The sequence below is a fragment of the Phalangium opilio genome, unplaced genomic scaffold (genome assembly GCF_054372755.1).
Source record: "Phalangium opilio isolate 3A_F unplaced genomic scaffold, DU_Popi_V2 ptg000009l_1, whole genome shotgun sequence".
Classification (NCBI taxonomy): Eukaryota; Metazoa; Arthropoda; class Arachnida; order Opiliones; family Phalangiidae; genus Phalangium; species Phalangium opilio.
Genome location: NW_028324146.1, coordinates 15,156,532 through 15,228,620, shown reverse-complemented (window position 1 = coordinate 15,228,620; position 72,089 = coordinate 15,156,532). Strand labels below are relative to the sequence as shown.

At 40.2% G+C, this 72,089-nt stretch overlaps 2 protein-coding genes across 2 annotated transcripts; both read left to right on the top strand.

Annotated features, from left to right (window-relative positions):
- Positions 1-18,953: 18,953 nt before the first annotated feature.
- Positions 18,954-22,924, top strand: LOC149716484 (uncharacterized). The gene is made up of 6 exons (XM_089844867.1): positions 18,954-18,975; positions 19,035-19,265; positions 19,338-19,741; positions 19,785-20,967; positions 21,022-21,155; positions 22,862-22,924. The coding sequence occupies exons 1-6, from the start codon at positions 18,954-18,956 to the stop codon at positions 22,922-22,924; spliced, it is 2,037 nt and encodes a 678-aa protein (XP_089700993.1).
- A 10,780-nt stretch (positions 22,925-33,704) lies between these two features.
- LOC149716483 (uncharacterized) lies at positions 33,705-37,804 on the top strand. Its single transcript, XM_089844866.1, has 6 exons — positions 33,705-33,726; positions 33,786-34,016; positions 34,089-34,492; positions 34,536-35,718; positions 35,773-35,906; positions 37,613-37,804. The coding sequence occupies exons 1-6, from the start codon at positions 33,705-33,707 to the stop codon at positions 37,802-37,804; spliced, it is 2,166 nt and encodes a 721-aa protein (XP_089700992.1).
- Positions 37,805-72,089: the final 34,285 nt, after the last annotated feature.

Here is a 72,089-nt window from a genome sequence, read left to right as displayed (position 1 = left end):
CCGTGGGAGTTACGCCACACTGCCAAAAAGGTTCCTAATAAAATGTATCCACTTGACATTGACTATGCAACTTCAGAAAAACTGGTTGTAGGATCTGGATCTAAACTTCCCAACGCCATCCAAGAACTAATTCGCCTTATCTTTGACGTGGAGAAAATGAACAAGGCCGTGTGGGAGTTAGAAATTGATCTGAAGAAAATGCCACTAGGAAAACTTTCGAAGAACCAAATTGAAGAGGCGTATTCCGTTTTGACGGAACTCCTGGCTTTACTCGACGATGAACCCAACGAAAACAAGAAAGCCCAGCTAATAGCTTGCACCAATACATTCTTCACGCTAATACCTCATGATTTTGGAACCAAAAGGGTCCCTCTTTTGGATAATGTTGAGATAATAAAATCCAAGGTAGAAATGCCAAATTTCCTTCTTGAAGTGGAGATCGGTTACAAGTTAGTTGAAGAGGAAGGTGGAACGACCAAAGATCCAATAGATCAACATTATGAACAATTGAAAACTGAAATTGAAGTATTAGATAGAGATTCTGAAGAATTCGAGACATTATTAACATACGTAAACAACAGGGGCGCTGATTTTCACAGTGATTGTGAACTTGAAGTCGATCAAATATTTAAAATTACTCGTCAGGGAGAACGCGAACGCTACCGAGAATTCCAAAAATTCCCTAATAGAAAGCTACTATGGCATGGTTCCAGAACCCCAAACTTAATGGGCATTTTGTCTCAAGGCCTTCGTATTGCTCCACCAGAAGCTCCTTCTAATGGTTACAACTTTGGAAAAGGAGTGTACTTTGCAGATACGGTACTACACATAGCCTTTTAATAAAGAGTTAAATTATAGGTTGCTAACTTCAAATATTTGATTCTTTTAGGTCTCTGAAAGTGCCAAATACTGTCACGCCAGTCGAGAGAACAACACCGGGTTGTTGCTCCTCTGCGAAGTAGCTTTAGGAAATATGCTTGAGCTACCTCATGTATGGGTAGGAAATTTTTTGAAACTCGACCAATTTTTTCCCTCTAGTGATGGAAGCGACATGAAATCCTCAAATTTGTTCACTAGTGCCAGGATCTACTACCAATGCTTGAGCTCTTCACTTCCAGTCTCATCTTACTTCTGCTGCAACTAAGACCCGTACATAACGTTTTGGTTTTTAAATACATCATTAACCAGAAAAGTAAACCAAATAGTCAAGCTGTGCTAACTTATTCAAACCTCTTTGTATGATTTAGAGATGGATCGAGGTCTACCGTGGCGTACCGAATATGCCAAAAGTGGCTGGTCATCATGCAAAAGCTGTAAAAGGCGCATAGATAAGGATGAGCTAAGAATGGCGGCAATTATTCAGGCGTCAAGTTTTGATAGATAGGTAAAATATTAAAATTGAGCATCTGATGACGCGAGTAACATTAATTTCTTATTGTGGAAACAAGATTCCAAAGTGGTACCATTTTCGGTGCTTTTTCTCAAAAGTTTAAAGTGTCAACTGAGGCTGACATCTCACACTTTGAGGATTTACGTTGGAGAGATCAAGAGAAAATAAGGAGTGAAATTCCGAGTGGGTCTCAAGCAGCACCTGCTGCTTCAAGCAATACCCCATCTAAAGGAACGAAGAGAAAAAGCTCCTCCATTGAAATTCAAGACTTCTCAACTGAATATGCCAAAAGTAATCGGTCATCTTGTAAAGGTTGTGGAGAAACAATCGTAAAAGATCAAGCTCGCATTTCAAAACTTGACAGACAGAGTGCAAAAGCTAGACGATTTGGTCCACTACCAGCGTGGTATCACGTTGATTGGTTTGTACAAGCGAGAGAAACTCTGAAGTTTTTTGAAGATGGATCTAAAATACGAGGATTTAAGACACTCTGTGTTGAAGATCAAAAGGCCATCAAAGAAAAGATAAAGAAAATTGAAGTGACTCCACCAAATAAGATAAAGAAAGAGGAATTACTTGATCGGGGCGAGAAGAAAATTCTTGAGGAACAGTCTCAGTTAATTTATGAACATCGTGACGAGCTTGAAAAAAATATTAAAAAAAAAGAAATGGTGGAACTATTAAAATATAACGACCAAAAAATTCCTTCAGGAAACAGCGAAATTCTAGATAGACTTTCCGATATCATGACGTTTGGATCTCTTGAACCTTGCACAGATAGTGACGGTGGACAATTGGTTTTCTCAAATGATGGTTATCACTGTACTGGAAATGCAAGCGAATGGAGCAAATGTACAAATGTAATAAAACTACCAAGAAGAAAGCCTTTCCAGATTCCAGATCACCTAAAAGAGGAATATGCATTCTTAAACAGCTACGAATACATAGAGCAAGACCGTTACATTCCTACAAACGCACCTACTCCAAGTACACCAGAAAATTTGCCATCAACCTCGGGTGTCAAGAGAAAGCCACAACCATTGGACGATACTAAAATAGTGTTGATTGGTAATCTCCATAGTTCCAAAGATTCTCTAAAGAAAAGCATAGCGAGATTAGGAGGCAATGTTGTCTCTCAAATTGACAAAACTACAGCTTGCGTTATAAGTACCAAGGAAGATGTTGAGAAAAATATCAAGGAAATTCGTGAAGCTAAGGAACACGATGTTCACGTTGTATCTGAGGACTTTTTAAGTGCTGTGGAATATGGAGGTTTAGTTTCTACGATCCAACAATACCGCATAGCCAGTTGGGGTGGAAATCCTCAAGACAGAATTAATTCTTACGCTGCTGAAAAAAGACTCAAAAGTGCGGCTGTAGGAAATAGTGACTCAACATTCTCATCTGGAAAGAGCACGAAAGTTAAACTGACAGTGAAAGGCAGCGTAGCTGTTGACCCAGATTCAAATCTTGAAGCCAGCACACACGTGTTTCAAAACGAAGAAGGAGCTTTCAACGCTGTTCTCGGAAACGTCGTCGTTACTCAAGGATCTAATTCGTTTTACAAGCTTCAACTTCTAAAGTCAGACGAAGGAAAGGATTACTATGTGTTTCGGAGCTGGGGACGTGTTGGAACTACTATTGGTGATAACAAGACGGAACACTTTGTTACTAAGTATGAAGCTGTTGCCGAATTCAAAAGGCTTTTCGAAGAAAAAACAGGAACTCCGTGGGAGTTACGCCACACTGCCAAAAAGGTTCCTAATAAAATGTATCCACTTGACATTGACTATGCAACTTCAGAAAAACTGGTTGTAGGATCTGGATCTAAACTTCCCAACGCCCGCCATCCAAGAACTAATTCGCCTTATCTTTGACGTGGAGAAAATGAACAAGGCCGTGTGGGAGTTAGAAATTGATCTGAAGAAAATGCCACTAGGAAAACTTTCGAAGAACCAAATTGAAGAGGCGTATTCCGTTTTGACGGAACTCCTGGCTTTACTCGACGATGAACCCAACGAAAACAAGAAAGCCCAGCTAATAGCTTGCACCAATACATTCTTCACGCTAATACCTCATGATTTTGGAACCAAAAGGGTCCCTCTTTTGGATAATGTTGAGATAATAAAATCCAAGGTAGAAATGCCAAATTTCCTTCTTGAAGTGGAGATCGGTTACAAGTTAGTTGAAGAGGAAGGTGGAACGACCAAAGATCCAATAGATCAACATTATGAACAATTGAAAACTGAAATTGAAGTATTAGATAGAGATTCTGAAGAATTCGAGACATTATTAACATACGTAAACAACACGGGCGCTGATTTTCACAGTGATTGTGAACTTGAAGTCGATCAAATATTTAAAATTACTCGTCAGGGAGAACGCGAACGCTACCGAGAATTCCAAAAATTCCCTAATAGAAAGCTACTATGGCATGGTTCCAGAACCCCAAACTTAATGGGCATTTTGTCTCAAGGCCTTCGTATTGCTCCACCAGAAGCTCCTTCTAATGGTTACAACTTTGGAAAAGGAGTGTACTTTGCAGATACGGTACTACACATAGCCTTTTAATAAAGAGTTAAATTATAGGTTGCTAACTTCAAATATTTGATTCTTTTAGGTCTCTGAAAGTGCCAAATACTGTCACGCCAGTCGAGAGAACAACACCGGGTTGTTGCTCCTCTGCGAAGTGGCTTTAGGAAATATGCTTGAGCTACCTCATGTATGGGTAGGAAATTTTTTGAAACTCGACCAATTTTTTCCCTCTAGTGATGGAAGCGACATGAAATCCTCAAATTTGTTCACTAGTGCCAGGATCTACTACCAATGCTTGAGCTCTTCACTTCCAGTCTAATCTTACTTCTGCTGCAACTAAGACCGTACATAACGTTTTGGTTTTTAAATACATCATTAACCAGAAAAGTAAACCAAATAGTCAAGCTGTGCTAACTTATTCAAACCTCTTTCTATGATTTAGAGATGGATCGAGGTCTACCGTGGCGTACCGAATATGCCAAAAGTGGCTGGTCATCATGCAAAAGCTGTAAAAGGCGCATAGATAAGGATGAGCTAAGAATGGCGGCAATTATTCAGGCGTCAAGTTTTGATAGAAAGGTAAAATATCAAAATTGAGCATCTGATGACGCGAGTAACATTAATTTCTTATTGTGGAAACAAGATTCCAAAGTGGTACCATTTTCGGTGCTTTTTCTCAAAAGTTTAAAGTGTCAACTGAGGCTGACATCTCACACTTTGAGGATTTACGTTGGAGAGATCAAGAGAAAATAAGGAGTGAAATTCCGAGTGGGTCTCAAGCAGCACCTGCTGCTTCAAGCAATACCCCATCTAAAGGAACGAAGTAGGGCTGTGCGAATAGTGGTTTTTCAAACCGAATCGAATACGAATCGAATAGTAAATCTCCTATTCGAAATCCGAATCGAGTACTCGTTCAAACGAATATTACTCGTTTATCAAAAATGCTGGTTCGAGTACTCGTTTTTTTTCGATTAATCGGTTTTACCTGACGAATATTCGTTTCAAAGCGATTAATCGTTTTCTAAATACACCTAGCAGTACTAGTTTTTTAAAAGAATACTCGAAAATATGAATACTCGGTTTTATCAGACGGATGTTCTTTTCAAAACAATTAATCGTTTCCTAAATACACGTAAAAATATTGTAGTTCCACATAGAATGGAACTTTTCCTAAGACTGAGTAATTGGTGAGAGAAAAACAAAACATCGCGAATTGCGCATTGGCAATGAAATTCCATAAACGAAACAGCTTCATATATGTCATGTGACCACAGTCCCTCCCATTTCCAATCGAATACTCGTTTTCTATTCGAATTTAGCCCCTTGGAAGCGATTATTCGGTTAAGGGAACTGTATTCGTATGTAAATCGGTTATTCGAATTTCTTTTCGAATAATCGTTTCTTAATTCGAATACTCGTTTTTCTCCAAATGGCAAATTCGATTCGTCAAATCGAATAATCGATTCGAATTAAACGAATACTATTCGAAAATTCGAGTATTCGCACAGCCCTAGAACGAAGAGAAAAACTCCTCCATTGAAATTCAAGACTTCTCAACTGAATATGCCAAAAGTAATCGGTCATCTTGTAAAGGTTGTGGAGAAACAATCGTAAAAGATCAAGCTCGCATTTCAAAACTTGACAGACAGAGTGCAAAAGCTAGACGATTTGGTCCACTACCAGCGTGGTATCACGTTGATTGGTTTGTACAAGCGAGAGAAACTCTGAAGTTTTTTGAAGATGGATCTAAAATACGAGGATTTAAGACACTCTGCGTTGAAGATCAAAAGGCCATCAAAGAAAAGATAAAGAAAATTGAAGTGACTCCACCAAATAAGATAAAGAAAGAGGAATTACTTGATCGGGGCGAGAAAAAAATTCTTGAGGAACAGTCTCAGTTAATTTATGAACATCGTGACGAGCTTGAAAAAAATATTAAAAAAAAGAAATGGTGGAACTATTAAAATATAACGACCAAAAAATTCCTTCAGGAAACAGCGAAAATCTAGATAGACTTTCCGATATCATGACGTTTGGATCTCTTGAACCTTGCACAGATAGTGACGGTGGACAATTGGTTTTCTCAAATGATGGTTATCACTGTACTGGAAATGCAAGCGAATGGAGCAAATGTACAAATGTAATAAAACTACCAAGAAGAAAGCCTTTCCAGATTCCAGATCACCTAAAAGAGGAATATGCATTCTTAAACAGCTACGAATACATAGAGCAAGACCGTTACATTCCTACAAACGCACCTACTCCAAGTACACCAGAAAATTTGCCATCAACCTCGGGTGTCAAGAGAAAGCCACAACCATTGGACGATACTAAAATAGTGTTGATTGGTAATCTCCATAGTTCCAAAGATTCTCTAAAGAAAAGCATAGCGAGATTAGGAGGCAATGTTGTCTCTCAAATTGACAAAACTACAGCTTGCGTTATAAGTACCAAGGAAGATGTTGAGAAAAATATCAAGGAAATTCGTGAAGCTAAGGAACACGATGTTCACGTTGTATCTGAGGACTTTTTAAGTGCTGTGGAATATGGAGGTTTAGTTTCTACGATCCAACAATACCGCATAGCCAGTTGGGGTGGAAATCCTCAAGACAGAATTAATTCTTACGCTGCTGAAAAAAGACTCAAAAGTGCGGCTGTAGGAAATAGTGACTCAACATTCTCATCTGGAAAGAGCACGAAAGTTAAACTGACAGTGAAAGGCAGCGTAGCTGTTGACCCAGATTCAAATCTTGAAGCCAGCACACACGTGTTTCAAAACGAAGAAGGAGCTTTCAACGCTGTTCTCGGAAACGTCGTCGTTACTCAAGGATCTAATTCGTTTTACAAGCTTCAACTTCTAAAGTCAGACGAAGGAAAGGATTACTATGTGTTTCGGAGCTGGGGACGTGTTGGAACTACTATTGGTGATAACAAGACGGAACACTTTGTTACTAAGTATGAAGCTGTTGCCGAATTCAAAAGGCTTTTCGAAGAAAAAACAGGAACTCCGTGGGAGTTACGCCACACTGCCAAAAAGGTTCCTAATAAAATGTATCCACTTGACATTGACTATGGAACTTCAGAAAAACTGGTTGTAGGATCTGGATCTAAACTTCCCAACGCCATCCAAGAACTAATTCGCCTTATCTTTGACGTGGAGAAAATGAACAAGGCCGTGTGGGAGTTAGAAATTGATCTGAAGAAAATGCCACTATGAAAACTTTCGAAGAACCAAATTGAAGAGGCGTATTCCGTTTTGACGGAACTCCTGGCTTTACTCGACGATGAACCCAACGAAAACAAGAAAGCCCAGCTAATAGCTTGCACCAATACATTCTTCACGCTAATACCTCATGATTTTGGAACCAAAAGGGTCCCTCTTTTGGATAATGTTGAGATAATAAAATCCAAGGTAGAAATGCCAAATTTCCTTCTTGAAGTGGAGATCGGTTACAAGTTAGTTGAAGAGGAAGGTGGAACGACCAAAGATCCAATAGATCAACATTATGAACAATTGAAAACTGAAATTGAAGTATTAGATAGAGATTCTGAAGAATTCGAGACATTATTAACATACGTAAACAACACGGGCGCTGATTTTCACAGTGATTGTGAACTTGAAGTCGATCAAATATTTAAAATTACTCGTCAGGGAGAACGCGAACGCTACCGAGAATTCCAAAAATTCCCTAATAGAAAGCTACTATGGCATGGTTCCAGAACCCCAAACTTAATGGGCATTTTGTCTCAAGGCCTTCGTATTGCTCCACCAGAAGCTCCTTCTAATGGTTACAACTTTGGAAAAGGAGTGTACTTTGCAGATACGGTACTACACATAGCCTTTTAATAAAGAGTTAAATTATAGGTTGCTAACTTCAAATATTTGATTCTTTTAGGTCTCTGAAAGTGCCAAATACTGTCACGCCAGTCGAGAGAACAACACCGGGTTGTTGCTCCTCTGCGAAGTGGCTTTAGGAAATATGCTTGAGCTACCTCATGTATGGGTAGGAAATTTTTTGAAACTCGACCAATTTTTTCCCTCTAGTGATGGAAGCGACATGAAATCCTCAAATTTGTTCACTAGTGCCAGGATCTACTACCAATGCTTGAGCTCTTCACTTCCAGTCTAATCTTACTTCTGCTGCAACTAAGACCCGTACATAACGTTTTGGTTTTTAAATACATCATTAACCAGAAAAGTAAACCAAATAGTCAAGCTGTGCTAACTTATTCAAACCTCTTTGTATGATTTAGAGATGGATCGAGGTCTACCGTGGCGTACCGAATATGCCAAAAGTGGCTGGTCATCATGCAAAAGCTGTAAAAGGCGCATAGATAAGGATGAGCTAAGAATGGCGGCAATTATTCAGGCGTCAAGTTTTGATAGAAAGGTAAAATATCAAAATTGAGCATCTGATGACGCGAGTAACATTAATTTCTTATTGTGGAAACAAGATTCCAAAGTGGTACCATTTTCGGTGCTTTTTCTCAAAAGTTTAAAGTGTCAACTGAGGCTGACATCTCACACTTTGAGGATTTACGTTGGAGAGATCAAGAGAACATAAGGAGTGAAATTCCGAGTGGGTCTCAAGCAGCACCTGCTGCTTCAAGCAATACCCCATCTAAAGGAACGAAGAGAAAAAGCTCCTCCATTGAAATTCAAGACTTCTCAACTGAATATGCCAAAAGTAATCGGTCATCTTGTAAAGGTTGTGGAGAAACAATCGTAAAAGATCAAGCTCGCATTTCAAAACTTGACAGACAGAGTGCAAAAGCTAGACGATTTGGTCCACTACCAGCGTGGTATCACGTTGATTGGTTTGTACAAGCGAGAGAAACTCTGAAGTTTTTTGAAGATGGATCTAAAATACGAGGATTTAAGACACTCTGCGTTGAAGATCAAAAGGCCATCAAAGAAAAGATAAAGAAAATTGAAGTGACTCCACCAAATAAGATAAAGAAAGAGGAATTACTTGATCGGGGCGAGAAAAAAATTCTTGAGGAACAGTCTCAGTTAATTTATGAACATCGTGACGAGCTTGAAAAAAATATTAAAAAAAAGAAATGGTGGAACTATTAAAATATAACGACCAAAAAATTCCTTCAGGAAACAGCGAAATTCTAGATAGACTTTCCGATATCATGACGTTTGGATCTCTTGAACCTTGCACAGATAGTGACGGTGGACAATTGGTTTTCTCAAATGATGGTTATCACTGTACTGGAAATGCAAGCGAATGGAGCAAATGTACAAATGTAATAAAACTACCAAGAAGAAAGCCTTTCCAGATTCCAGATCACCTAAAAGAGGAATATGCATTCTTAAACAGCTACGAATACATAGAGCAAGACCGTTACATTCCTACAAACGCACCTACTCCAAGTACACCAGAAAATTTGCCATCAACCTCGGGTGTCAAGAGAAAGCCACAACCATTGGACGATACTAAAATAGTGTTGATTGGTAATCTCCATAGTTCCAAAGATTCTCTAAAGAAAAGCATAGCGAGATTAGGAGGCAATGTTGTCTCTCAAATTGACAAAACTACAGCTTGCGTTATAAGTACCAAGGAAGATGTTGAGAAAAATATCAAGGAAATTCGTGAAGCTAAGGAACACGATGTTCACGTTGTATCTGAGGACTTTTTAAGTGCTGTGGAATATGGAGGTTTAGTTTCTACGATCCAACAATACCGCATAGCCAGTTGGGGTGGAAATCCTCAAGACAGAATTAATTCTTACGCTGCTGAAAAAAGACTCAAAAGTGCGGCTGTAGGAAATAGTGACTCAACATTCTCATCTGGAAAGAGCACGAAAGTTAAACTGACAGTGAAAGGCAGCGTAGCTGTTGACCCAGATTCAAATCTTGAAGCCAGCACACACGTGTTTCAAAACGAAGAAGGAGCTTTCAACGCTGTTCTCGGAAACGTCGTCGTTACTCAAGGATCTAATTCGTTTTACAAGCTTCAACTTCTAAAGTCAGACGAAGGAAAGGATTACTATGTGTTTCGGAGCTGGGGACGTGTTGGAACTACTATTGGTGATAACAAGACGGAACACTTTGTTACTAAGTATGAAGCTGTTGCCGAATTCAAAAGGCTTTTCGAAGAAAAAACAGGAACTCCGTGGGAGTTACGCCACACTGCCTCAAAGGTTCCTAATAAAATGTATCCACTTGACATTGACTATGGAACTTCAGAAAAACTGGTTGTAGGATCTGGATCTAAACTTCCCAACGCCATCCAAGAACTAATTCGCCTTATCTTTGACGTGGAGAAAATGAACAAGGCCGTGTGGGAGTTAGAAATTGATCTGAAGAAAATGCCACTAGGAAAACTTTCGAAGAACCAAATTGAAGAGGCGTATTCCGTTTTGACGGAACTCCTGGCTTTACTCGACGATGAACCCAACGAAAACAAGAAAGCCCAGCTAATAGCTTGCACCAATACATTCTTCACGCTAATACCTCATGATTTTGGAACCAAAAGGGTCCCTCTTTTGGATAATGTTGAGATAATAAAATCCAAGGTAGAAATGCCAAATTTCCTTCTTGAAGTGGAGATCGGTTACAAGTTAGTTGAAGAGGAAGGTGGAACGACCAAAGATCCAATAGATCAACATTATGAACAATTGAAAACTGAAATTGAAGTATTAGATAGAGATTCTGAAGAATTCGAGACATTATTAACATACGTAAACAACACGGGCGCTGATTTTCACAGTGATTGTGAACTTGAAGTCGATCAAATATTTAAAATTACTCGTCAGGGAGAACGCGAACGCTACCGAGAATTCCAAAAATTCCCTAATAGAAAGCTACTATGGCATGGTTCCAGAACCCCAAACTTAATGGGCATTTTGTCTCAAGGCCTTCGTATTGCTCCACCAGAAGCTCCTTCTAATGGTTACAACTTTGGAAAAGGAGTGTACTTTGCAGATACGGTACTACACATAGCCTTTTAATAAAGAGTTAAATTATAGGTTGCTAACTTCAAATATTTGATTCTTTTAGGTCTCTGAAAGTGCCAAATACTGTCACGCCAGTCGAGAGAACAACACCGGGTTGTTGCTCCTCTGCGAAGTAGCTTTAGGAAATATGCTTGAGCTACCTCATGTATGGGTAGGAAATTTTTTGAAACTCGACCAATTTTTTCCCTCTAGTGATGGAAGCGACATGAAATCCTCAAATTTGTTCACTAGTGCCAGGATCTACTACCCATGCTTGAGCTCTTCACTTCCAGTCTCATCTTACTTCTGCTGCAACTAAGACCCGTACATAACGTTTTGGTTTTTAAATACATCATTAACCAGAAAAGTAAACCAAATAGTCAAGCTGTGCTAACTTATTCAAACCTCTTTGTATGATTTAGAGATGGATCTAGGTCTACCGTGGCGTACCGAATATGCCAAAAGTGGCTGGTCATCATGCAAAAGCTGTAAAAGGCGCATAGATAAGGATGAGCTAAGAATGGCGGCAATTATTCAGGCGTCAAGTTTTGATAGAAAGGTAAAATATCAAAATTGAGCATCTGATGACGCGAGTAACATTAATTTCTTATTGTGGAAACAAGATTCCAAAGTGGTACCATTTTCGGTGCTTTTTCTCAAAAGTTTAAAGTGTCAACTGAGGCTGACATCTCACACTTTGAGGATTTACGTTGGAGAGATCAAGAGAAAATAAGGAGTGAAATTCCGAGTGGGTCTCAAGCAGCACCTGCTGCTTCAAGCAATACCCCATCTAAAGGAACGAAGAGAAAAAGCTCCTCCATTGAAATTCAAGACTTCTCAACTGAATATGCCAAAAGTAATCGGTCATCTTGTAAAGGTTGTGGAGAAACAATCGTAAAAGATCAAGCTCGCATTTCAAAACTTGACAGACAGAGTGCAAAAGCTAGACGATTTGGTCCACTACCAGCGTGGTATCACGTTGATTGGTTTGTACAAGCGAGAGAAACTCTGAAGTTTTTTGAAGATGGATCTAAAATACGAGGATTTAAGACACTCTGTGTTGAAGATCAAAAGGCCATCAAAGAAAAGATAAAGAAAATTGAAGTGACTCCACCAAATAAGATAAAGAAAGAGGAATTACTTGATCGGGGCGAGAAGAAAATTCTTGAGGAACAGTCTCAGTTAATTTATGAACATCGTGACGAGCTTGAAAAAAATATTAAAAAAAAGAAATGGTGGAACTATTAAAATATAACGACCAAAAAATTCCTTCAGGAAACAGCGAAATTCTAGATAGACTTTCCGAAATCATGACGTTTGGATCTCTTGAACCTTGCACAGATAGTGACGGTGGACAATTGGTTTTCTCAAATGATGGTTATCACTGTACTGGAAATGCAAGCGAATGGAGCAAATGTACAAATGTAATAAAACTACCAAGAAGAAAGCCTTTCCAGATTCCAGATCACCTAAAAGAGGAATATGCATTCTTAAACAGCTACGAATACATAGAGCAAGACCGTTACATTCCTACAAACGCACCTACTCCAAGTACACCAGAAAATTTGCCATCAACCTCGGGTGTCAAGAGAAAGCCACAACCATTGGACGATACTAAAATAGTGTTGATTGGTAATCTCCATAGTTCCAAAGATTCTCTAAAGAAAAGCATAGCGAGATTAGGAGGCAATGTTGTCTCTCAAATTGACAAAACTACAGCTTGCGTTATAAGTACCAAGGAAGATGTTGAGAAAAATATCAAGGAAATTCGTGAAGCTAAGGAACACGATGTTCACGTTGTATCTGAGGACTTTTTAAGTGCTGTGGAACATGGAGGTTTAGTTTCTACGATCCAACAATACCGCATAGCCAGTTGGGGTGGAAATCCTCAAGACAGAATTAATTCTTACGCTGCTGAAAAAAGACTCAAAAGTGCGGCTGTAGGAAATAGTGACTCAACATTCTCATCTGGAAAGAGCACGAAAGTTAAACTGACAGTGAAAGGCAGCGTAGCTGTTGACCCAGATTCAAATCTTGAAGCCAGCACACACGTGTTTCAAAACGAAGAAGGAGCTTTCAACGCTGTTCTCGGAAACGTCGTCGTTACTCAAGGATCTAATTCGTTTTACAAGCTTCAACTTCTAAAGTCAGACGAAGGAAAGGATTACTATGTGTTTCGGAGCTGGGGACGTGTTGGAACTACTATTGGTGATAACAAGACGGAACACTTTGTTACTAAGTATGAAGCTGTTGCCGAATTCAAAAGGCTTTTCGAAGAAAAAACAGGAACTCCGTGGGAGTTACGCCACACTGCCTCAAAGGTTCCTAATAAAATGTATCCACTTGACATTGACTATGGAACTTCCGAAAAACTGGTTGTAGGATCTGGATCTAAACTTCCCAACGCCATCCAAGAACTAATTCGCCTTATCTTTGACGTGGAGAAAATGAACAAGGCCGTGTGGGAGTTAGAAATTGATCTGAAGAAAATGCCACTAGGAAAACTTTCGAAGAACCAAATTGAAGAGGCGTATTCCGTTTTGACGGAACTCCTGGCTTTACTCGACGATGAACCCAACGAAAACAAGAAAGCCCAGCTAATAGCTTGCACCAATACATTCTTCACGCTAATACCTCATGATTTTGGAACCAAAAGGGTCCCTCTTTTGGATAATGTTGAGATAGTAAAATCCAAGGTAGAAATGCCAAATTTCCTTCTTGAAGTGGAGATCGGTTACAAGTTAGTTGAAGAGGAAGGTGGAACGACCAAAGATCCAATAGATCAACATTATGAACAATTGAAAACTGAAATTGAAGTATTAGATAGAGATTCTGAAGAATTCGAGACATTATTAACATACGTAAACAACACGGGCGCTGATTTTCACAGTGATTGTGAACTTGAAGTCGATCAAATATTTAAAATTACTCGTCAGGGAGAACGCGAACGCTACCGAGAATTCCAAAAATTCCCTAATAGAAAGCTACTATGGCATGGTTCCAGAACCCCAAACTTAATGGGCATTTTGTCTCAAGGCCTTCGTATTGCTCCACCAGAAGCTCCTTCTAATGGTTACAACTTTGGAAAAGGAGTGTACTTTGCAGATACGGTACTACACATAGCCTTTTAATAAAGAGTTAAATTATAGGTTGCTAACTTCAAATATTTGATTCTTTTAGGTCTCTGAAAGTGCCAAATACTGTCACGCCAGTCGAGAGAACAACACCGGGTTGTTGCTCCTCTGCGAAGTAGCTTTAGGAAATATGCTTGAGCTACCTCATGTATGGGTAGGAAATTTTTTGAAACTCGACCAATTTTTTCCCTCTAGTGATGGAAGCGACATGAAATCCTCAAATTTGTTCACTAGTGCCAGGATCTACTACCAATGCTTGAGCTCTTCACTTCCAGTCTCATCTTACTTCTGCTGCAACTAAGACCCGTACATAACGTTTTGGTTTTTAAATACATCATTAACCAGAAAAGTAAACCAAATAGTCAAGCTGTGCTAACTTATTCAAACCTCTTTGTATGATTTAGAGATGGATCGAGGTCTACCGTGGCGTACCGAATATGCCAAAAGTGGCTGGTCATCATGCAAAAGCTGTAAAAGGTGCATAGATAAGGATGAGCTAAGAATGGCGGCAATTATTCAGGCGTCAAGTTTTGATAGAAAGGTAAAATATCAAAATTGAGCATCTGATGACGCGAGTAACATTAATTTCTTATTGTGGAAACAAGATTCCAAAGTGGTACCATTTTCGCTGCTTTTTCTCAAAAGTTTAAAGTGTCAACTGAGGCTGACATCTCACACTTTGAGGATTTACGTTGGAGAGATCAAGAGAAAATAAGGAGTGAAATTCCGAGTGGGTCTCAAGCAGCACCTGCTGCTTCAAGCAATACCCCATCTAAAGGAACGAAGTAGGGCTGTGCGAATAGTGGTTTTTCAAACCGAATCGAATAGTAAATCTCCTATTCGAAATCCGAATCGAGTACTCGTTCAAACGAATATTACTCGTTTATCAAAAATGCTGGTTCGAGTACTCGTTTTTTTTCGATTAATCGGTTTTACCTGACGAATATTCGTTTCAAAGCGATTAATCGTTTTCTAAATACACCTAGCAGTACTAGTTTTTTAAAAGAATACTCGAAAATATGAATACTCGGTTTTATCAGACGGATGTTCTTTTCAAAACAATTAATCGTTTCCTAAATACACGTAAAAATATTGTAGTTCCACATAGAATGGAACTTTTCCTAAGACTGAGTAATTGGTGAGAGAAAAACAAAACATCGCGAATTGCGCATTGGCAATGAAATTCCATAAACGAAACAGCTTCATATATGTCATGTGACCACAGTCCCTCCCATTTCCAATCGAATACTCGTTTTCTATTCGAATTTAGCCCCTTGGAAGCGATTATTCGGTTAAGGGAACTGTATTCGTATGTAAATCGGTTATTCGAATTTCTTTTCGAATAATCGTTTCTTAATTCGAATACTCGTTTTTCTCCAAATGGCAAATTCGATTCGTCGAATCGAATAATCGATTCGAATTAAACGAATACTATTCGAAAATTCGAGTATTCGCACAGCCCTAGAACGAAGAGAAAAAGCTCCTCCATTGAAATTCAAGACTTCTCAACTGAATATGCCAAAAGTAATCGGTCATCTTGTAAAGGTTGTGGAGAAACAATCGTAAAAGATCAAGCTCGCATTTCAAAACTTGACAGACAGAGTGCAAAAGCTAGACGATTTGGTCCACTACCAGCGTGGTATCACGTTGATTGGTTGGTACAAGCGAGAGAAACTCTGAAGTTTTTTGAAGATGGATCTAAAATACGAGGATTTAAGACACTCTGCGTTGAAGATCAAAAGGCCATCAAAGAAAAGATAAAGAAAATTGAAGTGACTCCACCAAATAAGATAAAGAAAGAGGAATTACTTGATCGGGGCGAGAAAAAAATTCTTGAGGAACAGTCTCAGTTAATTTATGAACATCGTGACGAGCTTGAAAAAAATATTAAAAAAAAGAAATGGTGGAACTATTAAAATATAACGACCAAAAAATTCCTTCAGGAAACAGCGAAATTCTAGATAGACTTTCCGATATCATGACGTTTAGATCTCTTGAACCTTGCACAGATAGTGACGGTGGACAATTGGTTTTCTCAAATGATGGTTATCACTGTACTGGAAATGCAAGCGAATGGAGCAAATGTACAAATGTAATAAAACTACCAAGAAGAAAGCCTTTCCAGATTCCAGATCACCTAAAAGAGGAATATGCATTCTTAAACAGCTACGAATACATAGAGCAAGACCGTTACATTCCTACAAACGCACCTACTCCAAGTACACCAGAAAATTTGCCATCAACCTCGGGTGTCAAGAGAAAGCCACAACCATTGGACGATACTAAAATAGTGTTGATTGGTAATCTCCATAGTTCCAAAGATTCTCTAAAGAAAAGCATAGCGAGATTAGGAGGCAATGTTGTCTCTCAAATTGACAAAACTACAGCTTGCGTTATAAGTACCAAGGAAGATGTTGAGAAAAATATCAAGGAAATTCGTGAAGCTAAGGAACACGATGTTCACGTTGTATCTGAGGACTTTTTAAGTGCTGTGGAATATGGAGGTTTAGTTTCTACGATCCAACAATACCGCATAGCCAGTTGGGGTGGAAATCCTCAAGACAGAATTAATTCTTACGCTGCTGAAAAAAGACTCAAAAGTGCGGCTGTAGGAAATAGTGACTCAACATTCTCATCTGGAAAGAGCACGAAAGTTAAACTGACAGTGAAAGGCAGCGTAGCTGTTGACCCAGATTCAAATCTTGAAGCCAGCACACACGTGTTTCAAAACGAAGAAGGAGCTTTCAACGCTGTTCTCGGAAACGTCGTCGTTACTCAAGGATCTAATTCGTTTTACAAGCTTCAACTTCTAAAGTCAGACGAAGGAAAGGATTACTATGTGTTTCGGAGCTGGGGACGTGTTGGAACTACTATTGGTGATAACAAGACGGAACACTTTGTTACTAAGTATGAAGCTGTTGCCGAATTCAAAAGGCTTTTCGAAGAAAAAACAGGAACTCCGTGGGAGTTACGCCACACTGCCTCAAAGGTTCCTAATAAAATGTATCCACTTGACATTGACTATGGAACTTCAGAAAAACTGGTTGTAGGATCTGGATCTAAACTTCCCAACGCCATCCAAGAACTAATTCGCCTTATCTTTGACGTGGAGAAAATGAACAAGGCCGTGTGGGAGTTAGAAATTGATCTGAAGAAAATGCCACTAGGAAAACTTTCGAAGAACCAAATTGAAGAGGCGTATTCCGTTTTGACGGAACTCCTGGCTTTACTCGACGATGAACCCAACGAAAACAAGAAAGCCCAGCTAATAGCTTGCACCAATACATTCTTCACGCTAATACCTCATGATTTTGGAACCAAAAGGGTCCCTCTTTTGGATAATGTTGAGATAATAAAATCCAAGGTAGAAATGCCAAATTTCCTTCTTGAAGTGGAGATCGGTTACAAGTTAGTTGAAGAGGAAGGTGGAACGACCAAAGATCCAATAGATCAACATTATGAACAATTGAAAACTGAAATTGAAGTATTAGATAGAGATTCTGAAGAATTCGAGACATTATTAACATACGTAAACAACACGGGCGCTGATTTTCACAGTGATTGTGAACTTGAAGTCGATCAAATATTTAAAATTACTCGTCAGGGAGAACGCGAACGCTACCGAGAATTCCAAAAATTCCCTAATAGAAAGCTACTATGGCATGGTTCCAGAACCCCAAACTTAATGGGCATTTTGTCTCAAGGCCTTCGTATTGCTCCACCAGAAGCTCCTTCTAATGGTTACAACTTTGGAAAAGGAGTGTACTTTGCAGATACGGTACTACACATAGCCTTTTATTAAACTCTGTACCTCCGGTATCGTCTGCTACGGTATGCCTGCTTCTTCAGACTCTTGTTGTGTTTGCGATAATCGGTTTTATGGAAAACAAAAGTGTCATTTTTGCACTGGACTATGCAAGCGCCGTGTACATAAAGATTGTACCCCTAATTCATACTTTACCTGTACGGAATGCAAAGCCGCTACTCGCAAATCTAGAAGTCCGGCTCGGCGACATAGTAATAGCGCCATACCCCGCGATAAAGAGTTCAATGGGGCCATACCTGCGCCTAAACCACCTGCTAAGCTGGCTGAGGGCGATAAGGGCCTCATCTTAGAGGTGGTGCACGAAGCATTCGTCCATCTACTTAGCGTTGATAGCCTCACTAGGGAATCTGATTCGATACTGGACAAAATGATGAATAAATTGGATTGCAACGACACCATCCTACTTAAGATGCAAGCTACGTTATCAGAGTTCCAAGAACGTCTGGCTTCATTAGAAAATGAGAACGCTGGCCTTCGTCGAGAACTTGCCAGTCGCCAAATACCATTTCAAGCCCCGCTTGGGTCACGGGCTTCTAGGGACGAAGCTCAATCTTTTCCACCATTGGCTAACCGTCCTGGCGCTCTCAACCCATCTGCCTTGCCCTGGCCACAGGGTTCCATTCCTTCATTCTCTGGAGCATTACCCAAGGCTGTGCAAACAAAAACTGACATCAACTCCACTCGTCATGTTCCTGCATCTAAGCCTGTGGTCTCGGGTGTGTCTTTGACAAGCCGGATCAAGGCTGCACCACGTCGAGTGAAGGCGGTCAAGAAAGCACTCTTTGCCACTGGGTTGGATGTTGGGATCACGTCGAAAGAACTGCAAGATTTTTTGAGGGCTGATTCAGGTGTGCAGTCGGTGCAGTGCATAAGACTGCGTACTAAAAATCCGAATGCCCGTCATTCGTCATTCTACTTGACGTGTGATGATGAGTCTGACATACCAAAAATGAGGGATCCCAATATTTGGCCTGCGAACAGCTTTCTAACAGATTTCCATGGGGTACCGAGAGACGAGCACAAACATGTCTCGGAACTGCATGGTGAAATCTCAGACGCGGGTTCCCCTGCGGATTCTTCAAATGTCCAAGAATGAAAGAACTGACTATAGCTTATCAGAATGTGCGCGGTCTACGAACCAAGTCTAGTACCTTTTTAACTAACCTAATCGTTAATGATTTTGATATTGTTTGTTTAACAGAGACGTGGCTTAACCACTCTCATTTTAATTCGGATTATTTTCCAAATTCCTATACTATTTTTCGGGCGGATCGATCAGATCCGGATTCTGTCAATGTTAGGGGCGGGGGATCCCTCATTGCTATCAAGAAGTCCCTTGTTTTTCACCGTCGAAGTGACCTGGAAGGTGCCGAAGGGGGTGTGTTTGTCGAGTTTAAACTAAAAAATAATCTTCCGCTTCTTCTTGGCACTGGTTACTTTCGCCCCTCAGATGACGACGCTCAGTATCGGAAATTTAAGAATGTTTTGGTATCCTCGTTGGTAGATTATGACGGTGAAATTCTTATTCTGGGTGATTTTAATCTCCCCGGTATCAACTGGACTCTGGGTAGCAGTGTGGGATGCACTCACCAAACTAGAACTAAGGCTGCTCATGTTCTCGATGTTTGTTATGAATTTAATTTAAACCAAATTAACCCAGCTCCCACTTATGGTAATCTTCTGGACCTTTGTCTTACTAATGTACACGGCATTGATACTGTACCTCTCCTTGATCCATTTGTGGACATTGACAACTACCATCCGCCTTTCTATTTGCTTTGTCCATTTGACATTTGTAGGGTCTCCCCTAATTTACAACCAGTATATCAATTTAAAAAAGGTAACTATCACTTGCTATACTCAATTTTACGCGATTCAGATTGGTCGGTGGTTTTGGATTCGCAGGATGTTAATTTTTGTGTCCAGACATTAACGGAATATATAACGTCAGCTATGGATAGTTCGATCCCTAACAAGATTCCGCGTAATAATCGGGGCTTCCCCTTTTGGTATTCTTTGGACCTCCAAAAAAGCTATCAAGCGCAAAAAATATTATTTTAATAAGAAAAAGAGGTCGGGGTTAGCCTCCGACATAGCTAATTTTAGGCTGTCCCGTTCGTTGGTGAGAAGGCTTACAGTAAGGGACAAAGCTGCTATGGCAGTAAAATCTTGTCGAGACGCCTTGTCCCAATCCAAAAAATTTTGGAGTTTTATCAATGGTAATCTAAAAGACAGACACTCTGATATATTATTGAAAATTGGTAAGACAATCATTACTGATCCGGAGCAATTGGGGGAAACATTCATGGCGCATTTCTCAACAATTTCGACTGACAATACTGAAACTAGTTCAAAATACACTTTTGATACTTCTACCTTAGTTACAACGCCTCATAACTGTTTAAAACTAACTCAAGCGGACATATATGCTGCTATTAATCGTCTACCCAACAAACTCTCTACTGGTTTCGACAAAATTCCGTCGTTTGTTATCAAGGGCTGTGGGAATATATTGTTACCTATATTGGAGCATATATTTAATTTATCCTTCCGTACTCAATCATTCCCAACGCTTTGGAAAAAAGCTGTCATTGTCCCGGTTTACAAGTCTGGAAAATCCAGCGATGTCCGAAACTACCGTCCGATTTCCCTTCTTTGCGTTCTCGCTAAGGTATTTGATAGAGTAGTACACGTACATTTACAGCGTTGGTTTAGCTTGCTACCCAACGACTGTCAACATGGCTTTGTTCCGGGTAGGAGTGTGGAAACGAACCACGTTTCCTTTATGGATTACGTGGCTCCTGAGGTCGAGTGCCGGGGCCAGGTCGATGTTGTATACCTTGACCTGGCCAAGGCCTTCGACCGCGTCTCCCACTCTTACCTTCATGACAAGTTAGAGGCCCTTGGATTGGGGGGTGATATCTTGGAATGGATTGCTAGCTATCTGGCGAATCGAGTCAATGTCTTGAAATGCAATGGCATAATCACATCGAAAACATACGAAGTTAATTGTGGGGTTCCACAGGGATCATCTCTTGGACCCTTACTCTTTAATATGTATCTTTTCGATTTACAATTTTCGGTTTTACATTCCCGTATTCTTCAATTTGCTGATGACAATAAAGTTTTCAAAAGTATTAATTCTAAGTTAGACGGTAAATTACTTCAACTTTACCTTGACTCTATAGGAAGATGGTGCTCTCTTAACAAAATACCAGTAAATCCAACCAAATCCGTGCATGTCACATTTACAAGGCGAATTGCTAGAGAAATTTCCAACGACTATACCATTGAGGGCGCTCACATACCCCTTAAGTCCACTGTGAGAGATCTTGGCGTGATCTTTGACAGAGGACTTTATTTTACCGAGCAAGTACATAAATGCGTTGCTTTAAGTCGCCGTACTCTGGCTGTTTGCTTGAAGATGTGTAGGAAATTGCATTCCCTAGACCATTTCCGTCTTCTTTATCAAGCCCTAGTGAGATCACGGGTCCTGTATGGTGGCTTGGCCTGGGGTGGTTGTAGTATTATTATTATTGTTGATGAGGTGGGGCTCACGCCCTAGCACCGATGCCAAAGGCATATTGTGCAACCTCAAAATCAGGCCTTGAATAGGCCCGTAGCCGCAGCGTAGCGAAGAATTCGCTCCACCGTAAAAGAGGAGACCCGCGAGGGCTCCACAGTGTGTGAATCAAAATGTTCTAGTCTAAGCGAGGCGAAGAAGTCGCACTCGCAAAGTACGTGAGCGGATGTTTCTTCCTTCTCCTGGCACGACCTGCAGAGGGGGTCGTCAGCAAGACCCATCAGATGGAGGTGCCTATTTAGCCGACAGTGTCCGGTCAGAAGACCGGTGGCCAGCCTAATATCCCATCTGCTGAGCGAAATTAGGTCTCTAGCACGAGACCTGCAGGGACCATTGACTAACTGTTTTGTCTGTCTCTGGCCATCCATGTCATGCCAGAGCTGGTTTTGTATGACAGTCATCCTGTCATGCAGGCTCCGTTTGACATGCCCGTAGGGGATGGGGACGGCCGGCTCCGGCCCCAAGAGCTTGGCCTCCGCGCCCCTTTTCGCAAATCTATCGGCTTGCTCATTGCCATAATAACCGCTATGCCCTGGCACCCAGTACAACAGAACCCTGTTGCAGGACGCCAGTTGCGCTAGCAGATCAAGGCAGCTACGCACCAGTTGAGAGGTAATCTGACACTGGTCCAGCGCATTCAGGGCGGCCTGACTGTCAGAATAAATCCTCACAGTCCGTCCGTTATACCCTTTGTTAATGCAGTAGTCTGCGCAATAACAGATCGCGGCAATTTCCGCTTGGAACACACTAGCAAAGGTGCCCAGGCAAGCAGAAAAACCGACCCTTGTAGTTTGGCAGTAATAGCCGGCGCCAGCGCCGGAATCAGTCTTGGAACCATCGGTGAACCAAATAGTTTCACCCCCAGTGCCAAGAGGCAGCAGGTTAGTCCACTCGGCCCGACTGGGAAAGTGGATGCTGAATGGCTTAGTGAAATCAAAGCTGGTAACGGTTTTGTCAGAGCACATCGTTAACGACGGCTCAAGTGCAGCGTACTCCCGAAAGAGCTTCGTATGGCTGTAATCCCAAAGTCTTGGAACCCAACAGCCATTAATGTGGAGCCTGTAGGCCCCCATGACAGCCTCCTCCTCAATGAAAAGATGAAGAGGTAGCATGTCAAGAAGCACCTCCAGGGAAGCAGTTGGGGTCAATCTCATGGCCCCTGTAACACCAATGCAGGCAAGCCTTTGAAGCTTGCGCAGGGCAGCCTGCACCGTCTTCAGCCGGACCCTTGTCCACCAGACAAGTGCCCCGTGTGGTTGTAGTAGATATCTAAAGGTACTTCTTGAGAATGTGCAACGGAAGTTTATTGAATATTGCCATACTTATTTCATGAAAAAGGCTCCATATGATTACCATATTTTACTAGGGTATTTGGACATTCCTACTATAGCTCACATTCTCCTTATTAACGACGTTAAATTTCTACATAAATTAATTAATAATAGGATAACTCTTCCAGATTTGCTAGGACGGTTGGACTTTCTAGTCCCCAAGTCTGGAAGGTTTAGAAAAACATTTAGAGAATCTCTTAACCACTTAAATCCAATTAAAAGAATGCAAATTACAGTTAACAGTTTTGGCGAAAATTTTGATATTTTTAATGTTAAATACAAGGAGCTGGATTAATAAGGTTTCACTTGGTTTGTTTTTAATTTGTCTTCCATTTGATATTCTTAACAGTTAGGAAATGCAAATATGATATCATTACAACTGTGTATATTCTCGTGAACCTTCGTGGTTTTTTATATGCACAATAAATATTCATTCATTCATTCATTAATAAAGAGTTAAATTATAGGTTGCCAACTTCAAATATTTGATTCTTTTAGGTCTCTGAAAGTGCCAAATACTGTCACGCCAGTCGAGAGAACTACACCGGGTTGTTGCTCCTCTGCGAAGTAGCTTTAGGAAATATGCTTGAGCTACCTCATGTATGGGTAGGAAATTTTTTGAAACTCGACCAATTTTTTCCCTCTAGTGATGGAAGCGACATGAAATCCTCAAATTTGTTCACTAGTGCCAGAATCTACTACCAATGCTTGAGCTCTTCACTTCCAGTCTCATCTTACTTCTGCTGCAACTAAGACCCGTACATAACGTTTTGGTTTTTAAATACATCATTAACCAGAAAAGTAAACCAAATAGTCAAGCTGTGCTAACTTATTCAAACCTCTTTGTATGATTTAGAGATGGATCGAGGTCTACCGTGGCGTACCGAATATGCCAAAAGTGGCTGGTCATCATGCAAAAGCTGTAAAAGGCGCATAGATAAGGATGAGCTAAGAATGGCGGCAATTATTCAGGCGTCAAGTTTTGATAGAAAGGTAAAATATCAAAATTGAGCATCTGATGACGCGAGTAACATTAATTTCTTATTGTGGAAACAAGATTCCAAAGTGGTACCATTTTCGGTGCTTTTTCTCAAAATTTTAAAGTGTCAACTGAGGCTGACATCTCACACTTTGAGGATTTACGTTGGAGAGATCAAGAGAAAATAAGGAGTGAAATTCCGAGTGGGTCTCAAGCAGCACCTGCTGCTTCAAGCAATACCCCATCTAAAGGAACGAAGAGAAAAAGCTCCTCCATTGAAATTCAAGACTTCTCAACTGAATATGCCAAAAGTATTCGGTCATCTTGTAAAGGTTGTGGAGAAACAATCGTAAAAGATCAAGCTCGCATTTCAAAACTTGACAGACAGAGTGCAAAAGCTAGACGATTTGGTCCACTACCAGCGTGGTATCACGTTGATTGGTTTGTACAAGCGAGAGAAACTCTGAAGTTTTTTGAAGATGGATCTAAAATACGAGGATTTAAGACACTCTGTGTTGAAGATCAAAAGGCCATCAAAGAAAAGATAAAGAAAATTGAAGTGACTCCACCAAATAAGATAAAGAAAGAGGAATTACTTGATCGGGGCGAGAAGAAAATTCTTGAGGAACAGTCTCAGTTAATTTATGAACATCGTGACGAGCTTGAAAAAAATATTAAAAAAAAGAAATGGTGGAACTATTAAAATATAACGACCAAAAAATTCCTTCAGGAAACAGCGAAATTCTAGATAGACTTTCCGATATCATGACGTTTGGATCTCTTGAACCTTGCACAGATAGTGACGGTGGACAATTGGTTTTCTCAAATGATGGTTATCACTGTACTGGAAATGCAAGCGAATGGAGCAAATGTACAAATGTAATAAAACTACCAAGAAGAAAGCCTTTCCAGATTCCAGATCACCTAAAAGAGGAATATGCATTCTTAAACAGCTACGAATACATAGAGCAAGACCGTTACATTCCTACAAACGCACCTACTCCAAGTACACCAGAAAATTTGCCATCAACCTCGGGTGTCAAGAGAAAGCCACAACCATTGGACGATACTAAAATAGTGTTGATTGGTAATCTCCATAGTTCCAAAGATTCTCTAAAGAAAAGCATAGCGAGATTAGGAGGCAATGTTGTCTCTCAAATTGACAAAACTACAGCTTGCGTTATAAGTACCAAGGAAGATGTTGAGAAAAATATCAAGGAAATTCGTGAAGCTAAGGAACACGATGTTCACGTTGTATCTGAGGACTTTTTAAGTGCTGTGGAATATGGAGGTTTAGTTTCTACGATCCAACAATACCGCATAGCCAGTTGGGGTGGAAATCCTCAAGACAGAATTAATTCTTACGCTGCTGAAAAAAGACTCAAAAGTGCGGCTGTAGGAAATAGTGACTCAACATTCTCATCTGGAAAGAGCACGAAAGTTAAACTGACAGTGAAAGGCAGCGTAGCTGTTGACCCAGATTCAAATCTTGAAGCCAGCACACACGTGTTTCAAAACGAAGAAGGAGCTTTCAACGCTGTTCTCGGAAACGTCGTCGTTACTCAAGGATCTAATTCGTTTTACAAGCTTCAACTTCTAAAGTCAGACGAAGGAAAGGATTACTATGTGTTTCGGAGCTGGGGACGTGTTGGAACTACTATTGGTGATAACAAGACGGAACACTTTGTTACTAAGTATGAAGCTGTTGCCGAATTCAAAAGGCTTTTCGAAGAAAAAACAGGAACTCCGTGGGAGTTACGCCACACTGCCTCAAAGGTTCCTAATAAAATGTATCCACTTGACATTGACTATGGAACTTCAGAAAAACTGGTTGTAGGATCTGGATCTAAACTTCCCAACGCCCGCCATCCAAGAACTAATTCGCCTTATCTTTGACGTGGAGAAAATGAACAAGGCCGTGTGGGAGTTAGAAATTGATCTGAAGAAAATGCGACTAGGAAAACTTTCGAAGAACCAAATTGAAGAGGCGTATTCCGTTTTGACGGAACTCCTGGCTTTACTCGACGATGAACCCAACGAAAACAAGAAAGCCCAGCTAATATCTTGCACCAATACATTCTTCACGCTAATACCTCATGATTTTGGAACCAAAAGGGTCCCTCTTTTGGATAATGTTGAGATAATAAAATCCAAGGTAGAAATGCCAAATTTCCTTCTTGAAGTGGAGATCGGTTACAAGTTAGTTGAAGAGGAAGGTGGAACGACCAAAGATCCAATAGATCAACATTATGAACAATTGAAAACTGAAATTGAAGTATTAGATAGAGATTCTGAAGAATTCGAGACATTATTAACATAAGTAAACAACACGGGCGCTGATTTTCACAGTGATTGTGAACTTGAAGTCGATCAAATATTTAAAATTACTCGTCAGGGAGAACGCGAACGCTACCGAGAATTCCAAAAATTCCCTAATAGAAAGCTACTATGGCATGGTTCCAGAACCCCAAACTTAATGGGCATTTTGTCTCAAGGCCTTCGTATTGCTCCACCAGAAGCTCCTTCTAATGGTTACAACTTTGGAAAAGGAGTGTACTTTGCAGATACGGTACTACACATAGCCTTTTAATAAAGAGTTAAATTATAGGTTGCTAACTTCAAATATTTGTTTCTTTTAGGTCTCTGAAAGTGCCAAATACTGTCACGCCAGTCGAGAGAACAACACCGGGTTGTTGCTCCTCTGCGAAGTAGCTTTAGGAAATATGCTTGAGCTACCTCATGTATGGGTAGGAAATTTTTTGAAACTCGACCAATTTTTTCCCTCTAGTGATGGAAGCGACATGAAATCCTCAAATTTGTTCACTAGTGCCAGGATCTACTACCAATGCTTGAGCTCTTCACTTCCAGTCTCTTCTTACTTCTGCTGCAACTAAGACCCGTACATAACGTTTTGGTTTTTAAATACATCATTAACCAGAAAAGTAAACCAAATAGTCAAGCTGTGCTAACTTATTCAAACCTCTTTGTATGATTTAGAGATGGATCGAGGTCTACCGTGGCGTACCGAATATGCCAAAAGTGGCTGGTCATCATGCAAAAGCTGTAAAAGGCGCATAGATAAGGATGAGCTAAGAATGGCGGCAATTATTCAGGCGTCAAGTTTTGATAGAAAGGTAAAATATCAAATTTGAGCATCTGATGACGCGAGTAACATTAATTTCTTATTGTGGAAACAAGATTCCAAAGTGGTACCATTTTCGGTGCTTTTTCTCAAAAGTTTAAAGTGTCAACTGAGGCTGACATCTCACACTTTGAGGATTTACGTTGGAGAGATCAAGAGAAAATAAGGAGTGAAATTCCGAGTGGGTCTCAAGCAGCACCTGCTGCTTCAAGCAATACCCCATCTAAAGGAACGAACTTCAACGAAGAGAAAAAGCTCCTCCATTGAAATTCAAGACTTCTCAACTGAATATGCCAAAAGTAATCGGTCATCTTGTAAAGGTTGTGGAGAAACAATCGTAAAAGATCAAGCTCGCATTTCAAAACTTGACAGACAGAGTGCAAAAGCTAGACGATTTGGTCCACTACCAGCGTGGTATCACGTTGATTGGTTTGTACAAGCGAGAGAAACTCTGAAGTTTTTTGAAGATGGATCTAAAATACGAGGATTTAAGACACTCTGCGTTGAAGATCAAAAGGCCATCAAAGAAAAGATAAACAAAATTGAAGTGACTCCACCAAATAAGATAAAGAAAGAGGAATTACTTGATCGGGGCGAGAAAAAAATTCTTGAGGAACAGTCTCAGTTAATTTATGAACATCGTGACGAGCTTGAAAAAAATATTAAAAAAAAGAAATGGTGGAACTATTAAAATATAACGACCAAAAAATTCCTTCAGGAAACAGCGAAATTCTAGATAGACTTTCCGATATCATGACGTTTGGATCTCTTGAACCTTGCACAGATAGTGACGGTGGACAATTGGTTTTCTCAAATGATGGTTATCACTGTACTGGAAATGCAAGCGAATGGAGCAAATGTACAAATGTAATAAAACTACCAAGAAGAAAGCCTTTCCAGATTCCAGATCACCTAAAAGAGGAATATGCATTCTTAAACAGCTACGAATACATAGAGCAAGACCGTTACATTCCTACAAACGCACCTACTCCAAGTACACCAGAAAATTTGCCATCAACCTCGGGTGTCAAGAGAAAGCCACAACCATTGGACGATACTAAAATAGTGTTGATTGGTAATCTCCATAGTTCCAAAGATTCTCTAAAGAAAAGCATAGCGAGATTAGGAGGCAATGTTGTCTCTCAAATTGACAAAACTACAGCTTGCGTTATAAGTACCAAGGAAGATGTTGAGAAAAATATCAAGGAAATTCGTGAAGCTAAGGAACACGATGTTCACGTTGTATCTGAGGACTTTTTAAGTGCTGTGGAATATGGAGGTTTAGTTTCTACGATCCAACAATACCGCATAGCCAGTTGGGGTGGAAATCCTCAAGACAGAATTAATTCTTACGCTGCTGAAAAAAGACTCAAAAGTGCGGCTGTAGGAAATAGTGACTCAACATTCTCATCTGGAAAGAGCACGAAAGTTAAACTGACAGTGAAAGGCAGCGTAGCTGTTGACCCAGATTCAAATCTTGAAGCCAGCACACACGTGTTTCAAAACGAAGAAGGAGCTTTCAACGCTGTTCTCGGAAACGTCGTCGTTACTCAAGGATCTAATTCGTTTTACAAGCTTCAACTTCTAAAGTCAGACGAAGGAAAGGATTACTATGTGTTTCGGAGCTGGGGACGTGTTGGAACTACTATTGGTGATAACAAGACGGAACACTTTGTTACTAAGTATGAAGCTGTTGCCGAATTCAAAAGGCTTTTCGAAGAAAAAACAGGAACTCCGTGGGAGTTACGCCACACTGCCTCAAAGGTTCCTAATAAAATGTATCCACTTGACATTGACTATGGAACTTCAGAAAAACTGGTTGTAGGATCTGGATCTAAACTTCCCAACGCCATCCAAGAACTAATTCGCCTTATCTTTGACGTGGAGAAAATGAACAAGGCCGTGTGGGAGTTAGAAATTGATCTGAAGAAAATGCCACTAGGAAAACTTTCGAAGAACCAAATTGAAGAGGCGTATTCCGTTTTGACGGAACTCCTGGCTTTACTCGACGATGAACCCAACGAAAACAAGAAAGCCCAGCTAATAGCTTGCACCAATACATTCTTCACGCTAATACCTCATGATTTTGGAACCAAAAGGGTCCCTCTTTTGGATAATGTTGAGATAATAAAATCCAAGGTAGAAATGCCAAATTTCCTTCTTGAAGTGGAGATCGGTTACAAGTTAGTTGAAGAGGAAGGTGAAACGACCAAAGATCCAATAGATCAACATTATGAACAATTGAAAACTGAAATTGAAGTATTAGATAGAGATTCTGAAGAATTCGAGACATTATTAACATACGTAAACAACACGGGCGCTGATTTTCACAGTGATTGTGAACTTGAAGTCGATCAAATATTTAAAATTACTCGTCAGGGAGAACGCGAACGCTACCGAGAATTCCAAAAATTCCCTAATAGAAAGCTACTATGGCATGGTTCCAGAACCCCAAACTTAATGGGCATTTTGTCTCAAGGCCTTCGTATTGCTCCACCAGAAGCTCCTTCTAATGGTTGCAACTTTGGAAAAGGAATGTACTTTGCAGATACGGTACTACACATAGCCTTTTAATAAAGAGTTAAATTATAGGTTGCTAACTTCAAATATTTGATTCTTTTAGGTCTCTGAAAGTGCCAAATACTGTCACGCCAGTCGAGAGAACAACACCGGGTTGTTGCTCCTCTGCGAAGTAGCTTTAGGAAATATGCTTGAGCTACCTCATGTATGGGTAGGAAATTTTTTGAAACTCGACCAATTTTTTCCCTCTAGTGATGGAAGCGACATGAAATCCTCAAATTTGTTCACTAGTGCCAGGATCTACTACCAATGCTTGAGCTCTTCACTTCCAGTCTCATCTTACTTCTGCTGCAACTAAGACCCGTACATAACGTTTTGGTTTTTAAATACATCATTAACCAGAAAAGTAAACCAAATAGTCAAGCTGTGCTAACTTATTCAAACCTCTTTGTATGATTTAGAGATGGATCGAGGTCTACCGTGGCGTACCGAATATGCCAAAAGTGGCTGGTCATCATGCAAAAGCTGTAAAAGGCGCATAGATAAGGATGAGCTAAGAATGGCGGCAATTATTCAGGCGTCAAGTTTTGATAGAAAGGTAAAATATTAAAATTGAGCATCTGATGACGCGAGTAACATTAATTTCTTATTGTGGAAACAAGATTCCAAAGTGGTACCATTTTCGGTGCTTTTTCTCAAAAGTTTAAAGTGTCAACTGAGGCTGACATCTCACACTTTGAGGATTTACGTTGGAGAGATCAAGAGAAAATAAGGAGTGAAATTCCGAGTGGGTCTCAAGCAGCACCTGCTGCTTCAAGCAATACCCCATCTAAAGGAACGAAGAGAAAAAGCTCCTCCATTGAAATTCAAGACTTCTCAACTGAATATGCCAAAAGTAATCGGTCATCTTGTAAAGGTTGTGGAGAAACAATCGTAAAAGATCAAGCTCGCATTTCAAAACTTGACAGACAGAGTGCAAAAGCTAGACGATTTGGTCCACTACCAGCGTAGTATCACGTTGATTGGTTTGTACAAGCGAGAGAAACTCTGAAGTTTTTTGAAGATGGATCTAAAATACGAGGATTTAAGACACTCTGTGTTGAAGATCAAAAGCCATCAAAGAAAAGATAAAGAAAATTGAAGTGACTCCACCAAATAAGATAAAGAAAGAGGAATTACTTGATCGGGGCGAGAAGAAAATTCTTGAGGAACAGTCTCAGTTAATTTATGAACATCGTGACGAGCTTGAAAAAAATATTAAAAAAAAGAAATGGTGGAACTATTAAAATATAACGACCAAAAAATTCCTTCAGGAAACAGCGAAATTCTAGATAGACTTTCCGATATCATGACGTTTGGATCTCTTGAACCTTGCACAGATAGTGACGGTGGACAATTGGTTTTCTCAAATGATGGTTATCACTGTACTGGAAATGCAAGCGAATGGAGCAAATGTACAAATGTAATAAAACTACCAAGAAGAAAGCCTTTCCAGATTCCAGATCACCTAAAAGAGGAATATGCATTCTTAAACAGCTACGAATACATAGAGCAAGACCGTTACATTCCTACAAACGCACCTACTCCAAGTACACCAGAAAATTTGCCATCAACCTCGGGTGTCAAGAGAAAGCCACAACCATTGGACGATACTAAAATAGTGTTGATTGGTAATCTCCATAGTTCCAAAGATTCTCTAAAGAAAAGCATAGCGAGATTAGGAGGCAATGTTGTCTCTCAAATTGACAAAACTACAGCTTGCGTTATAAGTACCAAGGAAGATGTTGAGAAAAATATCAAGGAAATTCGTGAAGCTAAGGAACACGATGTTCACGTTGTATCTGAGGACTTTTTAAGTGCTGTGGAATATGGAGGTTTAGTTTCTACGATCCAACAATACCGCATAGCCAGTTGGGGTGGAAATCCTCAAGACAGAATTAATTCTTACGCTGCTGAAAAAAGACTCAAAAGTGCGGCTGTAGGAAATAGTGACTCAACATTCTCATCTGGAAAGAGCACGAAAGTTAAACTGACAGTGAAAGGCAGCGTAGCTGTTGACCCAGATTCAAATCTTGAAGCCAGCACACACGTGTTTCAAAACGAAGATGGAGCTTTCAACGCTGTTCTCGGAAACGTCGTCGTTACTCAAGGATCTAATTCGTTTTACAAGCTTCAACTTCTAAAGTCAGACGAAGGAAAGGATTACTATGTGTTTCGGAGCTGGGGACGTGTTGGAACTACTATTGGTGATAACAAGACGGAACACTTTGTTACTAAGTATGAAGCTGTTGCCGAATTCAAAAGGCTTTTCGAAGAAAAAACAGGAACTCCGTGGGAGTTACGCCACACTGCCAAAAAGGTTCCTAATAAAATGTATCCACTTGACATTGACTATGGAACTTCAGAAAAACTGGTTGTAGGATCTGGATCTAAACTTCCCAACGCCATCCAAGAACTAATTCGCCTTATCTTTGACGTGGAGAAAATGAACAAGGCCGTGTGGGAGTTAGAAATTGATCTGAAGAAAATGCCACTAGGAAAACTTTCGAAGAACCAAATTGAAGAGGCGTATTCCGTTTTGACGGAACTCCTGGCTTTACTCGACGATGAACCCAACGAAAACAAGAAAGCCCAGCTAATAGCTTGCACCAATACATTCTTCACGCTAATACCTCATGATTTTGGAACCAAAAGGGTCCCTCTTTTGGATAATGTTGAGATAATAAAATCCAAGGTAGAAATGCCAAATTTCCTTCTTGAAGTGGAGATCGGTTACAAGTTAGTTGAAGAGGAAGGTGGAACGACCAAAGATCCAATAGATCAACATTATGAACAATTGAAAACTGAAATTGAAGTATTAGATAGAGATTCTGAAGAATTCGAGACATTATTAACATACGTAAACAACACGGGCGCTGATTTTCACAGTGATTGTGAACTTGAAGTCGATCAAATATTTAAAATTACTCGTCAGGGAGAACGCGAACGCTACCGAGAATTCCAAAAATTCCCTAATAGAAAGCTACTATGGCATGGTTCCAGAACCCCAAACTTAATGGGCATTTTGTCTCAAGGCCTTCGTATTGCTCCACCAGAAGCTCCTTCTAATGGTTACAACTTTGGAAAAGGAGTGTACTTTGCAGATACGGTACTACACATAGCCTTTTATTAAACTCTGTACCTCCGGTATCGTCTGCTACGGTATGCCTGCTTCTTCAGACTCTTGTTGTGTTTGCGATAATCGGTTTTATGGAAAACAAAAGTGTCATTTTTGCACTGGACTATGCAAGCGCCGTGTACATAAAGATTGTACCCCTAATTCATACTTTACCTGTACGGAATGCAAAGCCGCTACTCGCAAATCTAGAAGTCCGGCTCGGCGACATAGTAATAGCGCCATACCCCGCGATAAAGAGTTCAATGGGGCCATACCTGCGCCTAAACCACCTGCTAAGCTGGCTGAGGGCGATAAGGGCCTCATCTTAGAGGTGGTGCACGAAGCATTCGTCCATCTACTTAGCGTTGATAGCCTCACTAGGGAATCTGATTCGATACTGGACAAAATGATGAATAAATTGGATAGCAACGACACCATCCTACTTAAGATGCAAGCTACGTTATCAGAGTTCCAAGAACGTCTGGCTTCATTAGAAAATGAGAACGCTGGCCTTCGTCGAGAACTTGCCAGTCGCCAAATACCATTTCAAGCCCCGCTTGGGTCACGGGCTTCTAGGGACGAAGCTCAATCTTTTCCACCATTGGCTAACCGTCCTGGCGCTCTCAACCCATCTGCCTTGCCCTGGCCACAGGGTTCCATTCCTTCATTCTCTGGAGCATTACCCAAGGCTGTGCAAACAAAAACTGACATCAACTCCACTCGTCATGTTCCTGCATCTAAGCCTGTGGTCTCGGGTGTGTCTTTGACAAGCCGGATCAAGGCTGCACCACGTCGAGTGAAGGCGGTCAAGAAAGCACTCTTTGCCACTGGGTTGGATGTTGGGATCACGTCGAAAGAACTGCAAGATTTTTTGAGGGCTGATTCAGGTGTGCAGTCGGTGCAGTGCATAAGACTGCGTACTAAAAATCCGAATGCCCGTCATTCGTCATTCTACTTGACGTGTGATGATGAGTCTGACATACCAAAAATGAGGGATCCCAATATTTGGCCTGCGAACAGCTTTCTAACAGATTTCCATGGGGTACCGAGAGACGAGCACAAACATGTCTCGGAACTGCATGGTGAAATCTCAGACGCGGGTTCCCCTGCGGATTCTTCAAATGTCCAAGAATGAAAGAACTGACTATAGCTTATCAGAATGTGCGCGGTCTACGAACCAAGTCTAGTACCTTTTTAACTAACCTAATCGTTAATGATTTTGATATTGTTTGTTTAACAGAGACGTGGCTTAACCACTCTCATTTTAATTCGGATTATTTTCCAAATTCCTATACTATTTTTCGGGCGGATCGATCAGATCCGGATTCTGTCAATGTTAGGGGCGGGGGATCCCTCATTGCTATCAAGAAGTCCCTTGTTTTTCACCGTCGAAGTGACCTGGAAGGTGCCGAAGGGGGTGTGTTTGTCGAGTTTAAACTAAAAAATAATCTTCCGCTTCTTCTTGGCACTGGTTACTTTCGCCCCTCAGATGACGACGCTCAGTATCGGAAATTTAAGAATGTTTTGGTATCCTCGTTGGTAGATTATGACGGTGAAATTCTGATTCTGGGTGATTTTAATCTCCCCGGTATCAACTGGACTCTGGGTAGCAGTGTGGGATGCACTCACCAAACTAGAACTAAGGCTGCTCATGTTCTCGATGTTTGTTATGAATTTAATTTAAACCAAATTAACCCAGCTCCCACTTATGGTAATCTTCTGGACCTTTGTCTTACTAATGTACACGGCATTGATACTGTACCTCTCCTTGATCCATTTGTGGACATTGACAACTACCATCCGCCTTTCTATTTGCTTTGTCCATTTGACATTTGTAGGGTCTCCCCTAATTTACAACCAGTATATCAATTTAAAAAAGGTAACTATCACTTGCTATACTCAATTTTACGCGATTCAGATTGGTCGGTGGTTTTGGATTCGCAGGATGTTAATTTTTGTGTCCAGACATTAACGGAATATATAACGTCAGCTATGGATAGTTCGATCCCTAACAAGATTCCGCGTAATAATCGGGGCTTCCCCTTTTGGTATTCTTTGGACCTCCAAAAAAGCTATCAAGCGCAAAAAATATTATTTTAATAAGAAAAAGAGGTCGGGGTTAGCCTCCGACATAGCTAATTTTAGGCTGTCCCGTTCGTTGGTGAGAAGGCTTACAGTAAGGGACAAAGCTGCTATGGCAGTAAAATCTTGTCGAGACGCCTTGTCCCAACCCAAAAAATTTTGGAGTTTTATCAATGGTAATCTAAAAGACAGACACTCTGATATATTATTGAAAATTGGTAAGACAATCATTACTGATCCGGAGCAATTGGGGGAAACATTCATGGCGCATTTCTCAACAATTTCGACTGACAATACTGAAACTAGTTCAAAATACACTTTTGATACTTCTACCTTAGTTACAACGCCTCATAACTGTTTAAAACTAACTCAAGCGGACATATATGCTGCTATTAATCGTCTACCCAACAAACTCTCTACTGGTTTCGACAAAATTCCGTCGTTTGTTATCAAGGGCTGTGGGAATATATTGTTACCTATATTGGAGCATATATTTAATTTATCCTTCCGTACTCACTCATTCCCAACGCTTTGGAAAAAAGCTGTCATTGTCCCGGTTTACAAGTCTGGAAAATCCAGCGATGTCCGAAACTACCGTCCGATTTCCCTTCTTTGCGTTCTCGCTAAGGTATTTGATAGAGTAATACACGTACATTTACAGCGTTGGTTTAGCTTGCTACCCAACGACTGTCAACATGGCTTTGTTCCGGGTAGGAGTGTGGAAACGAACCACGTTTCCTTTATGGATTACGTGGCTCCTGAGGTCGAGTGCCGGGGCCAGGTCGATGTTGTATACCTTGACCTGGCCAAGGCCTTCGACCGCGTCTCCCACTCTTACCTTCATGACAAGTTAGAGGCCCTTGGATTGGGGGGTGATATCTTGGAATGGATTGCTAGCTATCTGGCGAATCGAGTCAATGTCTTGAAATGCAATGGCATAATCACATCGAAAACATACGAAGTTAATTGTGGGGTTCCACAGGGATCATCTCTTGGACCCTTACTCTTTAATATGTATCTTTTCGATTTACAATTTTCGGTTTTACATTCCCGTATTCTTCAATTTGCTGATGACAATAAAGTTTTCAAAAGTATTAATTCTAAGTTAGACGGTAAATTACTTCAACTTTACCTTGACTCTATAGGAAGACGGTGCTCTCTTAATAAAATACCAGTAAATCCAACCAAATCCGTGCATGTCACATTTACAAGGCGAATTGCTAGAGAAATTTCCAACGACTATACCATTGAGGGCGCTCACATACCCCTTAAGTCCACTGTGAGAGATCTTGGCGTGATCTTTGACAGAGGACTTTATTTTACCGAGCAAGTACATAAATGCGTTGCTTTAAGTCGCCGTACTCTGGCTGTTTGCTTGAAGATGTGTAGGAAATTGCATTCCCTAGACCATTTCCGTCTTCTTTATCAAGCCCTAGTGAGATCACGGGTCCTGTATGGTGGCTTGGCCTGGGGTGGTTGTAGTATTATTATTATTGTTGATGAGGTGGGGCTCACGCCCTAGCACCGATGCCAAAGGCATATTGTGCAACCTCAAAATCAGGCCTTGAATAGGCCCGTAGCCGCAGCGTAGCGAAGAATTCGCTCCACCGTAAAAGAGGAGACCCGCGAGGGCTCCACAGTGTGTGAATCAAAATGTTCTAGTCTAAGCGAGGCGAAGAAGTCGCACTCGCAAAGTACGTGAGCGGATGTTTCTTCCTTCTCCTGGCACGACCTGCAGAGGGGGTCGTCAGCAAGACCCATCAGATGGAGGTGCCTATTTAGCCGACAGTGTCCGGTCAGAAGACCGGTGGCCAGCCTAATATCCCATCTGCTGAGCGAAATTAGGTCTCTAGCACGAGACCTGCAGGGACCATTGACTAACTGTTTTGTCTGTCTCTGGCCATCCATGTCATGCCAGAGCTGGTTTTGTATGACAGTCATCCTGTCATGCAGGCTCCGTTTGACATGCCCGTAGGGGATGGGGACGGCCGGCTCCGGCCCCAAGAGCTTGGCCTCCGCGCCCCTTTTCGCAAATCTATCGGCTTGCTCATTGCCATAATAACCGCTATGCCCTGGCACCCAGTACAACAGAACCCTGTTGCAGGACGCCAGTTGCGCTAGCAGATCAAGGCAGCTACGCACCAGTTGAGAGGTAATCTGACACTGGTCCAGCGCATTCAGGGCGGCCTGACTGTCAGAATAAATCCTCACAGTCCGTCCGTTATACCCTTTGTTAATGCAGTAGTCTGCGCAATAACAGATCGCGGCAATTTCCGCTTGGAACACACCAGCAAAGGTGCCCAGGCAAGCAGAAAAACCGACCCTTGTAGTTTGGCAGTAATAGCCGGCGCCAGCGCCGGAATCAGTCTTGGAACCATCGGTGAACCAAATAGTTTCACCCCCAGTGCCAAGAGGCAGCAGGTTAGTCCACTCGGCCCGACTGGGAAAGTGGATGCTGAATGGCTTAGTGAAATCAAAGCTGGTAACGGTTTTGTCAGAGCACATCGTTAACGACGGCTCAAGTGCAGCGTACTCCCGAAAGAGCTTCGTATGGCTGTAATCCCAAAGTCTTGGAACCCAACAGCCATTAATGTGGAGCCTGTAGGCCCCCATGACAGCCTCCTCCTCAATGAAAAGATGAAGAGGTAGCATGTCAAGAAGCACCTCCAGGGAAGCAGTTGGGGTCGATCTCATGGCCCCTGTAACACCAATGCAGGCAAGCCTTTGAAGCTTGCGCAGGGCAGCCTGCACCGTCTTCAGCCGGACCCTTGTCCACCAGACAAGTGCCCCGTGTGGTTGTAGTAGATATCTAAAGGTACTTCTTGAGAATGTGCAACGGAAGTTTATTGAATATTGCCATACTTATTTCATGAAAAAGGCTCCATATGATTACCATATTTTACTAGGGTATTTGGACATTCCTACTATAGCTCACATTCTCCTTATTAACGACGTTAAATTTCTACATAAATTAATTAATAATAGGATAACTCTTCCATAACTCTTCCAGATTTGCTAGGACGGTTGGACTTTCTAGTCCCCAAGTCTGGAAGGTTTAGAAAAACATTTAGAGAATCTCTTAACCACTTAAATCCAATTAAAAGAATGCAAATTACAGTTAACAGTTTTGGCGAAAATTTTGATATATTTAATGTTAAATACAAGGAGCTGGATTAATAAGGTTTCTCTTGGTTTGTTTTTAATTTGTCTTCCATTTGATATTCTTAACAGTTAGGAAATGCAAATATGATATCATTACAACTGTGTATATTCTCGTGAACCTTCGTGGTTTTTTATATGCACAATAAATATTCATTCATTCATTCATTAATAAAGAGTTAAATTATAGGTTGCTAACTTCAAATATTTGATTCTTTTAGGTCTCTGAAAGTGCCAAATACTGTCACGCCAGTCGAGATAACTACACCGGGTTGTTGCTCCTCTGCGAAGTAGCTTTAGGAAATATGCTTGAGCTACCTCATGTATGGGTAGGAAATTTTTTGAAACTCGACCAATTTTTTCCCTCTAGTGATGGAAGCGACATGAAATCCTCAAATTTGTTCACTAGTGCCAGGATCTACTACCAATGCTTGAGCTCTTCACTTCCAGTCTCATCTTACTTCTGCTGCAACTAAGACCCGTACATAACGTTTTGGTTTTTAAATACATCATTAACCAGAAAAGTAAACCAAATAGTCAAGCTGTGCTAACTTATTCAAACCTCTTTGTATGATTTAGAGATGGATCGAGGTCTACCGTGGCGTACCGAATATGCCAAAAGTGGCTGGTCATCATGCAAAAGCTGTAAAAGGCGCATAGATAAGGATGAGCTAAGAATGGCGGCAATTATTCAGGCGTCAAGTTTTGATAGAAAGGTAAAATATCAAAATTGAGCATCTGATGACGCGAGTAACATTAATTTCTTATTGTGGAAACAAGATTCCAAAGTGGTACCATTTTCGGTGCTTTTTCTCAAAATTTTAAAGTGTCAACTGAGGCTGACATCTCACACTTTGAGGATTTACGTTGGAGAGATCAAGAGAAAATAAGGAGTGAAATTCCGAGTGGGTCTCAAGCAGCACCTGCTGCTTCAAGCAATACCCCATCTAAAGGAACGAAGAGAAAAAGCTCCTCCATTGAAATTCAAGACTTCTCAACTGAATATGCCAAAAGTAATCGGTCATCTTGTAAAGGTTGTGGAGAAACAATCGTAAAAGATCAAGCTCGCATTTCAAAACTTGACAGACAGAGTGCAAAAGCTAGACGATTTGGTCCACTACCAGCGTGGTATCACGTTGATTGGTTTGTACAAGCGAGAGAAACTCTGAAGTTTTTTGAAGATGGATCTAAAATACGAGGATTTAAGACACTCTGTGTTGAAGATCAAAAGGCCATCAAAGAAAAGATAAAGAAAATTGAAGTGACTCCACCAAATAAGATAAAGAAAGAGGAATTACTTGATCGGGGCGAGAAGAAAATTCTTGAGGAACAGTCTCAGTTAATTTATGAACATCGTGACGAGCTTGAAAAAAATATTAAAAAAAAGAAATGGTGGAACTATTAAAATATAACGACCAAAAAATTCCTTCAGGAAACAGCGAAATTCTAGATAGACTTTCCGATATCATGACGTTTGGATCTCTTGAACCTTGCCCAGATAGTGACGGTGGACAATTGGTTTTCTCAAATGATGGTTATCACTGTACTGGAAATGCAAGCGAATGGAGCAAATGTACAAATGTAATAAAACTACCAAGAAGAAAGCCTTTCCAGATTCCAGATCACCTAAAAGAGGAATATGCATTCTTAAACAGCTACGAATACATAGAGCAAGACCGTTACATTCCTACAAACGCACCTACTCCAAGTACACCAGAAAATTTGCCATCAACCTCGGGTGTCAAGAGAAAGCCACAACCATTGGACGATACTAAAATAGTGTTGATTGGTAATCTCCATAGTTCCAAAGATTCTCTAAAGAAAAGCATAGCGAGATTAGGAGGCAATGTTGTCTCTCAAATTGACAAAACTACAGCTTGCGTTATAAGTACCAAGGAAGATGTTGAGAAAAATATCAAGGAAATTCGTGAAGCTAAGGAACACGATGTTCACGTTGTATCTGAGGACTTTTTAAGTGCTGTGGAATATGGAGGTTTAGTTTCTACGATCCAACAATACCGCATAGCCAGTTGGGGTGGAAATCCTCAAGACAGAATTAATTCTTACGCTGCTGAAAAAAGACTCAAAAGTGCGGCTGTAGGAAATAGTGACTCAACATTCTCATCTGGAAAGAGCACGAAAGTTAAACTGACAGTGAAAGGCAGCGTAGCTGTTGACCCAGATTCAAATCTTGAAGCCAGCACACACGTGTTTCAAAACGAAGAAGGAGCTTTCAACGCTGTTCTCGGAAACGTCGTCGTTACTCAAGGATCTAATTCGTTTTACAAGCTTCAACTTCTAAAGTCAGACGAAGGAAAGGATTACTATGTGTTTCGGAGCTGGGGACGTGTTGGAACTACTATTGGTGATAACAAGACGGAACACTTTGTTACTAAGTATGAAGCTGTTGCCGAATTCAAAAGGCTTTTCGAAGAAAAAACAGGAACTCCGTGGGAGTTACGCCACACTGCCTCAAAGGTTCCTAATAAAATGTATCCACTTGACATTGACTATGGAACTTCAGAAAAACTGGTTGTAGGATCTGGATCTAAACTTCCCAACGCCATCCAAGAACTAATTCGCCTTATCTTTGACGTGGAGAAAATGAACAAGGCCGTGTGGGAGTTAGAAATTGATCTGAAGAAAATGCCACTAGGAAAACTTTCGAAGAACCAAATTGAAGAGGCGTATTCCGTTTTGACGGAACTCCTGGCTTTACTCGACGATGAACCCAACGAAAACAAGAAAGCCCAGCTAATAGCTTGCACCAATACAATCTTCACGCTAATACCTCATGATTTTGGAACCAAAAGGGTCCCTCTTTTGGATAATGTTGAGATAATAAAATCCAAGGTAGAAATGCCAAATTTCCTTCTTGAAGTGGAGATCGGTTACAAGTTAGTTGAAGAGGAAGGTGGAACGACCAAAGATCCAATAGATTAACATTATGAACAATTGAAAACTGAAATTGAAGTATTAGATAGAGATTCTGAAGAAGTCGAGACATTATTAACATACGTAAACAACACGGGCGCTGATTTTCACAGTGATTGTGAACTTGAAGTCGATCAAATATTTAAAATTACTCGTTAGGGAGAACGCGAACGCTACCGAGAATTCCAAAAATTCCCTAATAGAAAGCTACTATGGTTCCAGAACCCCAAACTTAATGGGCATTTTGTCTCAAGGCCTTCGTATTGCTCCACCAGAAGCTCCTTCTAATGGTTACAACTTTGGAAAAGGAGTGTACTTTGCAGATACGGTACTACACATAGCCTTTTAATAAAGAGTTAAATTATAGGTTGCTAACTTCAAATATTTGATTCTTTTAGGTCTCTGAAAGTGCCAAATACTGTCACGCCAGTCGAGAGAACAACACCGGGTTGTTGCTCCTCTGCGAAGTAGCTTTAGGAAATATGCTTGAGCTACCTCATGTATGGGTAGGAAATTTTTTGAAACTCGACCAATTTTTTCCCTCTAGTGATGGAAGCGACATGAAATCCTCAAATTTGTTCACTAGTGCCAGGATCTACTACCAATGCTTGAGCTCTTCACTTCCAGTCTCATCTTACTTCTGCTGCAACTAAGACCCGTACATAACGTTTTGGTTTTTAAATACATCATTAACCAGAAAAGTAAACCAAATAGTCAAGCTGTGCTAACTTATTCAAACCTCTTTGTATGATTTAGAGATGGATCGAGGTCTACCGTGGCGTACCGAATATGCCAAAAGTGGCTGGTCATCATGCAAAAGCTGTAAAAGGCGCATAGATAAGGATGAGCTAAGAATGGCGGCAATTATTCAGGCGTCAAGTTTTGATAGAAAGGTAAAATATCAAAATTGAGCATCTGATGACGCGAGTAACATTAATTTCTTATTGTGGAAACAAGATTCCAAAGTGGTACCATTTTCGGTGCTTTTTCTCAAAAGTTTAAAGTGTCAACTGAGGCTGACATCTCACACTTTGAGGATTTACGTTGGAGAGATCAAGAGAAAATAAGGAGTGAAATTCCGAGTGGGTCTCAAGCAGCACCTGCTGCTTCAAGCAATACCCCATCTAAAGGAACGAAGAGAAAAAGCTCCTCCATTGAAATTCAAGACTTCTCAACTGAATATGCCAAAAGTAATCGGTCATCTTGTAAAGGTTGTGGAGAAACAATCGTAAAAGATCAAGCTCGCATTTCAAAATTTGACAGACAGAGTGCAAAAGCTAGACGATTTGGTCCACTACCAGCGTGGTTTCACGTTGATTGGTTTGTACAAGCGAGAGAAACTCTGAAGTTTTTTGAAGAAGGATCTAAAATACGAGGATTTAAGACACTCTGTGTTGAAGATCAAAAGGCCATCAAAGAAAAGATAAAGAAAATTGAAGTGACTCCACCAAATAAGATAAAGAAAGAGGAATTACTTGATCGGGGCGAGAAGAAAATTCTTGAGGAACAGTCTCAGTTAATTTATGAACATCGTGACGAGCTTGAAAAAAATATTAAAAAAAAAGAAATGGTGGAACTATTAAAATATAACGACCAAAATATTCCTTCAGGAAACAGCGAAATTCTAGATAGACTTTCCGATATCATGACGTTTGGATCTCTTGAACCTTGCACAGAAAGTGACGGTGGACAATTGGTTTTCTCAAATGATGGTTATCACTGTACTGGAAATGCAAGCGAATGGAGCAAATGTACAAATGTAATAAAACTACCAAGAAGAAAGCCTTTCCAGATTCCAGATCACCTAAAAGAGGAATATGCATTCTTAAACAGCTACGAATACATAGAGCAAGACCGTTACATTCCTACAAACGCACCTACTCCAAGTACACCAGAAAATTTGCCATCAACCTCGGGTGTCAAGAGAAAGCCACAACCATTGGACGATACTAAAATAGTGTTGATTGGTAATCTCCATAGTTCCAAAGATTCTCTAAAGAAAAGCATAGCGAGATTAGGAGGCAATGTTGTCTCTCAAATTGACAAAACTACAGCTTGCGTTATAAGTACCAAGGAAGATGTTGAGAAAAATATCAAGGAAATTCGTGAAGCTAAGGAACACGATGTTCACGTTGTATCTGAGGACTTTTTAAGTGCTGTGGAATATGGAGGTTTAGTTTCTACGATCCAACAATACCGCAAAGCCAGTTGGGGTGGAAATCCTCAAGACAGAATTAATTCTTACGCTGCTGAAAAAAGACTCAAAAGTGCGGCTGTAGGAAATAGTGACTCAACATTCTCATCTGGAAAGAGCACGAAAGTTAAACTGACAGTGAAAGGCAGCGTAGCTGTTGACCCAGATTCAAATCTTGAAGCCAGCACACACGTGTTTCAAAACGAAGAAGGAGCTTTCAACGCTGTTCTCGGAAACGTCGTCGTTACTCAAAGATCTAATTCGTTTTACAAGCTTCAACTTCTAAAGTCAGACGAAGGAAAGGATTACTATGTGTTTCGGAGCTGGGGACGTGTTGGAACTACTATTGGTGATAACAAGACGGAACACTTTGTTACTAAGTATGAAGCTGTTGCCGAATTCAAAAGGCTTTTCGAAGAAAAAACAGGAACTCCGTGGGAGTTACGCCACACTGCCTCAAAGGTTCCTAAAAAAATGTATCCACTTGACATTGACTATGGAACTTCAGAAAAACTGGTTGTAGGATCTGGATCTAAACTTCCCAACGCCATCCAAGAACTAATTCGCCTTATCTTTGACGTGGAGAAAATGAACAAGGCCGTGTGGGAGTTAGAAATTGATCTGAAGAAAATGCCACTAGGAAAACTTTCGAAGAACCAAATTGAAGAGGCGTATTCCGTTTTGACGGAACTCCTGGCTTTACTCGACGATGAACCCAACGAAAACAAGAAAGCCCAGCTAATAGCTTGCACCAATACATTCTTCACGCTAATACCTCATGATTTTGGAACCAAAAGGGTCCCTCTTTTGGATAATGTTGAGATAATAAAATCCAAGGTAGAAATGCCAAATTTCCTTCTTGAAGTGGAAATCGGTTACAAGTTAGTTGAAGAGGAAGGTGGAACGACCAAAGATCCAATAGATCAACATTATGAACAATTGAAAACTGAAATTGAAGTATTAGATAGAGATTCTGAAGAATTCGAGACATTATTAACATACGTAAACAACACGGGCGCTGATTTTCACAGTGATTGTGAACTTGAAGTCGATCAAATATTTAAAATTACTCGTCAGGGAGAACGCGAACGCTACCGAGAATTCCAAAAATTCCCTAATAGAAAGCTACTATGGCATGGTTCCAGAACCCCAAACTTAATGGGCATTTTGTCTCAAGGCCTTCGTATTGCTCCACCAGAAGCTCCTTCTAATGGTTACAACTTTGGAAAAGGAGTGTACTTTGCAGATACGGTACTACACATAGCCTTTTAATAAAGAGTTAAATTATAGGTTGCTAACTTCAAATATTTGATTCTTTTAGGTCTCTGAAAGTGCAAATACTGTCACGCCAGTCGAGAGAACAACACCGGGTTGTTGCTCCTCTGCGAAGTGGCTTTAGGAAATATGCTTGAGCTACCTCATGTATGGGTAGGAAATTTTTTGAAACTCGACCAATTTTTTCCCTCTAGTGATGGAAGCGACATGAAATCCTCAAATTTGTTCACTAGTGCCAGGATCTACTACCAATGCTTGAGCTCTTCACTTCCAGTCTCATCTTACTTCTGCTGCAACTAAGACCCGTACATAACGTTTTGGTTTTTAAATACATCATTAACCAGAAAAGTAAACCAAATAGTCAAGCTGTGCTAACTTATTCAAACCTCTTTGTATGATTTAGAGATGGATCGAGGTCTACCGTGGCGTACCGAATATGCCAAAAGTGGCTGGTCATCATGCAAAAGCTGTAAAAGGCGCATAGATAAGGATGAGCTAAGAATGGCGGCAATTATTCAGGCGTCAAGTTTTGATAGAAAGGTAAAATATCAAAATTGAGCATCTGATGACGCGAGTAACATTAATTTCTTATTGTGGAAACAAGATTCCAAAGTGGTACCATTTTCGCTGCTTTTTCTCAAAAGTTTAAAGTGTCAACTGAGGCTGACATCTCACACTTTGAGGATTTACGTTGGAGAGATCAAGAGAAAATAAGGAGTGAAATTCCGAGTGGGTCTCAAGCAGCACCTGCTGCTTCAAGCAATACCCCATCTAAGGAACGAAGAGAAAAAGCTCCTCCATTGAAATTCAAGACTTGTCAACTGAATATGCCAAAAGTAATCGGTCATCTTGTAAAGGTTGTGGAGAAACAATCGTAAAAGATCAAGCTCGCATTTCAAAACTTGACAGACAGAGTGCAAAAGCTAGACGATTTGGTCCACTACCAGCGTGGTATCACGTTGATTGGTTTGTACAAGCGAGAGAAACTCTGAAGTTTTTTGAAGATGGATCTAAAATACGAGGATTTAAGACACTCTGTGTCGAAGATCAAAAGGCCATCAAAGAAAAGATAAAGAAAATTGAAGTGACTCCACCAAATAAGATAAAGAAAGAGGAATTACTTGATCGGGGCGAGAAGAAAATTCTTGAGGAACAGTCTCAGTTAATTTATGAACATCGTGACGAGCTTGAAAAAAATATTAAAAAAAAGAAATGGTGGAACTATTAAAATATAACGACCAAAAAATTCCTTCAGGAAACAGCGAAATTCTAGATAGACTTTCCGATATCATGACGTTTGGATCTCTTGAACCTTGCACAGATAGTGACGGTGGACAATTGGTTTTCTCAAATGATGGTTATCACTGTACTGGAAATGCAAGCGAATGGAGCAAATGTACAAATGTAATAAAACTACCAAGAAGAAAGCCTTTCCAGATTCCAGATCACCTAAAAGAGGAATATGCATTCTTAAACAGCTACGAATACATAGAGCAAGACCGTTACATTCCTACAAACGCACCTACTCCAAGTACACCAGAAAATTTGCCATCAACCTCGGGTGTCAAGAGAAAGCCACAACCATTGGACGATACTAAAATAGTGTTGATTGGTAATCTCCATAGTTCCAAAGATTCTCTAAAGAAAAGCATAGCGAGATTAGGAGGCAATGTTGTCTCTCAAATTGACAAAACTACAGCTTGCGTTATAAGTACCAAGGAAGATGTTGAGAAAAATATCAAGGAAATTCGTGAAGCTAAGGAACACGATGTTCACGTTGTATCTGAGGACTTTTTAAGTGCTGTGGAATATGGAGGTTTAGTTTCTACGATCCAACAATACCGCATAGCCAGTTGGGGTGGAAATCCTCAAGACAGAATTAATTCTTACGCTGCTGAAAAAAGACTCAAAAGTGCGGCTGTAGGAAATAGTGACTCAACATTCTCATCTGGAAAGAGCACGAAAGTTAAACTGACAGTGAAAGGCAGCGTAGCTGTTGACCCAGATTCAAATCTTGAAGCCAGCACACACGTGTTTCAAAACGAAGAAGGAGCTTTCAACGCTGTTCTCGGAAACGTCGTCGTTACTCAAGGATCTAATTCGTTTTACAAGCTTCAACTTCTAAAGTCAGACGAAGGAAAGGATTACTATGTGTTTCGGAGCTGGGGACGTGTTGGAACTACTATTGGTGATAACAAGACGGAACACTTTGTTACTAAGTATGAAGCTGTTGCCGAATTCAAAAGGCTTTTCGAAGAAAAAACAGGAACTCCGTGGGAGTTACGCCACACTGCCTCAAAGGTTCCTAATAAAATGTATCCACTTGACATTGACTATGGAACTTCAGAAAAACTGGTTGTAGGATCTGGATCTAAACTTCCCAACGCCATCCAAGAACTAATTCGCCTTATCTTTGACGTGGAGAAAATGAACAAGGCCGTGTGGGAGTTAGAAATTGATCTGAAGAAAATGCCACTAGGAAAACTTTCGAAGAACCAAATTGAAGAGGCGTATTCCGTTTTGACGGAACTCCTGGCTTTACTCGACGATGAACCCAACGAAAACAAGAAAGCCCAGCTAATAGCTTGCACCAATACATTCTTCACGCTAATACCTCATGATTTTGGAACCAAAAGGGTCCCTCTTTTGGATAATGTTGAGATAATAAAATCCAAGGTAGAAATGCCAAATTTCCTTCTTGAAGTGGAAATCGGTTACAAGTTAGTTGAAGAGGAAGGTGGAACGACCAAAGATCCAATAGATCAACATTATGAACAATTGAAAACTGAAATTGAAGTATTAGATAGAGATTCTGAAGAATTCGAGACATTATTAACATACGTAAACAACACGGGCGCTGATTTTCACAGTGATTGTGAACTTGAAGTCGATCAAATATTTAAAATTACTCGTCAGGGAGAACGCGAACGCTACCGAGAATTCCAAAAATTCCCTAATAGAAAGCTACTATGGCATGGTTCCAGAACCCCAAACTTAATGGGCATTTTGTCTCAAGGCCTTCGTATTGGTCCACCAGAAGCTCCTTCTAATGGTTACAACTTTGGAAAAGGAGTGTACTTTGCAGATACGGTACTACACATAGCCTTTTAATAAAGAGTTAAATTATAGGTTGCTAACTTCAAATATTTGATTCTTTTAGGTTTCTGAAAGTGCCAAATACTGTCACGCCAGTCGAGAGAACAACACCGGGTTGTTGCTCCTCTGCGAAGTAGCTTTAGGAAATATGCTTGAGCTACCTCATGTATGGGTAGGAAATTTTTTGAAACTCGACCAATTTTTTCCCTCTAGTGATGGAAGCGACATGAAATCCTCAAATTTGTTCACTAGTGCCAGGATCTACTACCAATGCTTGAGCTCTTCACTTCCAGTCTCATCTTACTTCTGCTGCAACTAAGACCCGTACATAACGTTTTGGTTTTTAAATACATCATTAACCAGAAAAGTAAACCAAATAGTCAAGCTGTGCTAACTTATTCAAACCTCTTTGTATGATTTAGAGATGGATCGACGTCTACCGTGGCGTACCGAATATGCCAAAAGTCACTGGTCATCATGCAAAAGCTGTAAAAGTCGCATAGATAAGGATGAGCTAAGAATGGCGGCAATTATTCAGGCGTCAAGTTTTGATAGAAAGGTAAAATATCAAAATTGAGCATCTGATGACGCGAGTAACATTAATTTCTTATTGTGGAAACAAGATTCCAAAGTGGTACCATTTTCGGTGCTTTTTCTCAAAAGTTTAAAGTGTCAACTGAGGCTGACATCTCACACTTTGAGGATTTACGTTGGAGAGACTAACTGCCCCACTTCTAGTTCCCCATCGGAATAGTTCCGGTCATAGAATCGTTTTTGTTTGGCACTGGCCTGCTCATTCATTTCCTGGGCAAAATCAATGGCTAGTTGCCATTCCCGGAGTGGCCCATCCTCATAACCCCTAATCTCTCCCTCTATGTCCTCGGGGATACCGGCAAATGTACGCTCATCCCAGGGTAACGTAGGCTCATAACCATGATGTAAATAAAAGGGGGATGAACCAGTAGAAGTATGGATGGCACTGTTAATGGCCAACTGAATAAGGGGCAAACTTTCGTCCCACTTCGTATGGACATTCCCGGTATAAATACTCATTATTTCACCTATAACCCTGTTTGCCCGCTCGGTCATATTCGCCTGTGAGTGATATGGGGATGTAAATTTTAACTGAATTTTTAACATTCGGCACAAGCGCTTCCATAGTACAGATATAAACTGAGGCCCATTGTCTGATAGTAAAGCTGTCATCGTACCATGACGTGAAACATACTGTAGTAAGATCTTACACAGTATAGGGGCGGTAACACTTCGTGCCGGGAATAGCTCTACATACTTGGTAAAATAATCTACCATTACCACTAGGAACCTATTCTGGGATTTCGTTACTGGTAGGGGACCCATAATATCAATCCTTACCAAATCCCCGGGATGGATTTTATGAGAAGGAATCATTAGACCTGGTTTCTTAGTATTTCTACTCTTATATCTCTGACAAGTTTCGCATCCCCGGATATAATCTTGAACCATGGAATACAGTTTAGGATGGTAGTATTTAGCTTGCACCCGTTTATAAGTAGCTGTGCGACCTCTATGACCTGATAGTGGGTGGTCATGATAGGCTTGACATATCCGTGGCACGATCGAGGTGGGAACAACTATTTTTTCTGGCTGAAAACCCTGGGCTATCCGGTATAACATATCATCTTTTAGGATATACAATTTTGACGCTTTTCCCTTTTCTAAATCCTGTCTAATAGACTGCCAGTATGGATCTCTAGCCTGTGCTAACTTAATATCTGCCTTAGTTGCTACGTCTAACGGGAGACCTAACGCTACCGGGTTACACGATACCATATTGACCCGGACGTCCTGGCCCTCTGAACCGGGCGACTGATCTATGTCGTCCGTTTCTAAAACCTTTGGACTGACAGTGTCCAAATCCGATACCGGGCATCGAGATAAGGCATCGGCAACCACGTTTTCCCCTTCCGGATTTATGCAGGATTTCGAACGGCATAAATTCCTGTAGTTCCAAGGCCCACCGCATTAGCCGACTTTTCTTATCCTTTAACCGTAATAACCAGCATAACGCCCTATGATCCGATAAGACTGCAAATTCCCTGCCCTCTATATAATGGCGAAATTTACGAACGGCTTCTACGACCGCTAAGGCTTCCTGTTCTGGGGTACTATATTTTAATTCTGGGGGTCTTAAAAGGCGACTGGTATATGCAAGGGGTACTTCTACTTCCCCTTGGATCTGGGTTAACATACCCCCAATACCGATGCCACTTGCATCCGTGGTAACGATAAACTTCCCATCCGGGGTTGGGGCCTGCAGCATAGCTGCATCCGCGATAGCCTGCTTTAAATCCTGATAAGATTTCTCCTCTTCGTCACCCCACCGCCATCGCTGATGCTTACGCTTTAATTGATTAAGAGGGGCCGTAAGATCCGCGAAATGAGGGATAAACCTGGAGTGAAAACCACACATTCCCAAAAAGGATGAAACCTGTTTCATTGTTCGAGGTCTGGGAAAATTCCTAATGACTTCTACTTTCTCCGGGTCAATTTGGACACCTTGCGCGCTTACAACGTAGCCGAGTACTGCGACTTTAGAAACTCCGAAACTCGATTTTCTCAAATTGAGCGTTAAACCGGCGTGTTTCAGTTGTGAAAACACGTACCGCAGAGCTTCCATGTGCTCTTCCCAGCTAGCGTTGGCGATGACAATATCGTCCAGGTATACACCGACCCCAAAGCGCCTCGCGTATTTCAATACCTTCTTCATTAACCGGGAAAACGTTGACGGGGCATTCTTTAAACCGAACGGCATCACAAGCCATTCAAATTTCCCTTCCCTGGTAACGAAAGCCGTTTTCTCGATATCATCCGGGTGCATCTCTACCTGCCAGTAACCGGATTTTAGATCAAGTTTAGTGATATATTTGGGCTTTCCCATAGAATCTATGATGTCTTCAATGCGCGGTACCGGGTAGGGATCATCTACAGCAACGCTATTCAGCCGAGTCCCGTCTATACACATACGCTTTTCGGTAGTGTTTTTCTTGCTTACTACTATAGTAGGCGATGCCCACGGACTATCAGAAGGCCTGATTAACCCCTGTTGCAACAAGTCCCTGACTTGATTATCTATCTCTTCATTAGCTGCGCGGCTATGGTTATACGGTTGTCGGTGGATAGGGATAGTCCCGGGTTTTAACTTGATACGGTGTCGTAAGAGATGAGTTCGACCCGAGCGACCGGAGAAAAGGGAGGAGAATTCTTGACATATTTTGGTTAAGTCCCCTACTTCTTGTTCTGTCAAAGTACCCATATTTAGCTGGGCCACGTCAACTGTCCCAGTGTCGAGTTCTTGCCTCTGGGTGAACCCGGGCGCATGATCTCTCAAATAAATAAGGGGAAGAGTATATCCACAATACCGGAATTCGTTACGTTCATGGTCGATACTAGCGCGCAGCTCGTCCAATAAGTCCATTCCCAGGACAATAGGGAATTCTATATCTTCTAGGACGTGAAAGCGTACCGGTATGGTTCCCATTTGCCTTCCCAAATCTATCTCTAAATCAATATAACCGACAGAAGTCGTAGTTATACCCCTTTGTACACCCCTAACCCTTTTCGACTGAGGGACCATTAACGCAAGAACTCCTAATTTATGTACAAAGTCCCAGGAAATAATACTGTGGTCTGCCCCACTATCAAGAAAAGCAATACATGGTTGACATGCAATCTGAATTGCTATACCCTTAAGTCGACTGTTGTTAATTTTATCCCCGGTGATTGACTGAATGAGAATGGGGTCTTGTGGGTTCCGGCGCACATCCTGAGACCCGTTCCGGATGCGTCCTAAGCGTTTCCCTGACCTGGTGCCGGACCTTGTGGGGCAGCAGGTGGAAGCGCTGGTAAATTTACTGGGCGAGGTGGTGTTCCCACGGGTCTCTGACAATCCCGACGAAGATGGCCGAAACGACCACAACGATAGCATGCCTGGGATGGAGGTGGTCTATTAGGCCCGCCTATTGAACCATTATTACTGGCTGGAGAGTAAGCCGCGGTTCCCGGAGGACCGGAAAATCGCACCCTAGGGCCCGGACTTGAATTATAACCCCCTGATCCTCCTGCGGCATACTTTCGATCGAAGATGCTCTGGATACGCTTAAACTCTCTCTGTACTTGAGTCATGGTACGACATAGACCCTCCGGTAACAGCAAGGCAATGTCCGGTAAAACATTAGTGATTAAAATTTCAACTAACTCGTGTTCGTCAATAGGGTTAACTAAAGTTTCATTCAACTGTACGACTCGGCTACGATATGACTGTAGATCTTCCCCAACCGCCTGTCTTATACTATAAAGGGCGACCCTAATTTCTCTGTCCCTTCGGGAGGACAAATATTCCTGCTTGAATTGTTGAAGAAAATACCCCCAATCCCCGGGACGATTAGCATAGCGGCTAAGAGTTTCCCACCAGCTGAGGGCATCTCCTTTTAACGATAGGGGTATCAATAATTCTAGGTCCTGAACCCCAAATCTATGATACCGAATGAACATTTCCATTTGACGTAAATATGACTTAGGATCTTCTCGTCCCGAAAAGCTGGGCAACAGTATAGATGGTCCCAGTGCGGGGTTACAACGTGTGCCGCTAGCGGAGGTGGCTACTATCTGCACCGGGTTGGTGGGGTTCCCTGGCGGGGACATACTAGTACCAGGTACGCTATGCGTTACACGGGGTGGTGTTTGTGGATGGGGAGCCACCGGACCATACTGAGCAAGTGAGGAATGACCTCTTCTTGGGCTATTAACGGGGTTGACCCGTACCGGATTATTTAGGTTCAACGGTGGGGAGATAGATGTTCCCATTCCTTTCTGAAATCCTCGGGGTGGTGTTTGTGGTTGATTGGCCACCGAACCAGGCTGAGCTGGAGCAGCAGGAGGTGAGGTATTTGTACCTATAACTCTATGAATGACCCGAGGTGGTGTTTGTGACTGATTGACCACCGGACCATGTTGAGCTAGGGCAGCCGGAGGTGAGGTATTTGTACCTATAACTCTTTGAATGACCCGAGGTGGTGTTTGTGACTGATTGACCACCGGACCATGTTGAGCTAGGGCAGCCGGAGGTGAGGTATTGGTACCCATAACCCTATGAATTACCCGGGGTGGTGGTTGAGGCTGATTGACCACCGGAACATGCTGAGCCGGTGAAGTATTGGTTCCGATAACTCTACGCATTACAAAACATGATACTTGGGGAGAATTGCCTACAGAAATATTCTGAGCCGGGGGGGCATGGGGAGAGGTATTAGTTCCCATAGCCCGATGCGTCACACGAGGCGGTGTTTGAAAATGATTGGCTCTTGGTAGTTGAACTAAAACTTGGGGAGAGGTATTGGTACCCATTACTCTGTGAGTTACCCGAGGTGGCGTTCGTTGTGGATTAACCACCGGAACATGCTGAGGTAAAAGAACAGGACCCCTACCCGAACTATTACCAGATGCTAATCTGCGAGGGGATTCCCCCGAAGGATTACGACTTTGTTGCCTATTAGGTAAGGCACCCGGGTTCCTTGGTATTGAGGAGATGGGCCGGTTAATAATTTCTGGCTGATTGAAAGAAACGTGAGGGAGCGCAGAGGCTAAAGCCTGTCTCTGAAATATGGGGGATGAGGTTCTCAATCCTGGGATATTTGGCTGAGGGGGTACCCTTAGAGGCGACAAAGGGGTAACACCCCTTGGTGGGTCCCGAATTGGATCACCCTTCCCTTGATCTACGTTAGCCCTAATTCTCTCGGCTTCAACCCTAGACCAAGCTTGCCAATCTTTACGTCGTTGTATATCCACGGCGTCTAAATCCGAAGGTCGTAAGGAACTACCTGATCCAGATGATTTACTGGAATTGGCCTTATGGGAGGGTCTGGAACCTTGAGAACCCTTACGTTTGGAATTACCATCCTGACAATCCTTTAAGAACCGGGCCATTAATTCAGCATTGCCGGGAGAAGATGGTAACTCATTACCAGGTTTTGGGTTTAGTGTCAAAGATATAGGAGGCCCGAGATGTTTAACAGGTCCAGTTGGCAGTTGGGGGTTATTACCCGGACGTGGGGGAGGAACATTAAACCCATGCAACGGGGTATGTCTATTATATCCCACAGTAGTACCGATTTCACGGCATATCAAAATTCCCACATACCCTAGCGTTATTGCAACTGTTAGAGGAATTATATAAGGTATAAGATCTAACATATCATAGATCCCCATTTCGAATTTAATTAGATAAAGAGCTATTAAATTAATAATATTTGACGGACAATAAGACCAAGGCCCAGGTTGACAGCCCCTGAGGGTAGGTTATACCTATGCACAATGACTCAGCCTATAATATCGACCGAGGCTTAAGATAATAATTTAGTTTTAGGGTTCTCTCAGAACTCCGATAACTTAAGTAAGAAATGAATTCATAACCTTACCGGAAAATAGTTGAGCCGTTAATAAGGCAGTTCAGGAAAATAATAGCGATAAACTGGTCTTCGCAGTTGGGCGCAAAAAAAAATCTTATGATACGATACAATTCGGCGGTCAATGTGGAATGGCTTCCGACAGATAAAGCCGATTCCGTCACAAGGAGAAATTTAAGCCCCGCCCTATCACGCGGTCCCACGAGAGAGAGCACTGGGGAAGCCTTGGCTCACGCTTACCGGGGCAAACATACGGAGTATTCAAAAACCGAGTAACGAAATACGTAAAATTTGAATTATCGTTCGTAGAGTCCTAGTTGGCCGTGCTGGTAGCGTGTTCCCGATGTCTGCGGAACACCCCCAAAGATCCCCCCAGGCCGGATCAGGGACTCACTGTAGGGTGTTCCAATCCCACGTTGTGCAGAAGGAACACACTAAGATGCACATTAGCCCACAAATCCAGTAATATACCAATAAGTTCACTCGGTGAAAAGACGTCCGCATGAAACGCAAGTCCGCATCAAACACAAAATCCGGGAAATAAAGGCGCGAAATTCAAAACGTTACTCCTCACTCGGGGCACCAATTGTAATCGCGCGTTCTACTGTTAAGCCGAAAGCACACGACTACGCAGTTTCAGTTAATTAATTATATTTATTATCACATCAATCCGGGTTAAGTTATATTTACAGTCCGTTAGCAAAATTAACATATATCTATTACAATCCGATAAATAACATATAAACAAGCAAATAAAGTTAATTTAATATAACAAAAGTATTAACTGATCTTGATGCCGGTAACCCTTCAACTGCCCTGATTCCCGGGCTGCCGTTTGAATTTATCCCCTCTGGCCTCGGGGATCGTCCAATCCGGCTCTTAAGCAGACGACAGCTCTAACGTTTTATCTTCCTGGGCCGTCTAGCGGGGAACTCTGGTATCTGTTATGTCGCTCCCCCTAGTGGTGAACTCTTGTAACGGGCTCCCCGTTACAACCGTAGCTCTACTACAATGAGATTTTTCAGGCGATGAAGATGCAATTTATAGAGGCTGGGTTGCTTGCTCTTTTTAGCTAGGAGAGTGGAAGACTTAATCGGTTTTACGACTATGATCTGGAAGTGTTTTCAAAATAGCGAGTTGTAAATATAATTCTTTGTGTAAGCGCGTACGCGTAAGAACATAATGAATGAACCACAATGACTAGAACATCTCGCACATTACCTTACGGAGTTAGAAAACATGGTATTGTTTTAGATGAGCGCATTTGAAACTAACATGCCCTTCCCACCACCAACCACGACTAGCTTATACCGAAATCTTGATTTGCGTATTTTTGGATCGATAAAAGCATGGTTGTAATAAGTGTTAAAAGAGCATCTTGAACCCGCTTCTTTACAATAATGGCAATTATTTTGGATAGAAAATATATTGTTTAGAAAAATATTAAAATAAATTTATTTTACAAATAATATTGAACACTTATAAAAACTAAAAATGCTTCTAAAACTCGTGAAATATTCAACAGTGGAAGGTAAGAGAAGGAATCATAATACGTCAGTATTTTTAAATTTCTATGATAGGACGACCTTCCCCCAAAAAACCGTCCACTAGTTTCTCTTAATCATCATAGGTTTGCGCACACCACGTCATTAGTTTCTTAACATGGTAATACGTTATATAGATGGAAATAGTCAACACAATCTCACCGTGATAGCTAACTAGGTTTTTAACATTTTTAACCACAAAACAGTTCTAATCCATGTTGTCTAATCACAAATAAAAAAACAGCGATTAGCTAATATTTTTTATTCATGCGCAATAAAGTGTGATAATCGACGGCTTAACTTTATTGCTATCAAATAAGAGATTAAGTCATTTGCGACACCTCTCTCATACAATGAGGGTGCAGCATACACGATCCTTAAGATACGTAGTTGAAAATTCAGATCAAGATTTCCATCCGTCCGACTGTTTAAAAATTCCTCCCTGCACTAAGAGGTGAAAACTAGATGGGCCGTGTAGCTATTGGTAGTTATAGTGATAACAAGTATGAGCGACAGAGGTGATTGGCACGGTCTTTTAACACAAGAAATATCATTCCTCTTCTCAAGATCTTTCTAGTTACATCAAATACTTGTCAAGAATTTGAACTGCTGATTCAGTCTTAATAAATAGTCAAATTATTTTTAGATAGCTCAAGATTTATTGAATTCTAGTTTCTAACGATGGTGATAATGGCTTGTACCAAGTATTTACCAATTAATGGATTATTTATACCATTCACCACACTTGTGATGTACATTTTTTACTGTCACGTATAGATGAATATCCCTGGCCTCTCGCGTGAGAAAAAGAATAAAGCACTTTTCGTCTTCTCTAGGCATTAGTTTGTTTCAAACTCTTGTCAATTAAGTTCCTTAAATAGGAAATTAGAACTTACACCAGCCTTAAACGCCTGTTGTTTTCAAAAATGTAGTAAAACATTCTATGGAACGAGTCGTAGGGTTCCAGCCAATACTTGATTTCAAATTCCTATAATGTTAAAAATAAATTGTTTTTAGTATTAATGAAACGTTTTTAAACCGAACTATTTGTTGAAAATGAGCAATAATATAATAATAATTATAACTTATAAAATTTTTATATTTTTGGACTGTAATCTAAGATAATATTCTTTTGCAAAATGTGATAACGTGATGGTTGAGCTTGAAACATTATATTTTAAACTTGACGCTAGGAGGGATTGCTCAAATACATTGTTGGAATTCACAAGTAATTGAGTACAGCTTTGGGAGGATGAATAAGAAAGAAGCAAACACCCACTGATGAACTGGTGCATTTTCTAGGGTTTCCAGCTCTATAGTTACCCTAAATTCTGTTAATTCACCAGCTCGAACTTGTGCCTAATAGGGGCCATGTACATGTACAATGGCAAAGTCATAAACTCTAGCAGCGTGTTCCCGGCTAATCTTACTGGGTACTGTCACATTTTCCCCGTACTATTTTTTACTCTTCTTCATTTGTCCTTCCATATCATAAAAGATGACGTATTCTCCAGTTGGACAGTCTCAATCAGCTATTACCAAAAACAATATTATGAAACCTTAAACGCGTAGTTACACTTAAAAACATGCGGAAAATCATAGGGTTTTTCTTGCTAGTCCTAATAATGAAAAGAAAAGGCTAAAAATAACGTGCACCTGAACTTTAGTAAAGAGCTAGCTATCCCTTGTCCGTACTGAAATGAAAAGAATTGGATTCTATTTCCCAAACAGTTTACAGTAAATCAGAAAGTGAATGGCCTGCTTAGTTAATGTAGAACTGTTTGTCAAACATCAATAGTTTTGAATCAAGCTATTTGAAATAAGTCTTTTGGATCACCGAAATAGTTATTCGTTCAATAGAAGAATAGCAATTGATTTAATAGCGTTTCTTACATCGCAGATATTTGTGTAAAAGAACAGTTGGACAATCAAGCTATCAAAGTTAATTGAAGATGTCCTTCTTGGTATACTCCTATTGGATAGAATCCCGTTGGACCGAATTCAGATTTGTACAATTGTAGCCAAATTAAAAACAATTTATAGCCCAAAGAGTGATTTTCTTCTGAATGGGAATATTTATATGGAAGAGCTTTCGACTCAATGGGATGGGTTTACACATATAAAATCATAGCGTTTTCCTTGAGTTGCCGAGCTACAGTAGCGCAATGAATAGAGTGAGTTGGATCATGGAAGAAGTTAAGCAGCATCGACAGGGGCGGACTGGCAAGCTGCACAGACATCTGCCACCGTTTTAAAAAGGGCCCCCCAAGCCGATCCCTAAAATGAGAGGGGAGTATGTCGTTATAATGCACAGGGCCGTCGAGAGAGGGGGGCAGTTCGGTCCTTTTTCGCGGGCTCGTACCTCTCGCGGACCCGGCCGGGCCTCGACCTTGGTTAATTCTAGTGGATAATGGTTGTAAAAATATAAATATAAAACTTAAAAATAAATTTATCTTCAACTAGAGCTTAAACAGTAAAATTCAAAAAGTGATGACGAGTAGTAGTTTTTAAACTTTAGCCTTCTCTTAATGTGCTCTCAGTCCCTTGTTTTCCCCTTTTCTCACTAAGCATGAAAGTAAAATATAAACGGAGGTTTAAGTTTTGTTTCTCTTGCGATAGGCCACGGAAAAGCTTCAACATCTTCTGGGCCGTCGAGAGAGGGGGGCAATTCGGTCCATTTTCCCGGGGCCCGTACCTCTCGGGGGGTGTAACTCGTATCAGCAATTCTCGGAAGAGCAGTTCTCGAAATAGCAACCTAGATTCCGAAAAAACAGCGGCGTTAATCAAAACTGCTCTTCAAGAAAGAGCAGCTGCTGTTTTAGAAATAGCGGCTGCTATTTTGGAAAATTTGAGCATTTCTTAACAATACAGTTATGTTCGTTCGTTTTTTATGTTAGTTTATTCAGTGATCATTTAATCAGTAATGTGACCTAATTTTTTAAAAAAGGCATATTATTATTTGGGAAGTCAATGAAGAAAAACAAAAATATTTTGGAAAAGGCGTAACATTGGTAAAGTGACCAAATTTTTTGGAAAAGGCATATTATTATTTGGGAAGTCAATGAAGAAAAACAAAAATATTTTGGAAAAGGCGTAACATTGGTAAAGTGACCTAATTTTTTGGAAAACGCATATTATTATTTGGGAAGTCAATGAAGAAAAACAAAAATATTTTGGAAAAGGCATATTATTAGTTGGAAAGTCAATGAAGATAAACAACAATAATTTGGAAAAGGCGTAACATTGTTACACAATTTCCAAAATATAACTAACCTAACTCAAACCAAACGAAAAAAAAATCTTAAAATCCCAACCCAACCCAACCTGACCTGACCTAATACTATTGAGTTCAAATAATCAACTTTAACCAAACCAAATTATCCGTATCTGACCTAGTTCTATTTGAGTTCATATAACCCAGCCTACACCATAATAAATAACTATAGTTTTTCGCATCCTCGTTTTTCTGCTCTTTTGAGAACTGCTGTAACGGTACGCCGCGTTTACGAGAACAACTGTATCGGTAACTGCTGTAACGGGTAAACTGTCGTTTCGGGAAAATTGCTATTTAGGGAACCGCTGTTATGAGGACCGCTATTTAGGGAACCGCTAGTATGGAATCCGCTCATACGGGAACCGCTCATGTGAGGGCTTCCCTCTCTCGAGGGCCCGGCCGGGCCTCGACCTTGGTTTATTCTAGTGGGTAATGGTTGTGAAAATATGAATATAAATATAAATATAAAACTTAAAAATAAATTTATCTTCAACTAGAGCTTAAACAGTAAAATTCAAAAAGTGATGAAGATTAGTAGTTTTTAAATTTTATCCTTCTCTCAATGTGCTCTCAGTCCCTTGTTTCGCCCTTTTCTCACTAAGCATGGAAGTAAAATATAAACGGAGGTTTAAGTTTTGTTTCTCTCGCGATAGGCCAAGGAAAAGCTTCAACATCTTCTGGGCCGTCGAGACAGGGCGCAATTCGGTCCATTTTCCCGGGGCCCGTACCTCTCGGGGGTGTAACTCGTATCAGCAATTCTCGGAATAGCAGTTCTCGAAATAGCAACCTCGATTCCAAAAAAACAGCGGCGTTAATCAAAACGGCTCTTCAAGAAATAGCAGCTGCTGTTTTAGAAATAGCGGCTGCTATTTTGGGAAATTTAAGCATTTCTTAACAATACAGTTATGTTCGTTCGTTTTTTATGTTAGTTTATTCAGTGATCATTTAATCAGTAATGTGACCGAATTTTTTAAAAATGGCATATTATTATTTGGGAAGTCAATGAAGATAAACACAATATTTTGGAAAAGGCGTAACATTGGTAATGTGACATATTTTTTTGGAAAAGGCATATTATTATTATTTGGGAAGTCAATGAAGAAAAACCAAAATATTTTGGAAAAGGCATACTATTATTTGGGAAGTCAATGAAGAAAAACAAAAATATTTTGGAAAAGGCGTAACATTGGTAAAGTGACCTAATTTTTTGGAAAAGGCATATTTTATTTGGGAAGTCAATGAAGAAAAACCAAAATATTTTGGAAAAGGCATATTATTAATTGGAATGTCAATGAAGATAAATAACAATATTTTGGAAAAGACGTAACATTGTTACACTAATTCCAAAATATAACTAACCTAACTCAAACCAAACGAAAAAAAACCCTTAAAATCCCAACCGAACCCAACCCAACCTCACCTGACCTGACCTAATACTATTGAGTTCAAATAATCAACTTTAACCAAAGAAATTATCCGTATCTGACCTAGTTCTATTTGAGTTCATATAACCCAGCCTACACCATAATAAATAACTATAGTTTTTCGCATCCCCGTTTTTCTGCTCTTTTTGTGAAATGCTGTAACGGTACGCCGCGTTTACGAGAACAACTGTATCGGTAACTGCTGTAACGGGTAAACTGTCATTTCGGGAAAACTGCTATTTAGGGAACAGCTAGTTTGGAATCCGCTCATACGGGAACCGCTCATGAGAGGGCTTCCTGCTCTTGGGGGCCCGGCCGGGCCTCGACCTTGGTTAATTCTTGTGGGTAATGGTTGTGAAAATATGAATATAAATATAAAATATGAATATAAATATAAAACTTAAAAATATATTTATCTTCAACTAGAGCTTGAACAGGAAAAATAAAAAGTGATGAAGAGTAGTAGTTTTATAACTTGAGCCTTCTCTTAATGTGCTCTTAGTCCCTTATTTTCCCCTTTTCTCACTAAGCATGAAAGTAAAATATAAGCCGATTTTAAGTTTTGTTTCTCGCGGAATAGGCCAAGGTAAAAAAGTAGAGTCGAAACCAATAAGACTACAAAACTATCTCTTTCCGCTTTATAAATTATTAAATGAACATTATCTTATGAGATGCCATTTACCAATGTCCGATTTATGGATACGTAACTACTTTGAGTTAGTGAAGGAACAATTTTGAAATATGCAAACCCCGAAAAGGAGGGCCCCCATTGACTGGGGCCCCACTGCCAGTGGCAGTTGGGGCCCTATGGCCAGTCCGCCCCTGAGCATCGAGCGCCGTCAGTATTTGGGAGGGAGATCTCTTAAAGGTAAGGTTGGGTTAGAGTTAGGCAAGCAATATTTCATAAGAAAAACTAAAATGTTACGCCTTTTCTAAAATATTGAAATTAATATTCATTGACTATCCACATTAATATACCTTTTTCAAAGGTTAGGTTAGTAATATTTTACAAAAAAAACTAAAATGTTACACCTCTTCCAAAATATTGAAGTGTATCTTCATTGACTTTCCAAATTAATATGCCTTTTCCAAAGATTAGGTTAGGTTAGTAAAATTTATAAAAAATTAAAATGTTACGCCTTTTCCAAAATATTGAAGTTTAACTTCATTGACTTTCCAAATCAATATGCCTTTTCCAAATATTAGGTTAGGTTAGTAATATTTTATAAAATGACTAAAATTTTGAGTTTTTTCCAAAATATTGAAGTTTACCTTCATTGACTTTCCAAATTAATATGCCTTTTCCAAAAAATTACATTTTATATTCACTTCCGATGTAACGCTACTCCTTTTTGAATAATATTGTTCTTTATTTTTAAACTAAGATATTTGCATTACAAATGAGACCATTAACTCTGATCATACGAATAAATACTAACTTAAAAAAACAACAGTTTGAAAACAAAACCAGAAATGAAAGAAAAATTCATGATTGGAAATCCGCCCAAATTGCGGTATTCGTTCCAATGGGATGCGGTCGAACAAGACATTCGATCCAATGGAATTCGACCCAATGGTACACAATCGTATTTCTTCCATCATAAATAATTTCAAAAAGATGCAAATCGCAGGGATTCATGTTAAGAAAGAGTTCAACTAACAGTATTTGTTTTCAAAAGGTAAAAAATTGTAAAAAAGGAATTGAATTTGTATTTTTTAAGATAAAATCATTAAGCATTTTAAGTAAATGTACGTATCCGAAAACGTACTCCATCTCATTCTTCATTTCAAACTTGTATGATGATATTTACTATTTTTAACGTAACTCAGTATGTGAAATGAATTCTGTTTTCTTGGAGTCAAATCTATCGTTGTCGATAAAAAAGATGAAATCATTGTTGGAATGAACAACAAAGGCGCCCAATCTATGTTCGGAACGACTCTTAAGGTTATACAAAAAACTTCTCCTGTTATCAATAAATATATAGCCATTAATACAAAAAATAATAATTATAGTAAAAAAGTAGCGCAAACAAAAAAGTTAGACATTTACGTAAAGCGAATCCCAACTTTAACTCCATAAATTAGAATTCAAAAATATCTAAAACCCTAGGTTTACTCGTTGAAACATTTTTAACAATTGGGTTTGGCGCTCAGAATCCCGGCGAGGATCGCTAGTTATGTCAATATCACTGTGGGTTTTTAGTTCAAATACATTATGCATCACGTCAGGGGTGACGATTTCTACACCTCTTCCCAGGGCCGGATTAAGCAATTTTGCACCCGTGGGCCAAGATAATAAGGAACAACAAATGTTGCTAAGGGGGAATAGTTTAACTCAATGCGCCCCCAACAAACCTTGCGCCCGGGGGCCAGTGCCCCTTGCCCCCCCTTTAATCCGGCCCTGCCTCTTCCCCTTTAATTCAAGCACAAAGACCCAGAACATGGCCTGTCAAAAATTCAAAGTAGAAAAAATTTATGCATATCTGCTTCAATTCATACTTATTTATCCAGGTTTCCCTGTCATTTATGCATAATTACCAGTCTTAAATAAAAAGTTGAAATTCAATTAAAATGTTATTGAAAACCTAAAAAAACCTAAATTATTTTCGTAACGGTACTACGAATTCGAATATTATGGAAAAAAATGTACAATGTTTTTTTCTTTGAGAAAAATTCCAGTTTTTTGTTGAAATGTGTGACCTCTTTTCAGAATGGGAAAACCACCCTTAACAAGATAAAAACCATTTTCCAATACTGAAATTTCACATAGAGAGTTCTATATCAAGTTGCTTCATAATTAACAAGGTTGTTTGACATATCATAGAAACTCCTTCACTAAATATTAAGAATTTCTTCATTAAAATTAAAATTTAATTGTTCTAATGCTTATAAGGGCGGGGTACGTGTTAGAATCTAATTTACAATGCCTAACTTCTATGCCAGTTTTGTGTGGTGAGGTATTCGGTTTTACGTTGGGGAGGATGCAAAACCAAGAATTCAATCTCGCAAACGCTAGACCACGTGCTTACGTGCAGTTAGTGGTTGCGAGCAAGACTCCAAGCGACAAAGACTTTTATTGATAAGTTTTAAGCACATCGTATTGTTTTATATCAGGGATAGATTTAATTTTAGAAGTAGGAATGGAGAACGGGAAGTGTTAACTTAAGCCCGACTCATAGCCCTGTATAGAGCCCCTACCTAAAACACCTAACGAAAAGTTTAAATGGTATTATTGGCTTACTTGAACTACGTTTTGATGACGTTGCTGACGGGGACGGCGAAAAATACGTAATTACATTTTTACCTCTTGCTATGACCCACCTTTTCTTTCATACCTTTTCTTCCCCGGGAAGGGGGTCCGGGACTTTGAAGCGCGCCCACATAACTCTGTTCTCTATTCCTACTTATAAAATTAAATCTATCCCTGTATATACCTACCATTGGGCTATTATCTTTTGTGGACATGAATGATGAGGTTATGGTGTGACCCACGACAAACCAAGATATAAAAAACCGTGAAAAAAATTAATTAAATTTATGTTTTACCTCAGAGAAAAGGCCCTTTGCGGTGATGTTGTAAATTTCTTCCATCCTAATAGTTGAGAAATATATTTTTATTTTATAAGCTTTAACTGTGATCTGGAAATTAAGGCGAAATAGTATAAAATTTGACTTTTTGCGTTTAAATTTTATAACTAAAACTAATATGTTTTATTTTCTTTTGTTTGATTTGGAGAATGATTGAAGTGACTGTAGAATTGAATTTATAAAATATCTTACTAAATTTAGTGACAGCCGTGAATGACAAAACCGTAATGTAAATGTATAGTATATCATGGAAAATACTCCGAAAAGCCAAGAGAAATGAGCTCATTTTATTTCAAATTAAACGTGCTAAAGCCGGGTTTTCATTGTACCTTTTGCTTAACCTTCAATAGAATAGATACGTCAATCCTGCAATTATACTTTCAATTTCAACACCCTTAGAAATAAAATGTATTGTAACTGATTGCCCCGTCGGAAAACAGAGTGGCCGGTCGCGAATGGGGAATCGTTACAAGCCGCGGGAAAATAGAATTTATCGGCCTATTGTTCCGAGCGGAAAAAGATTTAAGAAGCAAGAAAACACATACCTTTATGCTCTCGATGAAATATATTTTATTCAAAGAACTCAAATTTAATTTTCCAAATGGATGACGCGGCTCAAAAATGCGCGGAATGTCATAAACAAAACCCGAACCTGGTTCCTGATGTCAGCGACTATTATTTTTCTTGTTCGCGGTCAAAACTAAAACGCAACTGCTCGTTATACGAGAACCGGTGTTTCCTTATCACCTTCGTTTTCAATCGCGTACAAAAAAGGGGGAGGGGTTACTAAGATAAGGGTGACGGCTGGCGGGACATAAATCGGGGACTATTGGTTCCCCAGCCGTCGTCTGCAACGACGTCTGCAGAGGCGTTGCAGTATAATTATCAATGCGATGACTCAACTCCTATAACATTGCTAGTTCTCAATACGTCAACAAACGCGACACAGTCAGTGTCAAAAATGTCAGTTTTTCACTCTGACTTTGAATTTGTGCCTACATCGTTTGGAGCAAGAGTTATAGTTACACTCTAGTAATTATTCTATAGTCTATTATTGTTTTGTATATAACCTTCAGGTCTTTGACTGTTCATAGACCTTCCATAAATATTTGAAGAGGAACCAAAACACAGGCCCCCCACATAGGTTATTTATAACGCGCCAAGTGACAACGCCAGACGGATTACTACACGCGGTAAGCTAGTCGACTCAAACTGCCTCTAGCGATGCTTCTGGGTGCTGGAGAATTTACCCAAACAGGCGGCTCCGCCCCTGTGGTGTTTTATCCTCTTCGGAATTAATGCATAATGAAATTAGTACGGTACGGTGTAAAGTGGGTGAAAACACTATGGAGAAAATAACCGCATCCTACTGATTTTTACAGATCATATTGCATTTGTAAAGAAGGTTCTCATAACAGATACTCAATGTACCGATAACATATTTGTAGTAAAAACTTTATTCTCTTTTAATATACAATTATTCGTTTTCACGGTAGCCACATAATTTTAAAGCATTAAATGTCATAAGACTGAATCCGTTTTCTAAGTTGAAATTTATGTCCAAATCTTGTCTTTCTCAAAATGCAATGGCATACTAAAAATCTTATTCTAGCTAATCCCAAATATATGACTTTAATAATATATTCTATTTGGTACTGTTGCTTCTTTTAATGAAACTAAGATTATCGAGCGGCCTCCCGTAAAACAAGCTTGTGAGAGTATGTAGATACGCTGACCTAATTTGAGAAAAGCTTTGAGAAAGTCGATATAAAGGGAAAACGTTTACTCCTATAACTAATTATCTTTGTTTTGCGTTGCGTTTTGGGTATACAAGATTTTATGATTACTTAAAGATGTATTTTCATTGAAGTTATATATTCGAGAGTAGCTAGAATATGATTTTAACAAGTTGGGAAAACCAAAATATTACCTCTCCGTGTCGAGAAGATTATATAAACTTAAGTATCCAATGAAAACGTCGACCTTTTGCCGTCATCCTTTCCCGCGCTTTGCGCTTCCGCATTTCATCCTTACTTTCAAAATTATCTTCCTTCATTTTACATACAAAAATCAAATACTCACAAAAAGAAGCGGCAAAAACCTGCTGGCTCTTTACAACCACTTAATTTGACTTAATAACCAATTTCCAACAACAATAATATACCGGTAGTTTAATTGACAACCTACTAGCATCGAAATTCTCATTAAGAATGGCTCCCGCGGATAAAAAAGGGCAATTTTCAACTAGGTGGGCGTTATCTCATTAGATTTGGAAAATATCACTTGTCTTTTTTACCAATGCCTAACCGTTTGGATTTTTTTAAATCAATCTTAGCACCAAAAAATATTTTTTGATACAAAATAAATGTTTTATATTCTTATTAAGAATAAAACAAGAGGATAAACAAGTTGGGAAAACCAAAATATTACCTCTCCGAGTCAAGAGGTCTACTACTACAAAGTTATTTACCTAGATATGGAATTATTTCTCTTTTTTGAAGTAAAAATTTACGAAATATTGAAGCAGTATTCCAAGCATAGCGAATATACAGTAAAGCAGACGACATTTTACTTCCAATAAGGATAAATCTTGGACACATGGAAATAAGTTAATGGCAAAAAGAACAGGAAATGAAGTCTACGCTTCAGCTGTTTACCCTATATTCTGATAGCTACATTCACAACTGGTTAGCAGTGTAAACACTATCGTCTCGTCTCACCTCAACAATATTCTTAGTTTGCCAACATGAGTGTTAACGTTAAATAATACCAAAGCTAAATTGTAGCTAGACGCACTGATAGTCAATGCGCACCATAAAGAGAATAAAAACTCTGTAGCTTAGCCCTACTAATCTAATTGCCACCATCATCTTTTCTTCTATTATAAAATCTTAACCTGATTAATTAAGAGTGTATTTAACTTTCGGTTCACTCTGAACCGTTGATGTCTCTTCATTTCAGACACGAAAATCAAAACCCAAAGCTTACTTCACCTCAGGCCTCAATTATTTACTCTATTTTCACTAAGCTTATTGCGGGTAATACTAGATATACCCGTCGGAGTCTAGATCTTAGCTTTCTTCATGAAATTACTAAACCAAGGATTATTCTATATACAGATGTAGTATAGCTTAAGTAATATATAAACAGCCATTTCAAATAATAATATTAAAAAAATTCTTTGGAATATCAAAATGAAACAGAGCTTTAAAGCTACAAAAGCACTAAATGCATCATAATTACGAAAAATATTTCATCATATTCACTTTATATTAAGGATAAAGGGAATATTATGGTTCTGTAGGATTTCTTTACACATCAAAGCAAAACGAACTTCTAACGCAGCGCACTGCGGCACTAGTGTAATAACGGACGGACACACACAGACAATAACATAGACTGCTTTTTAACTCTTTCCGTATTAATTTTGAATTGAGAAACAAGATTATCGTAAATATTAAAATAAATATAATTAATATTTAATATTTTCTTCGTTAGTTATTCGCCTTATTGAACGTTACATCGCTTTAAAAAAGAACAACTAAACATTCTTGAGAGACTTGACTAATATTGGCGTTTGAAATGAAGCATACGCCGGTTGCTTCGCCTTACTAAAATAGGTAGTATATAAAGGATTCGAACCGCAGCTGTAGATAAGAACATCGCAATTGCGTGAACCTTGGAGGAAGACCCCTCCATTGGAAGGCTAGACGTTTCTCGTAACCCTAGCCGATCGCCGCGTATGTCTTAACCTTAAGGATGATGGTGGTGTTAGAAGCCAGGTTTACAGACTGGTGTCCATGTGGGATGGACAAAAACAAAGACCAGAAGATGGTGGTGTTAGAAGCCAGGTGTACAGACTGGTGTCCATGTGGGATGGACAAAAACAAAGACCAGATGGTGGTGTTAGAAGCCAGGTGTACAGACTGGTGTCCATGTGGAATGGACAAAGACGAGAAGGTGGTGGTGTTTAGAAGCCAGTAAGTAGAAACTGGTGTCCATGTGGAATGGGCGAAAGACTAGAAGATGGTGGTGTTTAGAAGCTAGTAAGTTCAGACTGGTGTCCATGTGGGGTGGACAAATGAACAGAGTTGTTAGACAGGCAATGGAGTAATAGCCTGTAAGTGGAATACAATTTCCGGGACTGTAAATGCGGTCTGGAAATTGAATACACGTTTGCTCCGATTTGCAAACTGCGAACGCGGTCACGTGGGTGTAACAACGGACAGACGGACAGACAGACAGACAGACAGACACGTCGAAATTAGAACCTCTCCGTGACATACGTCACTCGGAGAGGTAAAAAGGTCTGTCCTCTCGTAATTGTTTAAGCTTTTATCATGATTACTCTATACAACAGTAACAAGGAGTATAAACCCATTAGTGGAAGCAGTATTTTCTTTCCGAAACAATCTCGCTTATGTTTATCCTCTCTAGACTTCGCTAAAAACGTATTACTCCTACGTAAAATATTAATAGACAGGCAAGGATTGATACCATTAAAGAAGGAGCGCAATATTATCCATATTTTCATTTCATATACAGAGAAAAGAAATTATTATGTTTCTGAGAGGAGCTTCCCATTTTTGTTGTTGTTTTGAAAAATATATCGCAATGCACGGGCCTTGATAGATATAGAAGGCAATGAATGAAGTATATCACAATGCACGGGCCTTGATAGATATAGGAGGCAATGAAGGAAATATATCGCATGCACGGGCCTTGGTAGATATAGGAGGCGATGATAATCTCTCTCTTTGCACGAGAGGTTTATCTTTAATATTTAAATAAATATAATTATTTTTAATTATTTTAATCTTCAATAATTAACATTAATAATAGTTAAATCGTTTAACATAAAGTTATACCTATTATCATCTCAAACTTTGCTAATATTGACGTTGAAAGTGAAGGGTACCCCTCTTGCCCGCTTTCTTCAAATTTTGGGGTATATATACGATTCGTTTCCATTACAATAGTAAGGAAAAAGCGCAATTGCGAAAACCTTTGGTGGCCGATCCCACCTTAGGGAGGCTAGACGTTTCTCGTAACCCTAGCTGATCGCCGCGTATATTCTAAAACCAAACGATGATAATGCAGTAGAAGCCAATGATACAGATTGGTGTCTATGTGGAATAGACGGAAGACCAGTGGATGGTGGTGTTTAGAAGCCAGTATGTACAGACTGGTGACCAAGTGGAATGGACGCAGACCAGAAGATGGTGGTGATTAGAAGCCAGTAAGTACAGACTGATGTCCCTGTGGGATGGACAAAGACCAGAAGATGGTGGTGTGATAGTAGAGTTGCATCAACAAGGATTTTCAAATAGATTAATTACAAGGCAGTTGAACGTTTCTCGCGCTGCAGTAGCTACGTGGGTAGATAGATTCCGCATCAATGAGTTTAATGGCGGGGCGGACTTGGAACGCGCCGGAAGACCTAAGGTTTTGTCTGCCAGAGATTCGCGTCATCTAGTCAGAACCAGTAGAGCGCAACCATGTCTGACAGCCAGAGGCCTGCGAACGGAACTAGAACTCCAAGCGTCCTTACCAACTGTGAGAAGGGAGTTGATCAGGCATGACCTTCACGGACGCATTGCCTGCAAGAAAGAGAAGTTAAGCGCAGAAAGCCGACGAGGGAGACTAGAATTTGCACGAGACCATTTAAACTGGACACCCGAGCAGTGGGCGCGAGTGACATTCACGGACGAAGAAAGTTTCGTTGTCGGGCACAATGGCCAGGTAATGAGTGTTTTTAACGAGTAATTAGAATAATAGTTTAAGCATTCGTCAATATTTTATATTTAAGATCTGGGTTAGAAGACCAATCGGTACTCGCTTCGACGAACCATACGTAACCGAGGTTCAAAGAAGCGGTCGGTTTTCCGTAAACTGTTGGGGCTGGCTATCGGCAGCTAACTCCGGATGTCTTGTTCACATCCAAGGGAGAAATACCGCGCAACGATACGTCGAGTTATTGGAGAACGATGGCCTTCCAAGCATCCTGGAAAGGTTTCCGAACGGGGACTTCGACTTTATGCACGACAGAGCCCCGATTCACACGGCAAGAATCGCAACCCAAGCATTGGAAAGGCTTAGGCAAATCCATGGATTTAGAGTAAGTTATTTTGTTTACTTTTGTATAAGTATTTAAATCAAATGGACATTGCGACTTTGTAGTTAATGGTTTATTTTATTTGAAGGTCATGAATTGGCCTCTTAAGGGATGCGACATGAATCCAATTGAGAATCTTTGGGCGGAAATGGTTCGTGTTATTGATCACAGAAACGTGAGAAATGTCCAAGAGTTGTTGGAGGCTGTGCAAAATGCTTGGCGAGATCTAAAGCTGAAGGAGGAATTATTTCAATCCTACAATGAGTAAATGCCCAGTCGAGTAAGAGAAGTGTTCGATAATGGCGGTTACGGGTCGCATTATTAAGTGTAAATTGTAGTATTAGTTAATTATTAACACTGATTCCTTTAAAATGTGCCGAATGATTATCTTTGAAGTAGAAAACAAAATAAAATTGAATAAACATTATCATTATTTTCCAACTGTGTTATTTTTTCGGTCTATATATAAATAAAGCATGCCCACAGAACCGGAATTAATTAATTAAAACAGATTCCACCAAACTGATTTTACACATTTGCAATATAAATATATAGCGGCCACATTAAATTCTGCCAAAACCGAATTGAGTTCGATTCGGCCAACCTTATTATCACCGTTTCTTCTAATCATTGAACCACGAAAACACCCTACTGATAAACATAGAAAGGCGGGTCAAAAGGAGCCGCCACTGACTTGTAAGAAGGGATCCGTTTTGAAAGCGGAATACAACACCAGCGGAAACTCAATCCTATAACTCTGCAACCGCATGCGAACCTTCTTTTGAAATTAATCTATATCTTTAATTCAAGTAGCTTTGACAACAGACTAGTTGTTGCCTTACAATTGAAAATTTAGTAGGAAAATAGTGAAGATTAACGAGGAAAAATAGGGCTTTGAAAAGGGAAATCTACCCCATCTAGAGGCGATTCAACACTATACTCTTTCAAACAGATTCGTACTGTTTCTGAAAAGTCAAACTATAAAAACATGAAATAGGCCTATTATCTTTCAAGGTAATTTGTTTGGGAGCGGCTCAGACGCCCTGCTCTATTCGGACAGCTGCCCACTGGTAAAAACGTGAAGCACAGTTTCTTAAGTAGTATAAGAGTCGTTTTCCAGCAGCAGAGTTGTATAAGCCGTGAGAGGTTGAAATTAACAGTAAACCTTTAAAAAATTGGTCTATCTGCTATTCCTTCCTTATATTGTCTAAGGCAAAAAAAATTAAAATCGGAACTCAATGCGAAGAGAAAAACACGTAAAGCCGGTAAAAACCTAAAACCGTTGCTTCTCTCTTATTTCTAAATTCTCTTACGCGTTAGTGAGTGAGTGCTTTCGACTTTTCTTGTTGATATGGCAAGTAAACTTGAACGCGCGGGTATACAAATTTTGCCCTATCTTAGCGCAACAACATTCTAGGCGCTCCAAAAACAAATGGCAGTTGTCCAAATGCAACAGACACTGTCTGCTTAAATAATATCACGTGTCACACGTGTCCTACCTTGTAGTTTTTCCCTGGGGAAAAAGCTGGCAATGAGGTTTCAACGTTGCCGTGTGCATATTTTGTCATGCTGAGGATCAATATCAGCCACAACTCCACATTCCCTGCCCAACCCCGACATTAAACGTCCTTGGTCAATTACACCATTCTATAAACATTCGCCCTGTCCAGTTCTATCACTGTTATTGAACAGTAGTCACCCAAACAAAATCATTCAGATTCTTTCCGGCCATTATGAAACACTGTCGATCATGAATCGGTAAGCACTCAATTCTCCTTCAGTCATCCAAAGCGTGGATGATTCTCAAATTTGCGAATCACCTACCAACATGACTCTTTGAGACTTTAATGTCGAAAAACGTGAATAAGCGCCACCGAAACGAAATTCAAGTTTCCAGACGTCTCCCATTAGTCTACCCTTCCACCTTCACATGTCTAAACAAATATCCGCGATTTAGACACTTAGTGAACATTTCCATTACAATTGTATAAGTTTACGTTCTAGGGTGAAGCTAGATTTTAATACGGTCTGGCCCAACTTGTTTTCCCCAGCTATAGCTTAAGCATAGTCGGGTTGACTCTAATTTAATTATAATTATTGAAAAAGTGTTTTTTTTGCATCACTATTTCCTTAATAACCTTTGATGTTCAAATCCGATTTTAATTTTGAAAACAGATTCGGTTTCTGGGTAACGTTATGCATAAAATGAGACCAACCACAACAAATTCGAAGAAATATTTCGTGACGTCATTTTGCGATAATTTACACATTCGTGTGTTGCTCGTGCTCCTTTCAAGATTTTCTATTAATTTCGATGGCATCGGGTTTTCAAGGGTTCAGCCTTTCCAAAAACGTCTTACTCGTCGCTCTAGCTATTATAGAAGAAAAATGGCGACCGAATGAAAACGGCCGG

Excerpts from the sequence above, each read along its gene's own strand:
- LOC149716484 (XM_089844867.1), top strand. The coding sequence starts at position 18,954 with ATGTGCGCGGTCTACGAACCAA. Across the intron at positions 18,976-19,034 it reads GTGCGCGGTCTACGAACCAA|AGACGTGGCTTAACCACTCT; the intron begins GTCTAGTACCTT and ends TTTGTTTAACAG. Across the intron at positions 19,266-19,337 it reads TCCGCTTCTTCTTGGCACTG|ATTATGACGGTGAAATTCTT; the intron begins GTTACTTTCGCC and ends CCTCGTTGGTAG.
- LOC149716483 (XM_089844866.1), top strand. The coding sequence starts at position 33,705 with ATGTGCGCGGTCTACGAACCAA. Across the intron at positions 34,017-34,088 it reads TCCGCTTCTTCTTGGCACTG|ATTATGACGGTGAAATTCTG; the intron begins GTTACTTTCGCC and ends CCTCGTTGGTAG. Across the intron at positions 35,907-37,612 it reads ACATACCCCTTAAGTCCACT|GATAACTCTTCCATAACTCT; the intron begins GTGAGAGATCTT and ends AATTAATAATAG.